Raw genomic sequence first — 58,794 nt, 5'->3', positions numbered from 1 at the left:
AACGTCCTGAAGCGGACGGTGAAGACCTACCTCGAGCCTATCTTCCATTTCCACCGGACGTACATCCGGACCTTTGGGGAGCTCCACACCACGATTTTAGACGCGGTTGGCTTCTAACGTCAGAGCACCAGTCGACCCTGAGGCAGAATATCGAGTTCCGCTTGCGCGAGGGGGTGACCTCCGATGGTGTCTCGAAGTTCGTAGTGAATCAGCCCAGGGCAGCTGTTCAGACCCCCCAGAGGGTGGTTAGCGCGGTGAAGTCGGTCAAGCGAATGGGCATTGAGCCAAAGTACGGGATGTTCATCCACGCGCTGCTACGGATTATGCTCAACATGAATGAAGCAAACTGGAACCATAAAGTCGAGGTCTTGAAGAGCCTGGGGTGGTTCGAGGAGGATGTCCATTCAACTTTTAGGAAGAACCCATCTTGCCTCGGTTTATCCGGGGCGAAGATTTGGGAAGTGATGGACTTCTACTTGAACACCGAGAAGATTGTGTGACGACTCGAAATTTCATTATCGTTTTCCCTATATTATCTCAATATCTACTATCACATTAACTAACCAACTAAATAAAAATTTAAGGTCATAATCTATTCAAATCCATTCTATACAAAGAAAAATACTCATCAAATAACTAAAATCTCTACTTAATCCTCTGAGCTGATCCCCAATATTCCAAAATGTTCTCCTGTGCTGTTAGTCTAGCTCCTAGCTCATCTGAAAAATATATATGTAAAGTGTGAGCTGCATCTCAGTGAGTATTATATTCCAAAGTAAAATGACTTATTATTATTAAATAAGTATTTAATTTCAAACAAGCAAATATGCAAATAAATAATACAATCTCATCTAATCCAACTATCAGCTCACCCGCACAATTACACAGTATATATATAGATACAAACTATGATAATAATCACATCCAATATATTAATTAAATTTAAGTTTTACTAATAACAAATACACACAACTTTTTTAACTATTTCTCTAATATCCAATATCATATAAACATCAAATATCCATTCATTAACATTCCATAGAACCTCACAACACAATCACATAACATATCAAACTCTAGCAACAACACGGCTTTCACAGAACATCTTCAGACAATCTCAACAATCATCACATCTCTAGCAATCTCAGCAATGATCACATCTCCAACAAACATGCCAAACAAAAATATACAATACAACCAATCAATATAGTCATAGACACGCATTTCTTCGCAACCGCCTTATAACTAGTACAGTGACCCTGCACCTCAACTTAAATTTCCATTACTCACCTTACCATTATCAAACCTCCAACCTAACTTCCAATTTATATCCTGCCGAATCAGCGGTCTAGGCGTCCATTTTATATCCCGCTGGATCAGCGGTCTAGACATCCATTTTATATCCCGCCGGATCAGCGATCAACTACCCCCAATCTTATTCCGCCTAGTCTAATAATCCCACAGCTATAACAATTAAACAATACCAATATACGCAAGCACAATCCCAATCCTATTACAATTGTATCATATTATCATCACATATATCATACACAATCCGCATACACAATCACATCACATATCTCAAGCCAAAATGAAACATAAGAGAGCAATATCTCTTAAATGCTTTCACACATCATAGCAAAAAGATTTATTAATCTCTAACTATCACAATATTCCTCTTAAATAATTTATACAACTATAATATATCATTCAACAAGGGAATATAGTACTCACGTAATATATATATATATATATATTTATATATATACATCATTTCACAATGGAACGAAGTACTCACCGACAACTCCCAGAAAGATAGCTCACCGAGTTGAACCTTCAGAGTCCTCGATTCCTATAATTTGCAAACATAAACTTAGAAAATAATTAACATAGCACCATTACGAGCCTCCCGTACCTCCCACAATCTCTTTTAGAGCCTATTATTTCCAATAAGTCCCGATTATATATATATATATATATATATATATAGTATTCATCATATCCGTTTCTCATCTATATCGAAAACTACTTAAAACAATCTCTATATTTCTCATTTAAACAAACCTGATTGTTCTTGTCAATTTCAAGGTAAATGAGAGATTCATAAAATACAAAAAAAAAAATATAATCACAATAATAGCAACAGTTAGATAATACTCTATATAAGAAATCCAACATCATGAAACTCAAGACAACATAACGTAATCTTCTAGCATTGCCTACCCAATATTATTTATACAAATTTATAATAACTTGTCTAAGCTAAAATAGCAATACTAAAACGTTAGTAGCTTAACAACAATATATACATATATATATATATATATATATATATAATTGAATTCACTAACCATATCTAGTTAATACAAATTGAACAGTTGTCATTATTCTTCAACTACCTCACCAACTCACATGCATAATTCAATTCATATCAACTTGCTCATTACATATATTTTATCTAAACATTATTAAGGAAGCTTAACTGGAGGCTTCTGAACATTCATCACATCAATTCAAGACCTCTAAGTCGTATTTGAATAGAACATCCTACTATAAAACAAACTTCCCATCACAACCGTCGATTGAACGCTTTCATGAGATCACCATTCAATCTTATCTATAATTTCCAACCAAACAGTCCAAGATCAGCAAGAAATCAATATGAAGAATGAATTATCATCCATGGGATTTAATAAGAAATATCAATCCATTAACCAAAACAATTCAATACAGTATGTTACTATAAGGATAAGAATCATTAAAGCATATAACCTTCCTCATCCTGGCATATCTATGCTAAAAATTCATATCAATCGGTCGATGCATACGTACATAGCATAATACTTCATCATGCATTCACTTCCATGATTTAACAACACATCCTAGTCTAACTTCTCCAATTCGAACTCATGCCACCAGCTAAGAATTAGCCTATGCACCAAGCCAGTCTTAGGAAGAAGAATTCTATCGTGCTCGGGGAAATTATCCAACAAACCAGAATAGCTTATATAATTTCACCCAACACAGCACGGAAGGACACATTCAAAGTCTCCCATAATCATATTCCTCTTCCACCATTTAATTAAACAATCTAATTAACTATTAATTTGAAATTCACAACATGAACAACACAATTGAATAGAAAAAAGGAAGTTGGAAGAAAAAGAATCATCTACCTAATAACCTGTTTAGTTCCAATCTAAATTCCTTTGGCCTACTTTCCCCAATTGGTCACTCAAATTTCGTAATTCCACTTACCTTGACCTCTCGATGTAGCCTTCTCCGTCTTTCTCGTTATGACCATCTCCCGCAGCCTCCATTCCTAGCTTCCTCTCCCTTGAGTTCTCTCCATTGCCCTCTGTCTCGTCCTCTATCTCTCTCTCTCTGTCTCACTCTCACTCTGTTCCTTCTTCGGCTTCCCCACAACTCAAAACAGAGCAAAAAAAAAAAAAAGAAATAAAAAGAGAGCAATTGAAGGGAAAATGGATGCCGGTGGAAGGGATTGCAGGGAAAAATGAAGGCCACGTCTGCCCATTTCTACCCTTTCTTCTTTTTATTTTATTTTATTTTATTTTATTTTTCCCGTTCTTCTCCAGCAACGTGTACATATATAATACATACATATATATATATATATAAAATCATATGTATGTATATGTAATGTATGCATGTTTGGAAAAAGAAATTTCTGGGTCTCACAGATTGACCTGGAGATGATTATTAAGTACCCGAAGTTTCTTTGTCACGGGTTGGCTAGGCTTCCCCAGAGGCAAAGGGTTCTTGAGGTCCTATTATCAAAAGGTTTGCTTGAGATGGAAAAGTCGAATGGCTGGATATATACAATGTCCGAGAAGTGTTTCTTGAGGAGGTATATCGTTAAGAACTCGAACGAAATCCCCGACTTGATGGAGATTTATAGTGTTTCCTTTGACAAAGATAAGGGCACGAGGAAAAAGAAGCAGGAGTAGAAGAATGCTTGATTCGCGGAGAAGTAATGTTGTTCCCTTGCAATTTGCCTGGAACTTCAATTGAGATGTTCTTTGGGATAGATAGGCCGTTCTGTTTGCTGACATCGGATTTAGTTTTATCAATTTTGCTAATGGTGACATGACCGCAAATATCTCTTTGGTCATCAAGTATGAGCCAGCCACGAAATGGTGTGGGAGATGGTGAAGCAAGGTGTTTTTGGATCCACATGCTCAAGTACGTTGTATAGCAGTCCCCGCAGTGAGGAGCAAAAGCTCATGCAGGGTAGGGCGGGGAGTTTCTCATACGCATCACTGTTCTGATGGGCTCAGCAAAAAAATGCAGTTTAATCCCGAAAACGAAAAAGAAAGAAGATTCTACTGATGATCTTTGGGACAGAACAAGAGAAATAGGAAACTGGTGAACATTAGAAAGTGAAGCTTATCATACTGGTTAAATTCTTCTCTCTTCTGCGCGGTGCCGTAGTTCTTGTTCTTTATGCTATGAACTCCTTCTGTATTATGTCCTGCAGTCCGTGTCAAAGCGGACCTGATTCCCGATCCCTCCCTTAAACTATTCAGTTGAGATATAGTTTCCTGTTACGTCAATTTGAACTACAATAGTACTAACACAATTCTTTTGAAAAGATAGTTCTCGACAATAACAAAAATGATCTCCTTTGCACCTGGCTTGACGGTTTACTGTACGTCCTCAGAGAAGTCTCCTGGTGATTGTGTGTAACGAATATACCGCGTAGGATTATGTCACTAGACACATAGAAAATATTTACTTTCTGAACACGAAGCGGCCAATCTATAAAAGAGTAAGTACAAATCCTGACACATTAGAAAGCTTTTTTCTTTCTTTCAAGGCGAATCAAAACCTTTCTTTTGTAAGCTTTCATCTGTTATGTAAATTGTCGATTTCGGTCGAGACTACTCTACACTACCAAAGGGAAAGATCTCAAGGATGAACTGCTTTCGGTGGAAACTAGATTCCCTAAGCCTTTACTTTTTTTCTTTCTTTCTTTCTACCCACAACATGAAAGAGAAAGGTCTTCCTTCAACCCGGAAGACACAAACTTTAGTCAATAATATGAATCTGTTCCTTTCAAACGAGGTTTGTAGAGAAATGGGAAGGTTCATATATTTTAACAATAAAATACAATAAAATGATTAATGATTGAGATAAAACTACAAAAACATTCTATTCCAGTGAACATGCTTATCGTCTAAAGTTAATAATTTTTGAATTTAATGTTTCGTTTATTTTTGTAGTTAAAATTATAAAAATTTTAATTTTAATTTTAATTCAACACACTACACAATAAAAATACACATTTTCTAAGTAAAAATTTTTAACTTTAACTTTAACTCAACACACTATACAATCATTTATCTTTTTTCACAATTAAAATCAAAATTATTTTAATTCCGAAACCAAACGCGCCATAATTGTTCCTTGTGAGATTTTTTTTGACTCTTTTGTTTCCTTTGTCTTTATATCAATAATAATAATGAAAAGACGACACAAAAGTACGGACAAAGTTTCTTTTAGACAGTGTGACATGACTAATTAATTATTTGCCAGAACCAACCACAGAACATTGCCGTGCAAGATGAATCTTTTGTATCTGTTTGTTTTTTATTATATTATATTTAATTATTGGAATCAAACAAGCTAATCCTCACTCAGCGTATTTACGCGTTATACTTTATACCAGCTACATGATTTTCATTTACAGAAAAATAATATATATATATATATACATTATATCATGATTTCCTCGATATCTGAGAGTAAGTAATATGATTAGCCCCCGGGACGGAACCAGTCTAATTGAGTATATTCGACTGCAAAATGAACATAATCGACTGGAGCAACTCTAGTAGACCATGTTCATTTTGCAGTCGACTATGCTCAACTGGATCGATTTTATCGGGGACTGGATAAATTTCCAATAGTATTAGGTAAACACATATCTGGAGTAAATCAAATGTCTGCCCAGGGTGCTGAACCAATACAGTAATCTTTGCAATGATCACTTTCTACAAATTGGGTCGATATATTGATGACATGAGAACGAACGCAGTAATGTGTTAAATTCCCAATTCAATGAAACAGAACGCATTGTTAGGGGATCCAATTTGAATCACCTAAAGCTTCATCAAGTTTCAACTGAATTTACATTGTTATAGTTGATCGAAAAAATAGAAAGCATTGTTGCAGCATTTGCACGCTCTTCCAATTTCCAACATATATTTTGGCCGGCTTATACGTGTGGACCACCATCCATCAAAATCTCATCAAGAATTATCGTGGCCAGTAATGGAAGAAGTTCCATTTCCAACTTCAATTTCCATAGGAAACTTATTGCAGTTGTGTACAATGCGAATCAAAAACTCATACCTTAAAAGAAATATATATATATATATATTTATATTTATATTTTGTAAATGGACAATGGCGCACATCGAGTGCTCGCAACTTTACCTATTATTTCACTTTTATAAGGTTTAGCCAGGAAATCAAAAAGAAACTATCAAGCCGTAGGCCAATGTACGTTTCATTAAATTATTTGTTTTTCATCACATCCGGTCGTTGGGGGGTTAATTATTTGATGGAACTTTTGATTAACAATTGTTATCTTTGGGAATTAATGTTATTCAAGCCATTTCCACATGTACGAGAAAAGCGTCTCTTCTCTTTATGAGAAGTTTCTCCTCGGCAGCTATTATCAACAAATCAAACACACATCTCGGCCACGTCCAGTGTGCTTTCTTTGACAACTGAGAGACTGAGTGCTCAAAAGATGGCTCGGAAGAGCAATAGAACATCACCGGCAACAAACTTCCAGGTCTTCCTGAGCTTCAGAGGACCCGACACCCGCCAGGGATTCACGGATGTCCTTTACCATGCTCTTGTAGATGCCGGGATTCGTGTATTCAGAGACAATGAGGAGATCCGTAAAGGCGAGTATATCAGTGAAGAGATCCTGAGAGCCATCGAGGACTCCAGGATCTTCGTCCCCATCTTCTCCAGGACCTATGCTTTCAGTAAGTGGTGCCTCATTGAGCTCGCAAAAATGGTGGAGTCCAAGGAGGGATCGAGCTGCAGTAAAAGGATCCTTCCCATTTTCTATGATGTGAGCGTCGATGATGTCAAGCTTAAGACGGAGTTGTACACTGAAGCTCTATCAATACACAGGGAGAAGTTCAGTACCGACATACTGCACCAGTGGGAGGAGGCTCTTCGAGAAGCTGGAAAAATCACGGGATGGGAACTGAAGGATAAAGGGTAAATGGCTCATTGAACTTTTTCATTCTTCAAACTGCTTATCATTTTCTGGCCTTCTAGACTTTGTACTATTATATGAACTAAACACAATTCTTATTCATGTATATCAATGGTAGTCATGCAGAATTTGCTAAGGAATTCGTCAGGAAGGTATCCGTGGAGTTGAAAGTGAAAAAAAAATATGTGACTGGGAGCCTAGTTGAGAGGATTGATGAGCAAGATGCTCTTATAAGCTTGTTGGATCTAAAGTCCTCTCATGATGTTCGGTTGGTCTGGATCCATGGAATGGGGGGTATCGGTAAGACAACACTTGCCAAGGCTGTTTTCAACCGACTCTGTGATCACTTCGACGGCTGCTGCTTCCTTCTAGACTGTTGGATAAATTTTTAAATCTAAAAATGGGCCTAAATTCGGACTCGAGCCCATATGCAACCCAAAAGCTTAAGCCAATGGGTTACTGGGCCTTTGTCTTTTATAAAGTTTTCACATATTTTCTTTTCAACCGATGTGGGACATTGTATCCTCTCACATCACTATTTTTTCTCCAACATCCCGCCCTCACGTGGTATCGTGTCGTCTTACACGAGACACGTGACGCTTACACTCGAGCCTACCGGTCACACGGACGGACCCGTGCATACATGCGCGTTATGCGCACCTCATGGCACGAAGCCGCCTTACACACTCAGGATTATAACCATGGGCTCTGATACCAGTTGGATAAATTTTTAAATCTAAAAATGGGCCTAAATTCGGACTCGAGCCCATATGCAACCCAAAAGCTTAAGCCAATGGGTTACTGGGCCTTTGTCTTTTATAAAGTTTTCACATATTTTCTTTTCAACCGATGTGGGACATTGTATCCTCTCACATCACCATTTTTTCTCCAACATAGACATGCGAGAAACAACCAAGCGCAAAGGTATTGAATATTTGCAGAGACAACTCTTGCAAGATCTTGGTGTTAAATCAGCAGACATCACCGATGAGAATGACGGGATCTGGATGGTCAGTGAAAAATTGCAGAACAGGAAAGTTTTGGTTGTTCTCGATGATGTATACGACCTGGAACAAATCGGGAAGCTGGCTGGAGAGGCTGGTTGGTTTGGAGAGGGAAGCAGGATAATCATCACCTCCCGGAATAAAAAGGTTCCTGGGTTTGAAGGAGGAAGAGTTGAGATATTGGAAGCAGAGCCAATGAAATTTGAAGAATCTCTCCTCCTTTTCAGCAGGCATGCCTTTGGGAAGGAGAATCCACCTGAAGACTTCCGCGACCTTTCAGAGGAAGCCGTCAGAATTACGGGAGGGCTTCCTTTGGCTCTTGAAGTAGTAGGTTCGCAACTTCGGACAAGTTATGAGCATCGTGACCGTGTCCATTGGAATAATTTAATTGGTACCTTACGGAAAATACCAGCCAGGAAGGTCCAAGACAGGCTTAAGATAAGTTATGATGCCTTAGACTGGGAAGCGAAGAAGATATTCCTTGATATCGCGTGTTTCTTCATTAATGAGGAGAAAACAAAAGCAATTTACATGTGGCAATCCTGTGGCTTTGAACCATATTTGGCAGTGAAAGAGCTTGTCGATGCGTCCCTAATAAAACTCGCAGATGAGAACAAGTTCTTGATGCATGATCAGCTACGGGACCTTGGAAGAAAAATTGTTCGTGATGACGTGTTGAAGGACCCCAGAAAGCCTTGCAGTAGAATTTGGATGCATGAGGATGCTCTAAAAGTGCTGCGGGAAGAAGAGGTAAGAAATTGCTCGTGATAGGACGTCTCTTTGCTCATGGTTGTTCTCTCACCACCCCTCATTTCTTCCTATTTGCAGGGCAAAGAAAATGTTGAGATGCTTTGTCTTTCGTACAATGAACTCTCTGAAGATTATGCCCTTACGAAACTGGAATTGAAGAGTTTCAAGAATCTAAGATATCTCAGTGTTTGTGGATTGAACTCTTTGGGAGATTCAGAGCATGCCCTCCCCAAGTTGATATGGCTTTCATGGCATTCTTGTCCTGACGTATTTCAGGGAACTAATCTGTATTTGAAGAATCTGGTCGTGCTTGACCTCTCCAGAAGTCTCATTAATGAAACATGGAAAGGATGGAGCCAAATTGGGGTAAAACTAGCTCATGCATTTAGTACTTCTGCACGCTGTCTTGGAACTCTCTTCCGATTAATCTTCACTTACCTAACCTAATATGGAAATCTGTTGCTTTGCAGATGTGTAAGGAGTTGAAAGTTCTAGATCTCACAAGTTGCCCCCGCTTGACCAAGACGCCTGACCTATCAGTGTGCATGAAATTGGAGAGACTAATACTTCAAGATTGCATGAATCTGGTTGAAATAGACCGTTCAGTGGGAACATTCAAGATTGGCTGTCCTTATCTCAGAGACATTCCGGAAGAAATATGTTCTTTGGATGGTGTCGAGGAGATAGTCATGGTAGCAAAAGGCAGCTTCCAAGATATGCTCAATCTTCCGGACTTCATCGGAAGACTCTCCAGGCTTAAGCACCTGTCTGTGAGTTTGGTAAGGAGTACACCTCCAAACTCGCTTGGATATCTCAAATCACTGGCTAAGTTGGACCTGTCATGGTCAAAGATGGCCGAACTACCTAAGTCCATCGGAGGACTGGTGAAACTTGAGTATCTGTCTTTACAATTCTGTAGAGGAATAAAGGAGCTCCCAGATTCGATCGGGGATCTGAAATCGCTGGCCGAGCTGGATATTTCAATGTCAGGAATCACTCGACTGCCATCTACAATTAAGTATCTGCAGGAACTGAAAGTGATAAATATGAGAGGCAGTGTTATCGAATGGATTCCCAGATCCATTAAGAAGCTGAAGAAGTTGGAAAAGTTGGACATCCAGTACTGCTATCATCTACGAAATATCTCATCGGCAATTGAGGGGTTCCCTTCCTTGCTAACGGTCTCATGCTCTGCCCCCAGAGATGGGATTTGGAGGACAATGGAAGAGGATTGACAGGTAAGGCGTTGCTCTACTCGACGTAAATTTTTCCCAAAAAAAAAAAATGCTTTTATCTTTGAATGGGGGATCTGGAATTATATCCTCCATCTCCGATACCTTCATCCTAACTATCAACTATATGTTTATCTTTCTCGATATAGTTTCAGCATCGCGTCGCCTGAAGACGAAGTTGAACGCTGGCCATTCTCTTTTACCACAGAAGACGACTCTGATTGGATAGTCGGAGTCAGCCCTACGGTATAAAAATCCCAACAATTTTTCACGATGTCACTTTATCCATTAAAAAGGAATTGCTAACTTAGACTATCAATTATGACATCTTCTGTCATCAGCAACCCCAATTGGTTGCTGGTGACTTTAATTGGGAGAGTGGTAGCTGTTGTCGAGGTCACTAATCAGAATTGAAGAAACCCAAAACTTTGGGGCTTTTCGATTTCGACCGATGGAACCTCGACAGCAGCCTCCATCCCCCAGTTGGGATCGCTAGTGACAAAAGATGTTACAATTAATAGTATATGTCAGTAATTCCAATTAAATTAATGAAAAAATAGATGACGTGCTAATATTGATATCAAAATGATAGTTTGTGTATTTTTAAGTCAATGAAAAACATTCGTGCTAGAATTGATAAAATTTGAAAAGTTCGATTTTTTTTTAAGGTAATTAACCTTATATATCCACACATATATATATATATATATAACTATTATTCTTACCAATAATAAATTAAGATATGACAACACCACCACAGACCAATCCCGGCACGCCTGACCAGCCCGTGAAGCCCAAGCGAGGCCGGCGGGCAGACGGAGGCAACAAGTACCCGGTGTACCGCGGAGTCCGGATGCGGCCGTGGGGCCAGTGGGCCTCGGAGATCCGGCTGCCCTGGAAGAGGAACCGGATCTGGCTTGGCACATTCGCCACCCCGGAGATGGCTGCTCGAGCCTACGACGCTGCCGCTTTGGCCGTCAAGAGCCGGTCCGCCACACTCAATTTCCCAGAACTCGCGGCCTCCCTCCCCAAGCCTGCCTCCACCGCCCCCCATCACATCCAAGCTGCCGCCACCAAGGCTGCCTCTATGGACATTGCTCCGACTAATCCAACTACAGCCATCACGAGCGGGTCACAGTCTTCAGGGTCGTCCGAGGACTTGTCGACCTCATCGAGCTGCCGAGACTTGGGACAAGCTTTGACTCCTTCATCGAGTCGGCGGATCAAGCTGGATCGTGGGTCTACCCTCATTGGCACTACAGGTGACAATGAGGAGATATCATCGGCCGGAGAGTGTAGTGTCATCAGTGGTGGGTTTGATGCTTTTTTCGGAGAATTGTTAATTCCATAATTTCAATTGGTGAATGTATTTTGCATTTTCCTTTACATATATATATATACACGATTTCTTTTTTTTTTTATTGTCTTTTTATGTGTTCACAGTATATTCAATTTTTCCTAATAAACATACACGCCAGAACTCGGGCAGCTCGGACAACTTGGAGCAGCAGCTCACCGGGAACGAGATGAAGCGGAAGCACATGATCTTAAACCGTGAGTCTGCCCGCCAGTGGAGGATGAGGAGGCAGAGGCACCTCGACAACCTCAGGGTGGCGACCAGTAAACTCAGGGTTGAGAATGGCTGGCTCGCGGCATACCTTGGAGATACCGTACAGCTCTAACATGCTATGGAGGCGGAGAATTAGGTCCTCCAGGCCCAGGCCGCTGAGTTGACCCACCGACTCAAGGTCCTAATCGGTGTTTTCAACTCGGAGATCTACTTCACAAATGACTATGACAACATCGGTGGCCTAGTGACGTATACTAGTGCTGGTGGCAGATTATGGTTCGTTGGAGGACTCATACTGTTAGGTAAAAATTCATCCCCGTCCGTTCATGATTAAGCTTTTCGTTTTCATAGTCAGATAGAGAAAGCTCGATTGGAGGCCATTAATGGCAGCTCATGGTAGAGACGATTTCTGGTCGAAATTTTTATATGGCTCAGCCTCTCTAATTAAAAGGAAATGTTGAGATATTATAGAACTTGTTTTCGATGAGAGATCGATTTAAAGCTTTTGATAATCATAATGAATATCCAATTTCGACCTGCATTTTCGAATTGATTTCCTGACCTTTCGATGTCCCGCTTGTTCTAAAACATAGCCCATAGGCCCCATACTGTAAGGTTTCCCTAGAATCCAAGAATACTGAACTTGATGGTCTGTAGAGAAAGAACGGACATCCCGAAGTCGGCCCAGCAAACTCTTCGAGGCTGCCGTTATAGTAATGTCCAGCCACAGTGAATTCCCCAGTTTCCCTTGTTTGGTAGCAAAAATTTCACTGGTCAATAGAAAAATATTTTTCTTTTGACCGGAAATACAAAATAAAATTTTGAAAAGAAATTCCTTTCAAATGGGTAAAAAAATTCATTTCAAAAATAAGGAAAATACTGCAATTTTTTTAGGGGTTAATAACCCAAAAATAAATGTACTTTCCTTAAATTTCCTCTACCAAAACGTCAATTGCACCATTAGATTTTCTGATGTGATCGTTAACGGTGCTAATGTCACGGGCTTACTATTTTATTTAGCGTTTCTTATCCGTGCGGCCCTAGAATTGTTATTCTAGGCAGCCTTTCGCTTATCATCAGTCGTTGATTACAGGAGCTCTTGCATTGAAGATATGCAGTGTTCAGGCTCTTCTTCAGACGAGAAAGGTGAATTCTCACCTGCACTTTGAGACGATTGTAAGCTGCAAAGATCTCTCCGGTCATCAAGTATGAGCCAGTCATGAAATGGTGTGGGAGATTGTGATGCAAGGTGTTTTCGGATCCACATGCTTACTTACGCTGTATAGCAGTCCCCGTAGTGAGGAGCAAAAGCTCATGCAGGGTAGGGCGGGGAGTTTCTCATAAACATCACTGCTCTGATGGACTCAGCAAAAAAGTGCAGTTTCTACTGATGATCTTTGGGACAGAACAAGAGAAATAGGAAACTAGTAGGTACACAATTCTTTGGAAAAGATAATTCTCAACCATAACAAAAATTATCTCCTTTGCACCTGGCTTGACGGTTTACTGTACATCCTCAGAAAGCACTGGTGCTGATTTTGGGCACAACTGGAAATAAGAACGAGGATAAAACAGAGACAATCTACATATGGAAAGTCAAAGGTGCGGCACGCTTAGTACCAAGGAGAAAGTCTTGTGTGTAAGGAAAATATCACGTATAATTATGCCACTAGACACATCGAAAATATTACTTTCTCAACACGAAGCAGCCAATCTATAAAGAGTAAGTACAAGCCCCGACACATTAGAAAGCTTTTTTCTTTCTTCATTCAAGGCGAATCAACACCTTTCTTTTTCTACGCTTTCTTCTCATATGTTTAACCCCGAAAGTCATCCTGTAGATAGGTTTTTCGTGGAACCAAGCACAAACTTTAGTCAGTAACATGAATCTGTTCCTTTCAAATGAGGTTTGTAAAGAAATGAGAAGGTTCATATATTTTAATAATAAAACACAATAAAATGATTAATAATTAACATAAAACTAAAAAAATAGTCTAATATAGTGGCACATGTTTATCGCCTAAAGTAAAATAACTTTTGGATTTGATCCTCCCTTGTGAGATTTTTCGATACCCAAGAGTAAGTAATATGATAAACTCCCAGGACATAACCGATCCAGTCGAGCATAGTTGACTGCTATTTGCTCCAATTCATTATGTTCATCTTCAGTCAACTATGTTCAACTGGATCGGTTTCGTCCCGGGACTGAATAAATTTCCTATATTATTAGGTAAACACATATCTCGAGGAAATCGAATGTCTGCCCAGGGTGTTGAACCAATACAGTTATCTGTGCAATGAAGTCCTGAGAAGAAGTTTCAGCAAGATCAGCCTGAACATCAAAAAAGTAACTGAACTGACAAAACATGGCAATGTGATCGGGTGCAGTTCTGGCACAAAATCGATGAAGAAGCTGGGCTGTAAGGAGATGCCGGACTGGACTGAAAACTAAATGGGCCGGACCGAGAGGGCCCAAAAGGTGAAAAGGCTGCGGGCTGAGAGAAAGAACCGGGTCGAGAATTTCGCTGATCTCGGGTCATGTTGTCTCGGGTAGAGTTGCAATTATTGACCCGAACCGCGCATCCCAAAGTATCGTCCCTTCCCTGCGAAGAAATTAGGGTTGTTCAGTGTGCTTTCTTTGACCAATGAGAGACTGAGAGATCGGACGATGGCTCCGAAGAGGAAGAGAACATCACCGGCAACATCTTACCAGGTCTTCCTGAGCTTCAGAGGACCCGACACCCGCCAGGGATTCACGGATGTCCTTTACCATGCTCTTGTAGATGCCGGGATTCGTGTATTCAGAGACAATGAGGAGATCCGTAAAGGCGAGTATATCGGCGACGAGATCCTGAGAGCCATCGAGGACTCCAGGATCTTCGTGCCCATCTTCTCCAGTACCTATGCTTCAAGTAAGTGGTGCCTCATTGAGCTCGCAAAAATGGTGGAGTCCAAGGAGGGATCGAGCGGCAGTAAAAGGATCCTGCCCATTTTCTATGATGTGAGCGTCGATGATGTCAAGCTTAAGACGGAGTTGTACACTAAAGCTCTATCAATACACAGGGAGAAGTTCAGTACCGACATAGTGCACCAGTGGGAGGAGGCTCTTCGAGAAGCTGGAAAAATAAAGGGATGGGAACTGAAGGATAAAGGGTAAATGGCTCATTGAATTTTTCATTCTTCAAACTGCTTATTGTTTTCAGGCCTTCTAGACTTTCTACTATTATATGTACTAAACAAAATTCTTATTCATGTATATCAATGGTAGTCATGCAGAATTTGCTAAGGCATTCGTCAGGAAGGTTTCGGTGGAGTTGAAAGTCAACAAACAATATGTGACTCGGAGCCTAGTTGAGAGGATTGATGAGCAAGATGCTCTTATAAGCTTGTTGCATCTAAAGTCCTCTCATGATGTTCGGTTGGTCTGGATCCATGGAATGGGGGGTATCGGTAAGACAACACTTGCCAAGGCTGTTTTCAACCGACTCTGTGATCATTTCGGCGGCTGCTGTTTCCTTCTAGATGTGCTAGAAACAACCAAGCGCAAGGGTATTGACCACTTGCAGAGACAACTCTTGCAAGATCTTGGTGTTAAATCAGCAGACATCTCTGATGAGAACGATGGGATCCAGATAATCAGCACACAGTTGCAGGACAGAAAAGTTCTAGTTGTTCTGGATGATGTGCACGACCAGGAGCAAATTGGGAAACTAGCAGGAGAGGCTGGTTGGTTTGGAAAGGGAAGCAGGATAATCATCACCTCCCGTAATAAAAATGTGCCTGTGTTTGAGGGAGGAAGAGTTGAGATATTGGAAGCAGAGTCCATGAAATTTGAAGAATCTCTCCTCCTTTTCAGCAGGCATGCCTTTGGGAAGGAGAATCCACCTGAAGACTTCCGCGGCCTTTCAGAGAAAGTCGTCAGAATTACGGGAGGGCTTCCCTTGTCTCTTGAAGTAGTAGGTTCACAACTTCGGACAAGTTACGAACATCGTGACCGTGTCCATTGGAATCATATAATTGGTTCCTTACAGAAAATACCGGCCAGGAAGGTCCAAGACAGGCTTAAGATAAGTTATGATGCCTTAGACTGCGAAGCGAAGAAGATATTCCTGGATATCGCGTGTTTCTTCATTAACGAGGAGAAAACAAAAGCAATTTACATGTGGCAATCATGTGGCTTTAAACCATATTTGGCAGTGAAAGAGCTTGTTGATGCGTCCCTAATAAAACTCGCAGATGACAAAAAGTTCTCGATGCATGATCAGCTGCGGGACCTTGGAAGAAAAATCGTTTGTGATGAGAGGTTAAAGGACCTCGGAAAGCCTTGCAGTAGAATATGGATGCATGAGGATGCTCTAAAAGTGGTGCGGGAAGAAGAGGTAAGAAATTGTTCGTGATGAGACGTTTTTTCATTCACGGTTGTTCTCTCATCCCCCGTTTCTTCCTGTTTACAGGGCAGAGAAAATGTTTAGATGCTTAGTCTTTCGTCCGAAGGACCCTCGGAAGATTGCGTCCTTACAAAACATGAATTGAAGAATTTCAATAATCTAATATTTCTCAGTCTCATAAGATCGAATTTTTCGGGAGATCTAGAGCAAGTCCTCCCCAAGTTGATATGGCTTTCTTGGCATTCTTGTCCTGGCGTATTTCAGGGAACTAATCTGTATTTGAAGAATCTAGTCGTGCTTGACCTCTCAGAAAGTTCCATAAGCGAAACTTGGACTGGATGGCGCCATATCAGAGTATAACTAGCTCGCACATTTAGTACTTTTATACATTGTCTTGCAACTCTCTTCCCATTAATTTTCAGTTATATAGAATTCTGTTTTTTGTCAGATGTGCAAGGAATTGAAAGTTCTAGACCTCAAGAGGTGCAACCACTTGACCAAAATGCCCGAGGTTGCACAAAGTTGGAGAGACTAATACTCGAAGGTTGCAGTCACCTAGTTGAAATAGACCATTCCGTAGGAAAGTTGAAATGCCTAAAGTATCTGAACACCGGAGACTGTCCTTCTCTCAGAAAAATTCCGAGAGAAGTATGCTGTTTGGATGGCCTCGAGGATATGGTCTTGACAACGGAAGGCTACTTCCAGAAAATTCTCAAGCTTCCGGACTCCATTGGGAGACTCTCGAGACTTCAGCGCCTGCGTGTGAGTTTGGGAAGGACCGTACTTCCAAGCTCACTTGGACGTCTAAAATCATTGACTATGCTAGTCCTGTCACGGTCAGAGATTGCTGAACTACCTGAGTCCATTGGAGGACTTGAGCAACTTGAATTTCTGTCCTTATTCTTCTGCAAAGAACTAAAGAAACTCCCAAATTCGATTGGCAATCTGAAATTGCTGGTTGAGTTGAATATTTCAGAGTCAGGAATCGTGCAACTGCCCGATGCTGTTGGGAATTTGCCGGAACTGAAAGTGATTGATATGAGAGGTTGTGATATCAGGAGGTTGCCAGATTTCCTGGGGAATATGGAGAAGCTGGAAAGGTTGGATGTCTACGATTGCGAGTATTTGCAAGACATCCCATCAGCAATTAAGGGGATCACTTCCTCGCTAAAAGTCTCATCCTCAGCCTGGGAGAAGAGTTGTGAAAGTTATTGGGAAATGAAACGGAGGGTAAGTTTCTCTTCTCTTCTATCTCCCTCCTCAGGTTCCCTTTTTGAAAGGATGAGGCATTGAATAATCAAAAGAACAAATGGCATAAAGCGTTGGAGATATCTAATGTTCATAAAACTAATGGGTATATGAATCTCTTGGACTGGATATGCAACTACCTGGTTGATTTCTTCTTATAGTAGTGCCTAAATATGTTAAAACTTCCAAGCATTTATTTAGTACAGATGTGAAATAGCATCTTTGCAATTGTATAGGTGATCACCGTTTCTCGACTCTATATAGCATAATAACAGGCAAATGTGTTTCTATTTACTGTAATGTTGAGGAGTTCTCTCAAGTGCTTACAGGTGATTGTCGAAAGGTTCAGCAATTGATCATGTTATAATTTTTTTTTTTTGTGGCAGATAAAAGCTTTGAAGGATTTGTATTTGCAAGACTTAAATGAGATGTACCAGAAATTTGCTACGAAGGTGCAGCAGGTACAGACACTTTGTGTACTTTCGCTTATTTTGGTGGGCAAGTTGTACCCCTTGGGGCTAAAACTTTTGCTAGAAAGTTAACCCTAGGTAATTTTGATAACATAGTAATTTTTTTTGTTCCTGGCAGTATGATTCTCTTCCTCAGCAGCCGAAGTTGGAGCAGCTTGAAAAGCTGAAAATATTCACAGTAATGTTGGAGCGCCTTATTGCTATGCTGCAAGTTCCCAAAAGTGAAATACATCCAGGCCTCAAGGAGAAGCTGCCCTCTTATGAGAAGCAGATAGTGCAATTCTTAAATTCCAACAGGCCCAGAAGGCAGCAAGGGCAGCTTCCACCGCATCATATGCCCTCACGTTGGTCAACAATATAAGGAAAGTAAAGAACAGCTTTCTGCTTATATAAAAAACAGCTTTCTCCTCTGTAACATTAATTTCATTCTGAGTTCAGCTAGCATTTATTTCTTAGTTTATATAAAAAGAAGAGTAAACTAACATTTTAGCCCTAACGTTTGGACCGGCCATCAATTTCGTCCTCAGCGTTTCATGGCCATCAAATACACCCGGGACGTTGGCCTTCTCTCCATCAATTTGGCCCTTCCGTCAAATTACCGTTAACTGTGCTAATTAAATGCTAATAAAAAATTAGAGGTACAACTCTCTTTTGTAAATTTGAAAAAAAACGCCAAGGAGGGAGGAGGCTTGGCCGCTACCTCGAGAGGAGGACCAAATTCATCATCTTCGGTGCAAGGAGCCAAACAGACAGACCCCTCCATCTCCTCCTCCTTCCCCTCCTCAAGTTGCTGCTACCCCTCAAAAGCATTTTCCGATCAGCAGGCCACCGAGACCACCCCAGCTCAGCTTCTCATCCCTCCACTGCCCGTGGCAAGGACGATACGAACCCGCAAGCTTCCCTGAGCTCAGACCCCGATGCGGCCTTCCTTCCTTACCGCTCCGATGACTTCCTCCATTTTGAGATGCGGCACTGTCTCTCCTCTAGCCCTTTGAGCACAGCTCCACTAGGAACCTCTGTCGAGCACCTTCACTTCAACTTCCTCTACTGAAACCTCCAAGCTCCCGACATTACACGAACAAAATTGGATTCCGGATTCCCTTCCTTCCCCAATTCAGAAGATCAACCATAATTTCCCAAATTCCCCAAAATCGAACAAACCAATTGATTCTGGGTGGAGGAATTTAGCAAGATTGATCCCGGATTCCCCCGGCGCCGTTTGTTGGTGGGGCGCCACTAAGATATAGATCTGATCTGTCTCGACCGTTTCTCGATGGGTATACAGGCAGGGGCGGCGCTGAGTTGCGTGGAGGAGAAAAGCAGCGCTAGGGTTTCGGGCATGAGGAGGGAGTCGGGTGAAGGAGGAGACATCCGGACCGGAACCGAACCAATTCGGGGTGGGAGCTTTCGGGTTTCACGAGCCGGGTTGAATGATCGGGTTTGGGTCCGGATGTCTCCTTCTTCACCCGACTTCCTCCCCATGCTCAAAACCCTGATGTGGCATGTCTGCATTAGCCTCCCTTGCATCCTTGTCGATGTTCATCCTTACGTGCCATTGTCGGGGTTGATCTCCAAAGTCTTCTTTCTCGACTTGTGTGAGCTCATGCTGTTGTTTTGTCTGCTGGTTTGTTTCCAAGAATTGGCAATGGCGCGTGTGAAGTTGGGTTCCAAAACAGATGCATTCCAACGGCAAGGCCAAACTTGGTACAAATTCTGCTATGGCGTGAAACTCGAGCTCACTTCCTCGAATATTGTATATCTCCGATGTGCAGCTGCTGAACATCTATTATCCGATTTAGATTGGCCCCCATCTGGTTTTGAATTTTTCCAAAAAAAATTGTATTTTCTTTTATTTTTAGTATTTAATTAATGATGAGTTGACGGTTCTGCACAGCTGGTGGGCTACTAAAACTTTCAGGAGGAATTCCTTTATCTGTAGAATTGTTTGCATGCAGTCACCAATTCAACCCTTGCGGCTGCTTGTTCCCTCCAATTACCCGAACTGCTCTCCAGTACTCCTCGACGATTTTCATGTTGAAGTAAGGTGAGGGAATATTGCGTTCTTCATTCTCTGTGCATTCTCCATCTCTGAGTTGGAGGAGAAATCATATGCCCCTTTCCTTCATGGACTTGGGGGGAAAAATGTTATTTTTACAGCAAAGAGTATGAAGATCTCTCGGCGAAGGCAAAGTCCAGGTTTATCATCTCCCTCCGCAGGCTCTCACAGCCCATGTCCCTCGAGGACATAGCAAGGACATGGGACAATTGTTCCTGAGCGGTCATTCTCGAGTATGCAGATCAGAGTGATGGAGGCAGCTTCAGCTCCAAGTACAGGACATGGGAGAATATCCAAACTGCCACGTCATTATCCTCCTTCCTTTTGCGAGGGGAGCATTCCCGCGAGGTGTGCACCAGAATGTTGAAAATTGCTCATGTTGTGAGCCCGGTGGGCGTCGGTTTTTCCGGATAGATTCTTTTCATGTGAGGAGGTATAGAAATTCTTGTAGATGTATATCTTGAACAGTATTAAGATATGAAATCCGGCTACATTTTCCCGGCTTTGTGTACTTTTTGTACATTCGTGGGGGGACAGTTTTCTGCTTCTATTTATGCCCATCCTCGACCACTTTCATAGGTTCTTGTTGTCGAGGAATTTGACCTGGTCGCTGAGACCAAGGTTTGCCATAAGGACAGCCACAGTGGGTTGAGGAACTCCCAGCCTCACCGGAGCTGCTGGTGCACTCTCCCCACGAGCAGTGAACTGCTGCGAAGGTCAGCATCTACACCCATAACTCGGAGTTGGGCAACATCGTCGGGCGGAAGGCTTGAAGGTACGCCATATAATCGGACAGGGTCTTGCTGATTATAAGATATGGGTGGTTGCTCTTTCTGAGACTGGACATGCAGTGGTAGCAAACGTTTGGCGAGGTTCCAGGCAAGGAGACGAAGGTCGAAATCCACTCCTCCGGTGTAACATTGTCAACTTTCGAGGCAGTCCTTCTGGAGCATGTAATCGCCTCTCTCTGCTAATAAATTATCAGGGCATGGCGATCGTGTTCTTGTTCTCTTGACTGGGCTCTCGTCCTTGAGCTGCTCAAATATGAACCTGTGAGTTACATCTGCAGAACTGTGTAGACAATGAAGTATCCGCCCGATGTGTTTATAGAGATAGCAAGTAGATCAGACGGAGAATGATTCCCCACTTAGTTTAGATGAAGGTCGCCGTTGTGTACAGCATATTGCAGATGAACCCAAGCTCAACCTCCGCCAGTTCGAAGACTGAGTTCTTAAACACCATGATCTCGTGGAGGCGCTTTCAAGGTTGATCTCCTTACCTCAGGCCGCTCCACCCTCAAGAAGTTCTTCTCGTCAAATATGCCATTGAGCTTCGTGGATTTGGGAATTCATATCCCTTCTCCGTACTTGATCATCCTGAGGATGAGCATGAGGAGGGACAGTTGCTGAGGAGCTCACTGCTCCAGTCCCTGATGAGGATGTACATGGAGGCTCCTCCCTGGGCGGCGATGCAGGGAGAGTTCCTCGGCCAGAGGCTGCTGTCCTCTGAGGAGTAAGCAGTGATTGAGTTGGGGCCACCGAGGTGCCAGAGCCGGTATGCTACCCAGAGGACTGCCAACCTGTTGACAGAGCACTCACCTTTGTCGCTGCAGCTGTCACTGTGCATCCTTAAGAGGATACCTATGGAGAGCATCGCTACTGACTCCAAGGACAAGAATGCCAACCATTCCAGGGCCTGTCCAGGTTGATGAGGTGAACTTCCTGCAGGAACCGAAGATCGTGACGGTATCTGGATCAAAACACTGAGCAGGATCACTGCCCCGGCTAGATCTCCTAATCGTTCCTGAGCTACACGTCTCCAACAGAGTCACTGGGCTCGCAACTGAAGTAATGAGGGATAAAAATTATGGTTCTTTTGTCCTAATGTTGCAGCAATTACGTACCAATTATGTTTGAATAGACTAAGCTTGTCTTCGGTCAACGTTAATTATTTTCTGTACAATGGATGAGACAAGAATAGAGAATGTCGTGATACAAGTCACATGTTCTTCTTTGGTTGAGTTTGTTCGGATAATTCTGTTAGTTCTGAAGGCACGACTCGAATCTGTTCATTCAGGCCCAAACAGCAACATGAACAAGCAATTCTCCGCCTTGTGTGAGCTCATTGACTAGCGGCATCAGCTAGCATCTATGTCCACACCTCGCAGATTGTCTTCCGCTTTGTTTCTCGATCCTGACCCGCTTGTCACAAGCGACTGCAGTAGTTTAGCCAGCCTGTAAAAGTCACAAGCGACTGCAGTAGTTTAGACATATAGATGTCACTTTAAGCCGTTCCTACATAGACGAGAAAGTCTGTCTCATCTTTATGAGAAGGAATGAGGTAATGTGTTATATTCCCGATTCAATGAAATAAAAGCTTTGTTTCGGGATCCAAGTTATATATTGGAATAATTGATCGTGAACGTTTTCTGTTGATTAAGGTAGTCTGCCGACAGAACTTTCCTATGGAGATTTCTGGAAATCTTGCTCATGGACATGAACCATCCTCCATACTGTAGCTGCATGAACCATTAAAGCAGGTCGGGTTTGGTTGCCCTAAAACATGAACCATTCTCCATACTGTAGCTTCATGATAGCTCGTGATTACTCCTGCTATGACTTCATGCCGAGATCTGGTGCATCCTTGTTAACAGTGAAGTCGATGAGGCTAGCTGACAGGAGCTTGTGCATCCTCGATCGTCACTTATTGCAGATAAAAAGCTAGCCAGGCGCTTGATTGAAGTGCATTGCAACAGTAATAGCATTGGCATGCTCGAACAAGTTCTAACCATAAATTCCGGGCCCGTACGTGTGGAATGCCATCTATCAGAATCTCATCGAGAATAAACGCGGTCAGGAATGGAAGGGTTCCACTTCGTCTCCATCAATCATCGACCTCATTTATCTCAGCATCTGCGCACAATACACGAGCCCGTCAGGAAGTAGTTGGGTATAATTGCAAATCATAAACCCAATCCTCCAAAAAGCACGAAAACAGGCAACGGCGCGCATCTTGAGTACCCATCACTTTTCGCTTTTACAAAGTTTAGCCTGGAATATCAAAACAGATTATAAAAAAAAGTATGTCACGTTATTTATATTTTTTTATTCAACAGATCCGGTCGGTGGGGGCCAAGGCCGGCCACCACTGTCCCAAATGATGTAGCTGACCAACTAGTTTAATGTTATTTTCTTTCCCCCGACATCAATTATTTGATGGAATTTTTATTAAAAATTGTTATCTTCAGGAATTGTCATTTAAGCCGTTAGTTTCCACTTTTACGGGAAAAGTCTTCCCTTAGGTCCCGTTTGGTACGTGAGAAGGTATGTGAGAATGGAATGAAACGAAAATGAATGGATTCTATATAGGGAAATGAAATGGTATGAGTGAAAGTTTGTAATTTTTGTTAATGACCATTACAAGATAAAAGAATATAATTATAACATTAGACTTATTTACCAAGATATCATGTTATATTTATTCTTAGATATATAAATTAAAAGAACATATATGATACTTCATAACAAATAGCATGAAATGAGGGAATGATCATGTTCAAAACCCTAAAATATGTCAATCACATTTGACTCTAATCAATCTTTTATCTATATATTGTGTCTTGAACCCAATTCCAACCTTTGACCTCTAACATAATATTTTTTACCTCGCACCTTTACCATTTCACCATTAATTCAATGCATCTTTGGATTGAATTATGTTGGGGACCGGGAAATTGGCCCGATTCGTCGGGGTTTGATTTGGCATCCTAGAACCTCCTTGATACATCCGAGTTGGTAATAAAATCTTATCATGATTATATATCTCTTTAATTATCTATGTGTATCTATTGATATCTTTGATATATCTCTTAGATATTTTAAAATATATTATCAATATCTTTATGATATGTTATGATATTTTTAATTTTATATTTGGCAAAGTACTTTATTTGATACAGATTGTGATATCCTATTAGAGATTTGCTACGATCTATATAAATACCTCTCCAAGTATCCATAAATCCTATGTTCAATTATATGTACCTCTGGTACAGACTTACATTTAAGCAACGAAGAGGAAATCAAGATTCCTTCTCGATTCTCCCTTTTTGCAGGTCATTTGTGCAGTGCTCGTGGAAGCTCGAGGCTCATGACTTGCATGTGATCAAGATTCGACTTTTCACTCCCCAATATTGGCACCGTCTGTGGGAAATGACGGGAAAAGTCATCTACATCAGCTATTTTCCACCACCAAGAAGAAATTATGGAATCAACCAAAAGTGCGGCAAACTCTCAAGTTGAGAATGACAAGTCTCAGGGGGGCTCTAGACCCTTCGCAAGAGGCTGCAGAAAAAAAAAAACCAGGTGCAGTTGACTCATCCAAATTCGCCACAGCCACAGCATTAATCCGAACGTGGTTTGACTGGATCAGCTAGCACCAAATGTTCAAGCAGCGGTGGAGGCAATCATCACGACCTCTCGTATCCCTCAGGTTAACTTGGAAGATCGTGCAGCGATGAATAAGTCGAAGACGATACTGTCTCCTCCAAGCGTCAGCCTAAATCTCTCTGCGAATGGAACTTTGAGAAGCTGTCCAGTGACATGTCTTCGCTGATAACAATTCCTCCTGAACCAGCTGCAGCTCTTTCTCCGAAGGATATCCAGCATTGGTGGCAGATCAGGTAATTATGGTGTTGCAAGCAAAGCGACAACTGTAGGAGGTTCCCCCTATTGAAGAGGATTATGAGTCGCCCTTCACGCTAAAGTGTCCCACAAGTTTACTCCTCCTCAGATTGCTTTGTATGATGGGAAGATAGACCCGATGAATCATGTTCACCGCCACACAGCTTCGCTCTTGGAAAGGGGAGTGTCAGAGCAAGTGCAATGCCTCATGTTCCCAGGAACTCTTATTGGAGGCGCGACAGATTGATTCCACTCTTTGCAACTTGGCTCTGTAACAAGTTTCAAGCAGCTAAAGGAGTTGTTCCACGAGCTCATCTTGAGGAACCCCAATGTCCTGGAGCGGAAGGTGAAGACCTACCTCGAGCCTATCTTCCATTTCCTCCGGACGAACGTCCTGACCTATGAGGAGATCCAATGTCTGTCTCTCTCTCGGTCTTTGTCTCTGTGTTCGGGTTTATGCTGTCGTGGGTTTTGTTGAGATTTTCTAGCCGTCTTTTGTTTGATTAATTAACAGAGAGAGAGGGAAAGAGGGAGGAGTCGTTCTTTGGTTCCGTTCATCCTGTAGGTTGTTTCAAATGCCCCGAAAAATCAGTGAAGGAGTTGGAGGAGAAGAGGAAGAACGATCAGTCTCGAAGCCCGCATAATTTGAGCTATAGCCGGCATGCCTAATTCTCATTTAAGGTATGTTGTTTGTCCAATGGTTTTTTTTCAGTACTGAAAGTATAATTAAGTTTTAACATTAGGCGTTGCAAGTCTTAATCCTGCAGCCTGTCATGCAAATGTCCCTCCCATTTTGCCAATCTTCCCCGGTGCGCGAGGGACCAACAAAGCTTGCTTTTTTAGATGCTTATATATATATATATATATATATATATATTTCAATTTTGTCTTATTAATTCATTGTGCCACGATGTTGATTGAAATTTTGTGTTAGCATTGTGGCGAAATAGATTAATATTAATATTGCCCTCTTCTTTTTTTCTTTTCTTTTTTCAATAGATCTTGTATGTAACGGAGCCGTGGGATTATGTCTGTAGACACAGAAAATATTACTTTCTCAATACGGAGCAGCCAATCTATATAGGATACGTACAAGCCCTAACACATTAGAAAGTTTTTCTTTCTTTCTTTATTTGATGCGAATCAAAACTTTTCTTTTCTACGCTTTCTTCTCTTATGTAAATTGTCGATTTCGCGCATAAAGATCTGAAGTGGAAACTAGATTCCCTAAGCCTTTTCTTTTTCATTTTAACTTTCTTTCTACCCACAAATATGAGAACTCAATATGAAAGAGAAAGGTCTTCCTTTAACCCCGAAAGTCATCCTTTCACGCTTTTCGTGGAATCGCGACACAAACTTTAGTCAGTAATATGAATATGAATCTGTTCCTTTCAAATGAGGTTTGTAAAGAAATGGGAAGGTTCATATATTTTAACAATAAAACACAATAAAATGATTAATGATTAACATAAAATTAAAAAATTAGTCTAGTGAAAATGAACAACAACGCACCTCGAGTGCCCGCAATTTTACTCATTATTTCACTTTTATAAAGTTTAGCCTGGAAATAAAAAACAAACTATCAAGCCATAGGCCAATGTAGGTTTCATTAAATTATTTGTTTTCCATCACATCCGGTCGGTGGGGGTTTAATTATTTTATGTAACTTTTGATTAACAATTGTTATCTTTAAGAATTAACGTTATTTAAGCCATTTCCACATGTACGAGAAAAGTCGTCTCTTATCTTTATGAGAAGTTTCTCCTCAGTTGCTATTAACAACAAATCAAACACACATCTCGGCCACGTCCAGTGGGCTTTCTTTCACCACGGAAAGACAGAGAGATCACACGATGGCTCCGAAGAGGAAGAGAACATCACCGGCAACGTCTTACCAGGTCTTCCTGAGCTTCAGAGGACCCGACACCCGCCAGGGATTCACAGATGTCCTTTACCATGCTCTTGTAGATGCCGGGATTCGTGTATTCAGAGACAATGAGGAGATCCGTAAAGGCAAGTATATCGGCGAGGAGATCCTGAGAGCCATCGAGGACTGCAGGATCTTTGTGCCCATCTTCTCCAGGACCTATGCTTTCAGTAAGTGGTGCCTCATTGAGCTCGCAACAATGGTGGAGTCCAAGGAGAAATCAAGCGGCGGTAAAAAGATCCTGCCCATTTTCTATGATGCGAGCGTCGATGATGTCAAGCTTGAGACGGAGTTGTACGCTGAAGCTCTATCAATACACAGGGAGAAGTTCAGTCCCAACACAGTGCAGCAGTGGGAGAAGGCTCTTTGAGAAGCTGGAAAAATCAAGGGATGGGAACTGAAGGATAAAGGGTAAATGGCTCATTGAACTTTTTCATTCTTCAAACTGCTTATCATTTTCTGGCCTTCTAGACTTTCTACTATTATATGTACTAAACACAATTCTTATTCATGTATATCAATGGTAGTCATGCAGAATTTGCTAAGGAATTCGTCAGGAAGGTTTCGGTGGAATTGAAAGTGAAAAAAAAATATGTGACTGGGAGCCTAGTTGAGAGGATTGATGAGCAAGATGCTATTATAAGCTTGTTGGATCTAAAGTCCCCTCATGATGTTCGGTTGGTCTGTATCCATGGAATGGGGGGTATCGGTAAGACAACACTTGCCAGGGCTGTTTTCAACCAACTCTGTGATCACTTCGATGGCTGCTGCTTCCTTCTAGACGTAAGAGAAACAACCAAGTGCAAAGGTATTGAACATTTGCAGAGACAACTCTTGCAAGATGTTGGTGTTAGATCAGCAGACATCACCGACGAGAATGACGGGATCTGGATGATCAGTGAAACATTGCAGAACAGGAAAGTTTTAGTTGTTCTTGATGATGTATATGACCTGGAGCAAATCGGGAAATTAGCAGGAGAGGCTGGTTGGTTTGGAGAGGGAAGCAGGATAATCATCACCTCCCGGAATAAAAAGGTTCCTGTCTTTGAAGGAGGAAGAGTTGAGATATTTGAAGCAAAGCCAATGAAATTTGAAGAATCTCTCTTCCTTTTCAGCAGGCATGCCTTTGGGAAGGAGAATCCACCTGAAGACTTCCGCGACCTTTCAGGGGAAGTCGTCAGAATTACGGGAGGGCTTCCCTTGGCTCTTGAAGTAATAGGTTCACAACTTCGGACAAGTTATGAACATCGTGACTGTGTCCATTGGAATCATTTAATTGGTACCTTACAGAAAATACCAGCCAGGAAGGTCCAAGACAGGCTTAAGATAAGTTATGATGCCTTAGACTGGGAAGCGAAGCAGGTATTCCTGGATATCGCGTGTTTCTTCAGTAACAAGGACAAAACAAAAGCAATTTACATGTGGCAATCATGTGGCTTTGAACCATATTTGGCAGTGAAAGAGCTTGTCGATGCGTCCCTAATAAAACTCGCAGATGACAACAAGTTCTCGATGCATGATCAGCTGCGGGACCTTGGAAGGAAAATTGTTCGTGATGAGAGGTTAAAGGACCCCGGAAAGCCTTGCAGTAGAATATGGATGCATGAGGATGCTCTAAAAGTGCTGCGGGAAGAAGAGGTAAGAAAATGCTCGTGATGGATTAGTCTCTTTGCTCACGGTTGTTCTCTCACCCCTCATTTCTTCCTATTTGCAGGGCAAAGAAAATGTTGAGATGCTTAGTCTTTCAGACAATGAACTCTCCAAAGATTGTATCCTTATGAAACAAGAACTGAAGAGTTTCAAGAATCTTAGATTTCTCAGTCTCTGTGGATCAAATTTTTCGGGAGACCTTGAGCATGCCCTCCCCAAGTTGGTATGGCTTTCATGGCATTCTTGTCCTGAAGTATTTCAGGGAACTAATCTGTATCTGAAGAATCTGATCGTGCTTGACCTCTCCAGAAGTCTCATAAGCGAAACATGGAAAGGATGGTGCCAAATCGGGGTAAAACTAGCTCGTGCATTTAGTACTTCTGCATGCTGTCTTGGAACTCTCTTCCGATTAATCTTCACTCATCTAACTCAGTATGGAAATCTGTTGCTTTGCAGATGTGTAAGGAGTTGAAAGTTCTAGATCTCACAAGTTGCCACCGCTTGACCAAGACGCCTGACCTATCTGTGTGCACGAAATTGGAAAGACTAATACTTCAAGATTGCATGAATCTGGTGGAAATAGACAATTCCGTGGGAACATTGAAATGCCTAAAGTACTTGAACGCCAGTGGCTGTCCTTATCTCAGAGACATTCCGGAAGAAATATGTTCTTTGGATGGAGTGGAGGAGATAGTCATGGTAGCAAAAGGCAGCTCCCAAGATAGGCTCAAGCTTCCAGACTCCATCGGAAGACTCTCCAGGCTTAAGCACCTGTCTGTGAGTTTGGCAAGGAGTACACCTCCAAACTCACTTGGATATCTAAAATCACTGACTAAGTTGGACCTGTCATGGTCAAAGATGGCCGAACTACCTAAGTCCATTGGAGGACTGGTGAAACTTGAGTATCTGTCCTTATACTTCTGTAGAGAAATAAAGGAGCTCCCAGATTCGATCAGGGATCTGAAATCGCTAGCCGAGCTGGATATTTCGATGTCAGGAATCACTCGACTGCCATCTACAATTGAGTATCTGCAGGAGCTGAAAGTGCTCAATATGAGAGGTAGTGTTATTGAATTGATTCCCATACCCATGACGCAGCTGAAGAAGTTGGAAAAGTTGGACATCCAGCATTGCTATCATCTACGAAATATCCCATCCAGTATTGCTTTTATCTATGGATGGCCGATCTGGGGGATATAGTTTCAGTGTCGCTTCGCCTGAAGACAAAGTTGAACGCTGGCCACTCTCTTTTAACATAGAAGACTGCTTTGATTGGGCAGCCGGCGTCAGCCACACGGTAATGCTGATAAAGCAACCACCGCCCCAAAAATTTGAGTCAATATATATATATATACATATACATACATACATATATACACATTTGGAGTCAATTACCAACAAAAAAAAAATCCCAGTTTTTCACGTTTTATCAATTTGCAGCACAAATTTTTTTATTGATCTAAAAATATGCAAACTATCAATGGTATTGTTAGCACGACGTCACTTTATCCATTAAAGGGAGTTCCTGACTTATACTATCAATTATGATCAGTAACCCCAATTGGTTGCCGGTAACGGGAGGGGTAGCTACTGTCAAGGCCACCGGTCAGAATTGAAGAAATCCAAAATTTTGGGATTTTTCAATTTCGACCGATGGGACCTCGACAGCGGCTTCCATCCCCAAATTGAGATAGCTAGCGACAACAGATGTCGCGATTGATAGTATATGTCAGCAATTCCAATTAAATTAATGAAAAAATTAACGACGCGCTAATATTGATATCAAATTGATAGTTTATGTATTTCTAAGTCAATGAAAAAAGTTCATATATATATAACTATTATTCTTACCAATAATAAATTAAGATTGTGACTTAATTCTATATAAACTTACGCGCCAAAAAAAGTTCAAAGTAAATTCAATTTTTCCTAATAAACATACATGCCAGAACTCGGTAAGCTTGGACAACTTGGAGCAGCAGCTCACCGGTGGAACCAGATGAAGCGGAAGCACATGATCTCAAATCGCGAGTCCGCCTGGTGGTCGAGGATGAGGAAGCAGAAGCACCTTGAGGTGATGGCCAGTAAACTCAGTGTTGAGAACGGCAAGCAGGGGACATCAAGGATACGCTCTGCCATACTATGGAGGCTGAGAATTCGGTACTCCAGGCCCAGGCCGCCGAGTTCACCCACCGACTCAAGGTCCTAAGCGTCAGCGTTTTCAACTCGGAGATCTACTTCCCAAATGACGGTGACCACATCGGTGGCCTCAGTGACGTATACTAGTGCTGGTGGCAGATTATGGTTTGTTGGAGGACTGATACTGTTAGGTATCATGATTAAGCTTTTCGTTTCCATTGTCAGAGACAGAAAGCTTGATTGGAGACCATTAATGGCAGCTCATGGTAGAGATGATTTCTGGTCACAATTTTTATATGGCTCAGCCTCCTCTTATTAAAAGGAAATGGTGGGATCTTATAGAACTTTGTTTTCAATAAGCGATCCTTTTGAAGTTTTTGAAAATTATAATGAATATCTAATTTCGACCTGCAATTTCAAACTGATTTCCTCACCTTTCGATGTCCCGCTTGTTTCTAAAACATAGCCCATACCGTAAGGTTTCCCTAGAATCCAAGAATACTGAACTTGATGGTCTGTAGAGAGAAAACGGACGTAACGAAGTCGGCCCAGCAAACTGTTCGGGGCTGCCGTTACAGTATCGTCCAGCCACAGTGAATTCCCCATTTTCCCTTGTTCGGTAGCACAAATTTCACTGGTCAATAGAGAAATATTTTTCTTTTGACCGAAAATACAAAATAAAATTTTGAAAACAAATTCCTTTCAAATAGGCAAAAATTAAATTTTCTGACCTGACCGTTAACGGTGCTAACATAGCACCATTAACATAGCACTTTTATTTTATTCCCATACTTACCAATTTTTTTTATTTTTCATAAAATCCTAAACTTTTTGCTCTTTTAGCTGGTGAACAATGAGCGGCTGCTGCTCTCTGCTACACGTCTCCAACAGAGTCACTCGGCTCGCAGCTGAAGTAATGAATATGTTTGAATAGACTAAGCTTGTCTTCAGTCAATGTTAATTATTTTCTGCACAATGACGAATTTATAGAGATTATCCGAGTCACATGTTCATCTTTGGTTGAGTTGTTCGGATAATTCTATTACTTTCCGGCGGCAGGAGTCGAATCTGTTCATTCAGGCCCAAACACCAACCTGAGCTCTTTGACTAGCAGCATCAGCTAGCATCTATGTCCACACCTTGCAGATCGTCTTCCGCTTTGTTTCTTGACACTGACCCTCTGTCACAAGCGATACAGTAGTAGTCAGCTTGTAAAAGTCATTAACCACTCCGATTGAACAAAGGCCACTGGATATTGCATCGCTCCATTACTATCCGATTATGCAACGCTAGTATAGTTTATAAGTGAGTAGAGAGCAACACACCAATGGAGATGGAGGGTAGATTGTTCATTTCACGTTTTCAACCTCGTCTATGATAACACAATTATCCTTAGAACTGGTCTAACTTTTGCTGACTTCGACCTAAACCCAGTCCTGGATCGTGTTCGGGTTACTCTCTGTAGATTCATCATGGGCTCGAATCCTATTATGGCTTCATGCTGAGATCCGATGCAGCCTTCTTAACAATGAAGTGATGAGGCCAACAAGAGCCACTGGCAGACGATTGACGACTGACACAACAAAATCAATTAAATCTTTCTAAAATGATTATCGGCTAATGGACATGATAAAGGAATTGCAATGTGAGATATCGTTCGACAATGAAAAAACATGATAAATAAAAGAATTTTTTAATGCTTCATGGACAAAAGCAAAAGCAAGGAGCCCAAAAAAGTCAAAAACACAAAAGATTCAGGAGAAAAAGTGGGATATTTTCCAAAAAAACATAAATAGATAAATAAACAAAAGTGAAAGTTTCATTACTAATAAAATGCGGTTTACGCTTAAGTGAAGTGACGACCGTGCAAGCGATGACTAGAGTGGTCGGAACACACACAAGTAGCAGGAGGAGCCAAAGCTAATACATGACAACATATATCATGTTTTTGTAATGGACTTTAATGAAGTCGGTCCAATATATGGAATATCTTTTTCCGTGAATAAAGTTATCGTTTTCCGGTGCAGCATATGCAACGCCAATCTCTTTGAATATGTGAGTACTAAACATCTATATTCTGACATACATCAATTACACACGGTTCTTTAGTTAAGTTCCAAAATCTAGATGCATGAGAATTAATAGATAGGAGTTTTCTCCTATTCATAATTCATTGTCCATAAGTGGAAACAAAAGGCGAGGCCATATTTTAGTGGTAGGATTCTCTTCCTAAGTGGAAACAAAAAATCATGTACTAGCTTCGGTCCTCTTCCTGCTAATTGTGTGTGCCCCATCGGCTCTAGTCATTGCTTGCAAGGTCGTCACTTCACTTAAGCGCAAACCGCATTTTAGGTTCGCTCCTCCCCGCACTCATCGTGGGGAATGCTAGCATCCTGATGCGCAGCTTGAAGACCACCTCAAGCCTATCTTCAATATCCTCCGAACCTATATCCTTACCTTTGAGGAGCTCTGTAATACCCCATATTTTCATTTTCATTATAGGCGATAATATATGTCCATTTCGTGTCCAAGCGGACCTGATTTCGGATCCATCCCTTAAACTATTCAGTTAAGATATAGTTTCCTGTTACGTCAATTTGAACTACAATAGTACTAACACAATTCTTTTGAAAAGATAATTCTAGACGATAACAAAAATTATCTCCTTCGCACCTGGCTTGACGGTTTACTGTACGTCCTCAGAGAACACTGCTGCTGATTTTGTGCACAGCTGGAAATAAGAACGAGGATAAAACAGAGACAATCTACATATAGAAAGTCAGAGGTGCGGCACCCAAGGCAAAGATCTTATATGTAACGGAGATACCATGTAGGATTTTGTCTCTAGACATAGAAAATATTACTTTCTCAACACGGAGCAGCCAATCTATAAAGGATACATACAAGCCCTGACACATTAGAAAGTTTTTTTTCTTTCTTTATTTGATGCGAATCAAAACTTTTCTTTTCTAAGCTTTCTTCTCTAATGTAAATTGTCGATTTACAACTCTACACTACCAAAGCCTTTTCTTTTTCATTTTAACTTTCTTCCTTTAACCCCGAAAGTCATCCTTTCACGCTTTTCGTTGAACCGCGACACAAACTTTAGTCAGTAATATGAATATGAATCTGTTCCTTTCACATATTTTAACAATAAAACACAATAAAATGATTAATGATTAACATAAAACTAAAAAATTAGTCTAGTGCAGTGGCACATATTTATCGCCTAAAGTCAATAGTTTTTGGGTTTGATCCTCACTTGTGAGATTTTTTTGTGCTTATTTTTTTGTTTCCTTTGTCTTTATAATCATTAATAATAATAATAATAATAATAATAATAATAATAATAAAAAACGACGCAAAAACAAAGAGAAGCTTCTTTTAAGTAGTGTGAACAGAACTAATTAATTATTTGCCAGAACCAATCACAGGACATTGCTGTGGACGATGAATCTTTTGTATTTGTTTGTTTTATTATATTATATTTAATTATTGGATTAAAACAAGCTAATCCTTAGTCAATGTTTCAGCATATCTACGCGCCATACCAAGTAAATGATTTTCGCGTTATACCATCATGAAGCTTATTGCAGCCGTATACAATGCGAATCAAAAACCCATACCTTAAAATATATATATATTGAAAATGGACAACAGCGCAGCTTGAGTGCCCGCAATTTTACCCATTATTTCACTTTTACAAAGTTTAGCCTGGAAAAAAAAAAAACAAACTATCAAGCCATAGGCCAATGTACTTTTCATTAAATTATTTGTTTTCCATCACATCCGGTCGGTGGGGGTTTAATTATTTTATGTAACTTTTGATTAACAATTGTTATCTTTAAGCATTAACGTTATTTAAGCCATTTCCACATGTACGAGAAAAGTCGTCTCTTATCTTTATGAGAAGTTTCTCCTCAGTAGCTATTACCAACAAATCAAACACACATCTCGGCCACGTCCAGTGTGCTTTCTTTCACCACGGAAAGACAGAGAGATCACACGATGGCTCCGAAGAGGAAGAGAACATCACCGGCAACGTCTTACCAGGTCTTCCTGAGCTTCAGAGGACCCGACACCCGCCAGGGATTCACGGATGTCCTTTACCATGCTCTTGTAGATGCCGGGATTCGTGTATTCAGAGACAATGAGGAGATCCGTAAAGGCGAGTATATCGGCGAGGAGATCCTGAGAGCCATCGAGGACTCCAGGATCTTTGTGCCCATCTTCTCCAGGACCTATGCTTTCAGTAAGTGGTGCCTCATTGAACTCGCAAAAATGGTGGAGTCCAAGGAGAAATCAAGCGGCAGTAAAAGGATCCTGCCCATTTTCTATGATGCAAGCGTCAATGATGTCAAACTTAAGACGGAGTTGTACACTGAAGCTCTATCAATACACAGGGAGAAGTTCAGTCCCAACACAGTGCAGCAGTGGGAGAAGACTCTTCGAGAAGCTGGAAAAATCAAGGGATGGGAGCTGAAGGATAAAGGGTAAATGGCTCATCGAACTCTTTCATTCTTCAAACTGCTTATCGTTTTCTGGCCTTCTAGACTTTCTACGATTATATGTACTAAACACAATTCTTATTCATGAATATCAATGATAGTCATGCAGAATTTGCTAAGGAATTCGTCAGGAAGGTTTCGGTGGAGTTGAAAGTGAAAAAAAAATATGTGACTGGGAGCCTAGTTGAGAGGATTGATGAGCAAGATGCTCTTATGAGCTTGTTGGATCTGAAGTCCTCTCATGATGTTCGGTTGGTCTGGATCCATGGAATGGGGGGGATCGGTAAGACGACACTTGCCCAGGCTGTTTTCAACCGGCTCTGTGATCACTTTGGCGGCAGCAGCTTCCTTCTAGACATGCGAGAAACAGCCAACCGCAAAGGTATTGAATACTTGCAGAGACAACTCTTGCAAGATCTTGGTGTTAAATCAGCAGACGTCACTGACGAAAACGACGGGATCTGGATGATCAGCGAAAAGTTGCAGAACAGGAAAGTACTAGTTATTTTCGATGATGTAGACGACCTGGAGCAAATTGGGAAACTAGCGGGAGAGGCTGGTTGGTTTGGAGAGGGAAGCAGGATAATCATCACCTCCCGGAATAAGAATGTTCCTGTGTTTGAGGGAGGAAGAGTTGAGATATTGGAAGCAGAGCCGATGAAATTTGAAGAATCTCTCCTCCTTTTCAGCAGGCATGCCTTTGGGAACGAGAATCCACCTGAAGACTTCCGCGACCTTTCAGAGGAAGTCGTCAGAATTACGGGAGGGCTTCCCTTGGCTCTTGAAGTAGTAGGTTCACAACTTCGGACAAGTTACGAGCATCGTGACCGTGTCCATTGGGATCATATGATTGGTGCCTTACAGAAAATACCGGCCAGGAAGGTCCAAGACAGGCTTAAGATAAGTTATGATGCCTTAGACTGGGAAGCGAAGCAGATATTCCTTGATATCGCGTGTTTCTTCATTAACGAGGAGAAAACAAAAGCAATTTATATGTGGCAATCCTGTGGCTTTGAACCATATCTGGCAGTGAAAGAGCTTGTTGATGCGTCCCTCATAAAACTCGCAGATGAGAACAAGTTCTCGATGCATGATCAGCTGCGGGACCTTGGAAGAAAAATTGTTCGTGATGAGAGGTTAAAGGACCCCGGAAAGCCTTGCAGTAGAATATGGATGCATGAGGATGCTCTAAAAGTGCTGCGAGAAGAAGAGGTAAGAAATTGCTCGTGATGGATTAGTCTCTTTGCTCACGGTTGTTCTCTCACCCCTCATTTCTTCCTATTTGCAGGGCAAAGAAAATGTTGAGATGCTTAGTCTTTCATACAATGAACTCTCCAAAGATTTTATCCTTACGAAACAGGAACTGAAGAGTTTCAAGAATCTTAGATTTCTCAGTCTCTGTGGATCAAATTTTTTGGGAGACCTTGAGCATGCCCTCCCCAAGTTGATATGGCTTTCATGGCGTTCTTGCCCTGACGTATTTCAGGGAACTAATCTGTATCTGAAGAATCTGATCGTGCTTGACCTCTCCAGAAGTCTCATAAGTGAAACATGGAAAGGATGGTCCCAAATCGGGGTAAAACTAGCTCGTGCATTTAGTACTTTTGCACGCTGTCTTGGAACTCTCTTCCGATTAATCTTCACTTATCTAACATAATATGGAATTCTGTTGTTTTGCAGATGTGTAAGGAGTTGAAAGTTCTAGATCTCACAAGTTGCCACCGCTTGACCAAGACGCCTGACTTATCGGTGTGCACGAAATTGGAGAGACTAATACTTAACGATTGCGTGAATCTGGTGGAAATAGACCATTCCGTGGGAACATTGAAATGCCTAAAGTACTTGAACGCCAGTGGCTGTCATTATCTCAGAGACGTTCCGGAAGTAATATGCTCTTTGGATGGAGTCGAGGAGATAGTCATGGTAGCAAAAGGCAACTTCCGAGATATTCTCAAGCTTCCAGACTCCATCGGGACACTCTCCAGGCTTAAGCACCTGTCTGTGAGTTTGGCAAGGAGTACACCTCCAAACTCACTTGGATATCTAAAATCACTGGTTAAGTTGGACCTGTCATGGTCAAAGATGGCCGAACTACCTGAGTCCATTGGAGGACTGGTGAAACTTGAGTATCTGTCCTTACACTTCTGTAGAGGAATAAAGGAGCTCCCAGATTCGATGCGGGATCTGAAATCGCTGGCTGAGCTGGATATTTCGATGTCGGGAATCACTCGACTGCCATCAATTAAGTATTTGCAGGAACTGAAAGTGATCAATATGAGAGGTAGTGTTATCGAATGGATTCCCATATCCATTAGGAAGCTGAAGAAGTTGGAAAAGTTGGACATCCAGGATTGCGATCATCTACGATATATCCCAACGGCAATGGACCCTTCCTTGCTAACGGTCTCATGCTCTGCCCCAGAGATGGGATTTGGAGAACAACGGACGAGGATTGACTGGTAAGGCGTTGCTCTATTTGACGTAAATTTTTTAATAAAAAAAGAAAAAAAAGGAAAAAGGAAAAAGTACAAAACCCCTCTTGTTAGGGACAATTAGTCCTCCTGTGGTGTACTCCGTTAGCCATATGGGGTTACGACGTTAGCTTTTTTTTTTTCATTTGTAGTCCTCAATCTTTAGCCTTTTAATCATTTTGGTTCTAAATCTTTTTTCTTTTATCATTTCTATCATCCACTTTTCATTTTTTTTCATTTTAGTCCTAGAAAGAAAATCGAAAGGGAAGGAGGGGTGAGGGCCGCCAATCGGCAACCCGGACCCCTCCACCGAGGTCGCCGACGTCCTCCGTGGGTATCGGCCACCTCGAAGGAGGGGTCGAGGTCGCCGATTGGTAGCCCCAACCCCTGAATCTATCGAGGACTCCGAGTCAGAATTCTCGATCGATTCACGGGCTGGGACCATCAATCGGCGACCCTGACCCCTCCATCTAGGCCATTGGTGACCTCCACGGGTACCAGCGGCCTCTGTGGAGGTGCTGGGGTCGTCGATTGGCGGCCCCAGCTCACGAATCGATCAGGAACTCCGACTCAGAGCACACTTTCAATTCGGGGGCTGGGGTCGCCAATTGGCGACCCAACCCTTCCTCCAAGGTCGCCGGTACCCACGGTGGACACCAATGACCTCGGTGGAGGGGTCGATTGGCAGCTCCGACCCCTTCTTTCCTTTCGATTTTCTTTCTGGAACTAAAATGAAAAAGATAGAAACTTGAGGATATAAATGATAAAGGAAAAAAGATTTAGAACCAAAATGATTAAAAGGCTAAAGATTAAGAATTAAAAATGGAAAAAAAAAAACTAATGTTGTATTCCTCTACGGCTAACACAGTACACCATAGAGGGGTTAATTGTCATTAACAAAAACACAATGTGCAATTTGTCTTGATCTCAAATTACGAAGGGAGTTTTTGTACTTTTTCCCATTAATATATGTGCACACAAGCATACATAATGGAGCCTGGCCCGTTTGTTTTGTTGTTAATTTGTCTTTAATTACATGGAGTTTGTAATTATACGAGAGACAGAGAGAGTTGTATCCCACTGATTTCTACTGTCCTTTCCATATTATATACATTTATATATGTATATATATGAGGTATAGCTAATAGCTTGTTTCCACAAATTTGAAAGCAAAGTCATCATCATCTTCCTCCCTTCCCTTTGTTCAACACTTGACCGGCAGGGAAACACACTTAGAGAGCCAGAGAGAGATGGGAAGAGCACCGTGCTGTGACAAGGCAAATGTAAAGAAAGGGCCGTGGTCTCCCGAAGAAGACGCGAAGCTCAAGGATTACATCGAGAAACATGGGACTGGGGGCAACTGGTTCGCTCTCCCTCGGACAGCCGGTACTCAATCGATCCGCCACTCGTTAATTACCCGTTCAAGCTTCGGTTAATATAATTAAAGACGTCGACTATGATGATGAATATTTTCATTATATATCGTATGCGTGTGTGTGCGCATAATACCAGTGCTATTTAATCTTATGATGATGCATATATGATCCGGGTTTGTTCTATTGTGAAGGTCTAAAGAGATGTTGGAAGAGCTGCCAGTTAAGGTATAAAGAGATGGGAAGAGCACCGTGCTGTGACCAGGCAAATGTAAAGAAAGGGCCATGGTCTGCCGAAGAAGATGCGAAGCTCAATGACTACATCGAGAAACATGGGACCGGGGTCAACTGGATCACTCTCCCTCGGACAGCCGGTACTCAATCGATCCGCCACTCGTTAGTTACCCGTTCAAGCTTCGTTTAATATAATTAAAGAAGACGACTATGATGATGAATATTTTCATTATATTATGTATGCGCATGTGTGCATAATACCAGTGCTACTTAATCTTTATGATGATACATATATGATCCGGGTTTGTTCTCTTGTGAAGGTCTAAAGAGATGTTGGAAGAGCTGCCGGTTAAGATGGCTCAACTATCTCAGGCCAAACATTAAACATGGCGAATTCTCCGATGTCGAAGACCGTGTCATCTGCACTCTTTTTGCTACTATCGGGAGCAGGTACATACGCATACTTACATGGATATTGGTCATCATGATAATCAATCAAAAAAGGCGTGGGAAAAAGTCAAAAATCATGGCTTTCAATGAATTATTAAGCGAACTGTTTTTTTCTAGGTTCCTTGTGTTCGAACCTTTTTGTCGCCACTGCTTTGCTTTTCGAGGGATACTGTATGCACGCACATATCCAATTATATGGACATCAATTGGTCATGATAATCAACTAAACAGAAGGAAAGCCATTATTTCTATCCACTCCTTCTGTTCTCAAAAGTCATGGAATTAATGTCCTGTTTGTTACAGGTGGTCCATAATAGCCGCACAGCTGCCCGGGCGGACGACCAATGGTATCAAGAACTACTGGAACATGAAGCTGAAGAAGAAGCTCATGGGCAATTTCTACATCAACCCTCCAGGTACTAGTAACCTTTCTTGTGGATTGCCGTCGACACCCGAACAACGACACCACTTCATCGCTCCCTTCTCTCCAACGATCCCAACACTGTCAGTCCCAAGCTCTTCCACTTCGAACTTCTACGAACTCAGTCCATTCAATTCCTCATCATCCTCATCAGCAGCAACAAACCTTCAGCCCCAAGAGACCCTTGTGGGCCCCATCAATATGTACGGTCACGAAGCTGCTAGCTGCAGCTTCTCCGATGGAAGCTCCGTCGACAAAGATCATCATCATCATCAGTTCAATCATCACCAGCAGGTGCCCAACAATAATCTGCAGGGCTTCTCACCGTCTCACCATGGGAATGAGATCTTGGGGCTGGGCGATCAAGACATCATTAACTACGGCAGCAACAGTACACGTTAGATTACTATGGCGCCATCGAGGAGATCATGCAGCTTATAAGCAACACTTCTTCTAGCCTCATCACCGCTACAACTAACAATAATAATAATAATGACTGTAATTACAGCAGCTTCTTGTTTGATGTCGAGAACCGGGCCAGTAGTCCCGAAAGCGTAGTGGACAACGTACCTACTAGAGCAGACGAAGGAGTCTTGTACTAATACTGATTATTAATTAATTAAGTGATGGTGACTTCTTGTAAGAGATCAAAAGAGATTTGAAAATCAACGTATTGGAGTTAGAATATTTCAGAGGTTTGGACTCTGTCTGTGCGTTCAGAAGGAAAATATGGTAAAAATTAGGGTATTGCTATTACTTTTTCTCTCAGCAATGAGAAAAATGTCATGGAAATCAGAGAACATTCGATTAAAATAATGTAGTTGAGCTTGTCACTCGAGCTTGCCTCCACTGTACTCTGTACATTCATGTTCATTTTTAATATGTAAATAAAAATAGAAACAATAGACAAAAACAATTCATTATTGATAAAAATAATATTTTTTATATGTCTTGTGGCATAATTTTACGTGGTACCACCGTTGCATATAAGATTTTCTCGATGCAGACATATGTAGTTTTTTTAAAAAAAATTTATCATGCCCCTTGATGTTTAATCCACAGCCTCAGCATTGATCTGATCAATTAACAAAATTAATGTGTTGTTTGATCTACAAATTAAAAGCAATTATTGGACTGCAATAGGGCAGGCATATTCTGCTTCTCGATTTAGGCCTACTTGATTAAACTATATACGATCTATTCATCCCAATTACTTGTTTACACGTCCTTTCTTAATTATCAACACCGTCGGCCCACTTAGCTCGATCCAAATGCCAAGCCATAGTTTAAACTTTAACAATTAGACGGTGTATTTTTTTGAAAAATCTCTCGTGAGCTTGCATTTGAATCTCCAATTAGTTCGCTCATTCGACGTCATCCATTACAAGGAGACATGAAAATCAAAACAAATTCTTCCTTAAAAGCAAAATATTGATAAATTTTTTTTGATAGATAAAATATTGATAAAATTACACATATGATATAGATGCAATAACCTCATGACACATGTGAGGAGTAGGGTCTTTCCAGCAATTGAAAATTAATCACTTTTCCTCTCTCTCCCTCTATATATGCACATATAGATATGTGTGTATGTATGACTTGTGGGCAGCGCAAGGCCTTGATTAGAAATATAATACCCTTGTGGTTTGGGATTGAGTCAAGTTACACTATGTATTTTTATTAGAGACATATAGTCCCTCTGTAATGTACTCCGTTAGTCATAAGGGATTGTGACGTTAGTTTTTTTTTTTCATTTTTAATCCTCAATCTTTAACCATTTAATCATTTTGCTTCTAAATCTTTTTTCTTTTAGTCCTCCGTGAGTGCCAGCAACCTTGGAGGAGGGGTCAGGGTCGCTAATTGAGGACTCCTAGTTGGAGTTCCCGATCAATTCATGGGCTGGGGCCGCCAATCGGCGACCCTGACCCCGACCCCTCCATTGAGGTCGCCGGTGACCTCCGTGGGTGCCGACGGCTTATGTGGAGGAGCTGGGGTCATCGATTGGCGACTCCAGCCCGCAAATCGATCGGGAACTCCGACTCAGAACCCCTAGTGGATTCGAGGGCTGGGGGCGTCAATCGATGACCTTGACCCTTCCTCCGAGTTCGTCGGTACCCACGGAGGATGCCAGCGACCTCGGTGGAGGGGTCGGGGTCGCCGATTGGTAGCCCCAACCCCTCCTTCACTTTCGATTTTCTTTCTAGGACTAAAATGAAAACAATGGAAAATTGAGGATAGAAATGATAAAAGAAAAAATATTTAAAACCAAAATAATTAAAAGGCTAAAGATGGAGGACTAAAAATGGAAAAAATTAACGTCGTAACTTTCTATGGCTAACGGAGTATACCACAGTGAGGGTAATTGTCCCTAACAAAAATACATGGTGCAAGTTGTCCCGATCTTAAATCACAATGGGAGTTTTTGTACGTTTCCCTTATCTTTATCTCATCCATTAAAATCTCATAAAATTGGTAGCACAAATTTCACTGGTCAATGGAAAAATATTTTTCTTTTGACCGGAAATACAAAATAAAATTTTGAAAAGAAATTCCTTTCAAATAGGCAAAAAAATTCATTTCAAAAAAAGGAAAATACAGCATTTTTTTAGGGAATAATAGCCTACAAATACATATACTTTCTTTAAGTTTTCTACCAAAACGTCAACTGCTCCATTAAATTTTTTGACGTGACCGTTAACGGTGCTAACATAGCAAATGGAATCTGAGCTGTCATTTTTTCCCATAAAATCAAAACTTTTATTTTATTCCCAGATTTACCAATTTTTCTTTTTCATGAAATCGTAAACTTTTTGCTCCTTTAGCTGGTGAACAGTGAACGGCTGCTGCTCCCTGCTACGCGTCTCCAACAGAGTCACTCGGCTCGCAACTGAAGTAATGAAAGGATAAAAATTATGTTTGTTTTGTCCTAATGTTGCAGCATTTGCGTCTTATGTTTGAATAGACTAAGCTTGTCTTCAGTGAATGTTAATAATTTTCTGCACAATGGATGAGAAGAAAAGAATTTACAGAGATTGTTGCGATGCGAGTCACATGTTCGTCTTTGGTTGAGTTTGTTCGGATAGTTCTATTACTTTCCGGCGGCAGGAGTCATCTGTTCATTCAGGCCCAAACACCAACCTGAGTTCATTGACTAGCAGCATCAGCTAGCATCTATGTCCACCCCATGCAAATGGTCTTCCGCTTTGTTTAGTCAGCTTGTAAAAGTCATTCACCACTCCGATTGAACAAAGGCCACTGGATATTGCATCACTCCGTTACTATTCAGTTATGCAACGCTAGGATAGTTTAAAAGTGAGTAGAGAGCAACAGACCAATGGAGATGGGGGGTAGATTTTTCATTTCATGTTTTCAACCTCGTCTATGATAACACAGTTATCCTTAGAACTGGTCCAACTTTTGCTGACTTCGACCTAAACCCGGTCCTGGATCGTGTTCGGGTTACTCTCTGTATATTCATCATGGGCTCAAATCCTATTATGGCTCCATGCTGAGATCTGATGCAGCCTTCTTAACAATGAAGTGATGCGGCCAACAAGAGCCACTGGCAGACGATTGACAACTGACACACCAAAATCAATTAAATCTTTCTAAAATGATTATCGGCTAATGGACACGATAAAGGAATTGCAATGTGAGATATCGTTTGACAATGAAAAAACACGATGATAAACTTTTCCAGCGTTTTTCGACTGTGCCGGTGCTATCAGTAATGGCAGCGACATAATCTTCCACATCCAAAGGCAATCGGCTGGCACGTGAATCATAACCTCATCGAGAACGCGCTCAGGGATGGAAGAAGTTCCATTTCCCCCATCTTCATGGACAAAAAGCAAAAGCAGAGACCCAGACCCAAAAATGTCAAAAACTCAAAAGATTCAGTATAAAAAGTGGGATATTTTCCAAAAAAGCATAAATAAATAAATAAACGAAGGTGGAATTACTAATAAAATGCGGTTTGTGCTTAAGTGAAGTCACGACCCTGCAAATGATGACGAGAGTCGTCGGGACACACACAAGTAGCAGGAGGAGGGCCGAAGCTAATATATGACAACATATACCCTGTTCTTGTGATGGACTTTAATGAAGTCGGTCCAATACATTGAATCTCTTTCCTGTGAATAAAGTTATCGTTTTCGGGTGCAGCATATGGGACACCAATCTCTTTGAATATGTGAATACTAAAAATTCCGACATACGTCGATTACACACGGTTCTTTAGTTAAGTTCCGAAATCTAGATGCATGAGAATTAATAGGTAGGGGATTTCTCCGATTCAAAATTCATTGTCCATAACTGGAAACAAGAGGCGAGGCCATATCTTAATGGTAGGGTTCTCAATTTGTGTGGCAATAATTGGGATTTGATTCATTTCATTCATTCAGTCAGTCAAAGTCGACCGTCATCTCAACCACGTAACAGAAAAGTCCTGCTACTTGTGTGTGTTCCGTCGGCTATAATAAATTTGGAGCAATTACTCGTTTTATAAGTAAATTATCGTAATTAAATTAGAAAGATATATTTTCTTTTTCAGTTACTTATAAATATAGATGTTTTGATCGACGACGTTCTTGTTTGGAGAATAGTAACAAACAAGATTTCATTGCATAAGTCCATTGGTTTAATAAATGTATTATATTTGGAATTTATTTCTAATTAATTGAAAATATTGTTTCTATATGGTTATATAAGCAATAAAGGCATTTCCTCCCTATTACCTTCCGTTTCTCAATTATCCTCTAAAAGTCATTCATCTTATTTCCATAAATGTATTCATATCTTCTATTATTAATTATGATGACGTTTATTTGTTAAATTGGTTTGGGTGCAAATAGACATTTTCTCCGATTCACTTCCTCAGCCGTTTCCCCTCTTAATTGCCATGTTTTATAAATTGTTCTTTTATGTTTCAATAGCTGGTCTTAAAACATCCAATAGGAAGGAATTGTTGTGTTTACAATAATTTTTCCTTATTTAATTGAATTTTAGTAAAATAACCTTTGACCATCTATTTTTTTTATTCCATAAATCTCTTTGGTGCATTGATTTCTCCCAGTAAACCGTCCCTTTGACACTCTCTATAAATAGTCATCATTTTCTTACTGCCGAAAAGAAAATCTAACGACATCACAGTGAGGGAGAGAAATAGAGAGATGGAGAAAATTAGAGAGATTATGAGAAAGTAGTAAGGTACTCACCCTATGTAAGTGTCGGATTTTCGAGCAAGTAGTGCAAGGTGAGTAATCTATCCTAAATTAGTGTTTTCGAAATGGATGTATACAGTCTTTTAAATTCATTGTCATGGCCATGTCGATGTCTCGAGGCATGCATGTATTTTGTTATGATGATTATCGATTTTGATCATATAAGTATGATATGTGATATGTTTCTGAAAGAGGTTTCGGTTGATTCGTGAACCTTGGCTATAAGAAGAGGCTAGGGATGATTAGTGTTATGTTTATTGTTATCTTTGGATATTGAACCCATGCGTAGACTTGGCTAGTTTTGGTGTGATTACTCGATGGGCTGTCGAGCTCAATCCATTCCAAATTTCATGTTTTTCTGGTAAATTCTCTTGGGGTGCTACTATTGAAGATGAGAGTGTGCAGCGGATTTAGTTTAAATTAGACTAAACTCTAATATATTAAAAATTATTTCTTCAAAAATAGAAATTAATTATTGAGAATTCTTATAGTTCATAAGAACGTAATTCATTTTTAGAGATTATGAGTAATTACCATATTTTACCAAAAAAGAAATAATTACCATATGTAAATAAAATCCGTGTAACGCACGTGATTGAAAATCTATATGTAAGTAAAAAATAGCAAAAAAAAATACGACTATAAAAAAAATTCATAAATTAAATATTATAGTGAATATGTTATACTAAATAAAAAATAGTAAAACAACCACAATTGTAATAAGTGTCCGTAATAAATATTCCCAATATTTTAATTAAACTAAATTTCATAATTTATATATTAGTAAAATTTACTTGGATGCCTAAGTGGGTGCATAATAAATGCAATAGGATGTCTTAATAACTACAATTAAAAATCATGGAAAAAAGAATATTTAAAAACGAAGAATAATTATAAAAATTATATAATATAGACACGTAAATTTAAGTATTTTAAATGAGACAAGATATACTATTAGAAAATATAATAATAATAAATTTCAAGCTCAGGTTTCTATATTTGAAACAAATATATAAAATGATATCTTATATTATTAACACAAATATATTAACACAAAGCAAATTAAAGATAAGAATCAGTCACATAATTATTGTCACTAAATTTATTAAATTGATTAATTATTGAGAATTCTTATTTTTCATAAGAAAGTAATTCATCATTAGAGATTGTGAATAATTACCATATTTTGTCAAAAAAATAATTACCATATGTAAATAAAACCCGACGCACGGAATTGAAAATCAATAATTAAGTAAAAAATAGCAAACCAAACTAAAACTATAGAAAAATTTCATAAACTAAGTATTATACTGAATATGTTATACTAAATAAAAAATAGTGAAACAACTACAATTGTAAATGCATAATAAATGAAATACAATGTATGGGTGGGTGCATAATAAATGCAATAGATTGTGTTACTAACTGCAATTAAAAATTATGAAAAAAAGAAAATTTATAAACAAAGATTAATAAAAAAATTATAACATAGACACCTAAATATCTTGCGAACTACAATTAGAAATTATGGAATACTAAAATTACAAAATAATATAATTTGAAACATCAAAATACTACTATAATACCATGATTTTATCGAAAGTAAGTAAAAATGAATCATTAAAGTCAATGAAATTTTACCGAAAAGGCTTATAATATTAAGAAATTCTAACTATGAACAAAAAAAATTGTATTGGACTTTTTCAATACTATTAGAACAATATATGCATTTTATATACGAAATTGATGATCATGTTTGAATATCAAAATTTATAATATGTCCCTTATTATGTTAGACAGTATAAAAACTTAAATACAATAAAAAAATCTATCTATCTGTCTATATATTTATAGTAAAACAAACTACACCAAATTGTAAATGTCTTTAATAAATGCTATCAACATATTATTGTAATTAATTTATATTAATAAAAATAAGTATATCTTACAACAAATTTCACATATTACCTATATACAAGTCCATATTTAGGATTGAAATATAAACTATTAAAAAATATACTATTAAAAAATTCACTTATTGAGAACATCACGATATACTATTAAAAAATATAATAATAAAAAAATTACAAAATCAAGTTTCTATATTTGAAACAAATATGTATAATGATCTCGGATAATATTAACACAAAGTAAATTAAACATGAGAATCAACCACAAAATTATTGTCACTAAATTGATGAAATTACATATTAGACATTATTTCTTCAAAAATTGAAACCAATTATTGAGAATTCTTATGGCTCATAAGAAAGCAATTCATCTTTAGAAATTGTGAATAATTATCATATATAAATAAAACCCGTGCAATGCACTAGATTGAAAATCTATATGTAAGTAAAATTAGTAAACCAAACTACGACTATGAAAACCTGAATTTCATAAATTAAATATTATAGTGAGTATGTTACACTAAATAAAAAATAGTAAAATAACTACAGTTGTAATAAATGTTCCCAATATTATAACTAAACTAAATTTCGTAATTTAATAATTTATATTGGAAAATAGACTGCTCTTGTAATAAATGTTCGTAATAAATTTTCTTGATAATGTAAGAAAGCCAAATTTCATAATTTAATTCGAAACTTCATACTAAATAAAATAAATAAAATAATAATTAATAATATAATGATTTTTAAGGTACAATGAACAAGTCTTATAAAAACAAAGAACATATATTTGTGTTAATATATATGATAGTAATTTTTAAGATACAACCAATATTATATAGTGAAACTAACTACTTTTTCTATTATATAAGGACATATTAAAGAGGATTAGAATACTCAATTTGCGTAAAATAAGAAAATAAAACTAATAAAAAATAAAGTATTGTAATTAATCATTTGACAAATAACAAAATCAAAGATTAGTTCAAAATTAGAAATGCAAAATTATTATTGTACTATTTAAGTTATTGTAATTTTTAATAAAAAATCTGAATAATTATTGTTTGAAATTTAAAATAAGTAATAATTATGAAATTTTATTAATCTTATAGAGAAATTAGAATTTCGAAATAAAACAAATATAAAAAATATATTAAAATGAACGGCAAAAGGACTAGTAATGCAACAATTCTATAGAAAAGTAATTATTTGAGGTAAAATATATAAGAATAATTAAAACACTAAAGTGCTTGATACCTTAACAAAATCCCAAAAGAAAATTTAAATTACCGACTCAATACCCTTGATGAAATATAAAAGAATAATTAACAACTAAAGTGATTGATACCTCAACAAATTAAACCCCAAAAGAAAATTTAAACTACCAACTCAAAACCCCTAACGAAATACGAAAAAAAAAAACTATTCTTATGTAAAGAAGTCGCACATTAAGGGGTAGCAATTGAGGGTCGGATCCTCTGCCACTTAATCTCGAGCAGGTACCACATGTGACATTCGTCTCAAAATAAGAAATAGGAGAATGCCTTTCATACGGATCGTTGCTTGTTGTAGAATTGAAGCAACAGTAGACATATATATATAGACAACCGAAAAGAGAGAATCCAAATTTGAGAAAATGAAACATAATATTTAAATTATATAGTAATATATATGTAATAACGTAATAAGCATGTATCCATTAACTATTATACATTTTGTTTCCATTTATATATTGACGACTTACGGTATAAGATATATATACATATACATATTTATTAAAATAACATCAAATATGAAAATTTACTATAACTAAGTCATATAGTTGGGCTAATTCTGTTGTGTATAATCCATATATTGGGCAATGTATATATAACCTATATATTCTATTGCATAATCTATATATGGGTCCGTTGTTACATTATATATGAATGACAATTCAATTTTACCATATAAATATTTTCTTAAATAAAAGCTAATGTATATAGTCTACTGCATATTTTATTCTCTTGTATATATTCTGCTGGGATATATGCAAATATATAATATATATTCTATTGCATAATTATTGATAAAAAAAATTATATGGTAAAGCGAGACAGCTTGGTTTCTTATTTTCGGTTCGAATTTCCGGTAGGTTTCCGGCTTCTCCAGCCACCATGGCGGGTCATCAATCATCGGAAACTGCTCCAAATCTTCATGTAAATTGCATCTGGAGCTCAATTTCGGGCGACAAGGTAGGCAATGGAACTAAAAGCTGGACAAATCTGTTCGGATCTGGATGCTCTCAATCTCTGGTTTTTCATTCTCCTGTCGAAGTTAGTGGAAGGAAAATAGCTAAGCCACCAAGGGAAGTGATCGAAAGGGGGAAGAATCAATGGCAAAACTGCTTGATTGGCTGGTTCGTTGGCTCTACTCCTGATTTCAAGCAAGTTACCTCCACCGTTAATATGCTTTGGGAAAACACTGTGCGGGTATCTACAAGAGGTCAGCTCTATATTTTTAAATTCTCCGATGGAGAAACCCTTAATTGGGTGCTGGAATCAGGTCCGTGGCATGTGGGACATATACCATTGATTCTACAGAGATGGTGCACTGAGTTGTCGGTAGGTAAGGCTGATTTTCGGAAAATCCCGGTCTGGGTGATTTTGCGTAACATCCCTATGCACCTCTACGACTGCACAGGCATCAGTTATATTGCTAGTGTGGTGGGGAAGCCTCTATACATGGACAAGGGAACTGCTCAACAAACTCATTTGGACTTTGCTAAAGTATGTGTTGAGATCGATTTTGACAATGAGATACCTGCAGAGATTATGCTAGATTGCGGTGATGATTTTGTAGTTGGAATCTCTGTGAGTATCCCATGGGTTCCTGAAAAGTGCTCGAAGTGTCGGGTGTTCGGGCACAATTGCTTACGGCAGCAACAATCTTCGCTACAAAGAGATATGCAGCAAAGACTACAAGCATCAGGTTCGGTGCTTCAACCCACCCAAAATATGATGGACCAACAAAACCAGCTTTACCGAAATCAGAGAGGCCTTGCAGAGGCATCATCGAGTATGTCTTTCCTCTCTATTGGTTCTACTTTCTATAGTAATTTTTGCAATCTATTCTAGACTATAAATTCCATATCTATATGAAGCAAGTTATATTCCATCTTTCTTTTGTAGTGCCTCTTGATTCCACTGCTCAGGCAGGCCAAGCGAATGGAGGTGACTGGCAAGAGGAGATTTATCAGAAGGTACACTGCAGGCTCACTCTTTTCACTTTATGTGTGTTGCCTGTTGTTATTGAAATGGAGAAGATGCTTTTCTTCATTTGAGGGGTTTTAGTGGAGTGCGACGCGTTAGTACAGTTTAATTTTGTGCCTGAATATATGAAAGGGAGGGCTGAGGGACTTCAAACAAGAAAAAGTAAATCATATAAGTTCGCAATTTTCTCATGAGTCTTTGGTGTGAGATGTCGTCTGTTAAAAGAGATTTAGCTTTGAGCATTATATCTAATATGTGCTAGTTCATTGACATTACTGTAATCTTGAGGAGTTCTCGCAAGTGCTTACTGGTGATTGTCGAAAGGTTCAGCAATTGATCATGTTATGATTTTTCTTGTGGCAGATCAAATCTTTGAAGGATTTTTATTTGCAAGACTTAAATGAGATGTACCAGAAAATTGCTACGAAGCTGCAGCAGGTACAGACACTTTGTATACTTTAGCTTATTTTGCTGGGCAAGGTGTACTCCTTAGGGTTAAAACTTTTGCGAGAAAGTTAACCCTATATAATTTTGACAACATAGTAATTTTATTTGGTCCTGGCAGCATGATTCTCTTCCTCAGCATCCGAGGTCGGAGCAGCTAGAAAAGCTGATACTCTTCAAAGTAATGTTGGAGCGCCTTATTGCTATGCTGCAATTTCCCAAAAGTGAAATATATCCAGGCCTCAAGGAGAAGCTGCCCTCTTATGAGAAGCAGATAGTGCAATTCTTAAATACCAACAGGCCCAGAAGGCAGCAAGGGCAACTTCCACCGCATCATATGCCCTCAGTGCAGCCTCACAGCTTTCTGCTTCCTCTGTAACATTTAGTTTATATAAAAAGAATCATGAAAGTTCAGAAAATTTGTCTTGTCCATCCCCCTAGATACAAGCTGCTATTTCTCAAGCCGGGACTCTTTCTTCTCGTTTTGATTTATGGTCGGAACTCTACATTCTGCAAGCAAACATCTTCCCTGCCTTTTTTACATCAGTAATAATGTATTTTCTTCTTTCGGCAAACAAAATAAATAAATAAAACAAAACAACAATAAAAAGAAAAAAGAATGAGGCTCATGATTTACTTGCGAGCTCCCATTTTTTTCTCCATCTGCTGATTTGATAAACTTTTGTTTGGTCGTATTACTCCATATAGATTCTTGTAAAGATCGAATCTGATACAGGCGTGCAATCTTGTTCAGGCGAACCATGTCCTTAAGGAAGAGATCAGGGAAATAAACCAATGGCTTATAGACACAGTCGTCAATATTAGTGATGAGGACGTCGATCCAACTGCTGTGGCTGCTGTGGCAGAAGGGGTTGAGGCCTAGGGACCGATATGATGATTGGTTTAGGTAGGGTGGCCGGCCTACTACGGGCACCTGTAGGGATTAGTGCGTGAGACCGCGATCCACAAACTGACGCATGGGACTCGCCCTTTACTTGGGAAAGAAGAGGGGAAAGATAGCATGTCACAAGAGCGAGGCGAGGTCTGGAACCCTACTGCGAGAGGGACGCCTCATGAGCCGGGCTTCTAGAGATGAGGCCTTTTGGCGAAGCCAAGTCAATTTCGGGCCACCGAACCGTGCAACTGATGAGAAGGCCCTATGGAGTAAAGGGAAGCGTGTACGTTGTCACACTCCCTGCCTTCCAAAGGTGCCTAGAGGACGCGCTAGACGCAGAGAAGACATAAAACCGGAGAGAAGTATCTCTTAGATAGAGTGAACGCGATTAATTAATTATTTTTTTCCAGAACCAATCACAGAACATTGCTGTGCATTTTGGATCTGTTTTTCTTTATTATATTAATTAAATAAAACAAGCTAATCCTCAGTCAATATGTATTAGCTGAGCACATATCTCGAGGAAGTCAACTGCCAAGAGTGCTGAACCAATATAGTTTTCTGTACAATGGTCTCTTTGACTAGAATTTTCCTTAAATTTAGTATCTGAGTCGACATTGATGCATTAGAAGAGAGGAAGTAACGTGTTATATTCCCAGTTCAACGAAATAATAAAGCATTGTTAGGGGATCCAATTTGAATCACCTAAATCTTCATCAGTTTCATCTGAATTTGTATTGTTGCAGTCCATCGAAAAAATTGAAAGCACTGTTACAGCATATTCTCTCATCCCTCGTTTCTTCCTGTTTACAGGGCAAAGAAAATGTTGAGATGCTTAGTCTTTCGTCCAATGAACTCTCGGAGGATTGCGTCCTTACAAAACATGAATTGAAGAATTTCTACAATCTAAGATTCCTCAGTCTCCCTGGTCCGAATTTTTCGGGAGATATAGAGCATGTGCTCCCCAAGTTGATATGGCTTTCCTGGCATTCTTGTCCAGACGTATTTCAGGGAACTAATCTGAATTTGAAGAATCTAGTCGTGCTTGACCTCTCAGAAAGTTCTGTCAGCGAAACTTGGACTGGATGGCGCTATATCGGGGTATAATTAGCTCGCACGTTTAGTACTTTTATACATTGTCTTGCAACTCTCTTCCCATTAATTTTCTGTTATATGGAATTCTGTTGTTTGGCAGATGTGCAAGGAGTTGAAAGTTCTAGACCTCAAGAGGTGCAACCAATTGACCAAAACGCCCGACCTATCGCTGTGCACAAAGTTGGGGAGACTAATACTCAAAGATTGCATTAACCTAGTCGAAATAGACCATTCCAAATCCAGCGGGCATTAATTTCTTAGTTTATATAAAAGAATCATGAAAGTTCAGAAAATTTGTCTTGTCCCTCCTCCTTGATACAAGCTGCTATTTTTCAAGCCGGGACTCTTTTCTTCTCGTTTTGATTTATGGTCTGAACACTACATTCTGCAAGCAAACAACTTCCCTGCCTTTGAACATCTCAAACTTCCCTTTTCTCTCCTTGTAAGGGAGTCGGATGGTTTTGGACCAGAGCTTGTACCTGCCTTTGTTACATCAGTAATAATGTATTTTCTTCTTTCGGCCAAAAAATATATTAAAAGAAAAACAAAACAAAACAAAAATAAAAACAAAAAAGATTGAGGCTCATGATTTACTTGCGAGCTTCCATTTTTTCTCTATCTGCTGATTTGATAAGCTTTTGTTTGGTCGTATTATTCCACATAGATTCTAGTAAAGATCGAATCTGATACAGGCGTTCAAACTTGTTCAGGCGAACCACGTCCTTAAGGAAGAGATCAGGGAAATAAACAAACAGCTTATAGACGTAGTCGTCGATATTAGTGATGAGGACGTCGATCCAACTGCTGCAGCTGCTGTGGCAGAAGGGGGGGAGGGAGTTGTGGTTAGATGCTCTTTCAATGCTGTGTCTCTCAGCATTGGCTTGAAGTCACAGTACGGTTCTGCACAACTGATGGGCCACTAAAACTTTCAGGAGCAATTCCTTTATCTGTAGAATTGTCAAGAAATGTTCTTTATGTCGCTTGTTTGCATGCAGTCACCAATTGAACCCTTGCGGCTGTTTGTTCCCTCAAATTATCCGAACTGCTCTCCAGTACTCCTTGACAAGTTTCCTGTCGAAGTAAGGTGAGGGAATATTGCGTTCTTCATTCTCTGTGCATTCTCCATCTCTGAGTTGGAGGAAAAATCATGTCTGATACTTATTATTTATGTGAACATCAACTAAATATGTCCCTTTCCTTCATGGACTTGGGGGGGAAAATGTTAATTTTACAGCAAAACAGTATGAAGATCTCTCGGCGAAGGCAAAGTCCAGGTTTATCATCTCCTTCTGCAGGCTCTCACAGCCCATGTCCCTCAAGGACATAGCAAGGACATGGGACAATTGTTCCCGAGCGGTCATTCTCGAGTATGCAGAGCAGAGCGGTGGAGGCAGCTTCAGCTCCAAGTACGGGACGTGGGAGAATATCCAAACTGCCACCTAATTATCCTCCTTCCTCTTGCAAAGGGAGCATTCCTGCGAGGTGAGCACCAGAATGTTGAAAATTCCTCATGTTGTGAGCCCGGTGGGCGCGGGGTTTTCTGGCTGCTTTCTTTTCGTGTGAGGAAATATTGAAAGTCTTGTAGATGTATATCTTGAACAGTATTAAGATATGAAATCCGGCTACATTTTCCAGGCTTTGTGTACTTTTGGTTGGCCTTTATTGTTCCTTCATGGGGGGACAGTTTTCTCCTGCTATTTATGCTTTATATTAAATATTGATGACTTGCCCCTCCTCGACCACTTTCATAGGCTCTTGTTGTTGAGGAATTTGACCTGGTCGCTGAGACCAAGGTTTGCCATAAGGACGGCCATCGTGGGTTGAGGAACTCCCAGCCTCACCAGAGCTGCTGGTGCACTCTCCCCAAGAGCAATGAACTGCTGCGAAGGTCAGCATCTACACCCATAACTCGCAGTTGGGCAACATCTTTGGGCGGAAGGCTTGAAGGTACGCCATATAATCGGACAGGGTCTTGCTGATTGTAAGACATGGGTGGTTGCTCTTTCTGAGACTGGACATGCAGTAGTAGAAGAGGTTTGGCGAGGTTCCAGGCAAAGAGACTAAGGTCGAAATCCGCTCCTCCGGTGAAACATTGTCAATTTTCAAGGCAATCATTCTTCTGGAGCATGTAATCGCCTCTTTCAGCTAATAAATTATTAGGGCATGACGATCGTATTCTTGTTCTCTTGACCGGGCTCTCGTCCTTGAGCTGCTCAAATATGAACCTGTGAGTTAACATCTGCAGAACCTGTAGACAATGAAGTATACAACCTGTGTGCTTATGGAGATAGCAAGTAGATCAGACGGAGAATGATTCCTCGCTCAGTTTAGATGATGGTCGCCTTTGTGTACAGCACGATGAACCCAAGCTCAACCTCCGCCAGCTCATAGACTGAGTTCTTAAACACCATGATCTCGTGGAGGCGCTTTCAAGGTTGATCTCCTTACCTCAGGCCGCTCCGCCCTCAAGAAGTTCTTCACGTCAAATATTCCGTTTAGCTTCGTGGATTTGGGAACTCATATCCTGTCTCCGTAATTGATTGTCCCGAGGATGAGCATGAGGAGGGACAGTAGCTGAAGGGCTCACCGCTCCCAGTCCCTGACGAGGATGTGCATGGAGGCTCCTCCCTGGGCCGCAATGCAGGGAGAGTTCCTTGGCCACAGGCTGCTGTCCTCTGAGGAAGTAATCAGTGATTGAGTTGGGGCCACCGAGGTGCCAGAAGCGGGTATGCTGCCCAAAGGACTGCCAACCTGTCGACAGAGCACTCACCTTCGTCGCTGCAGCTGTCAGTGTGTATCCTTAAGAGGAGATACCTATGGAGAGCATCGCTACTGACCGACTCCAAGGACACGAATGCCAACCATTCCAGGGCCTGTCCAGGTCGATGAGGTGAAGTCACATGTTTGTCTTTGGTTGAGTTTCTTCGGACAATTCTGTTAGCTCCTGAGGCAGGATTCGAATCTGTTCATTCAGGCCCAAACAGCAACGTGAACGAGCAATTCTCCGCAGCTCATTGACTAGCAGCATAGCATCTATGTCCACACCTCGCGGATCGTCTTCCACTTTGTTTCTCGATCCTGACCGTCTTGTCACAAGCGACTGCGGTAGTTTAGCCTTCCTGTAAAAGTCATTCAAGACTAGCATTCCCTCTTTCCCTTCCACATCGATTGAACAAAGACCACTGGATATTGCCTTGCTCCATGGTTATCCACTTATGCGACGTTTATGCCCAGTCTAAATAATTGAATAGAGAGCCACTGACCAATCGATTGTAGATTGTTCTCTTCCTTGTTCCCAACCTTACGTAAAATAATATTTTTATTCTTTAAACTACACCAAGATGGCCGAGTTTGACCTAACCCCGGATTTGGATCGTGTTCAGGTTACTCTGCAGATTAATTATGGGCTTGAAGCCTGTTATGGTTTCATGCTGACATCGGATGCAGCCTTCTAAACAATGAAGTGATGAGGCCAAGAGCCATTGATAGAAGATTGAGAACTGATATACCAAAATTGATTAGAAAGCGATTGTTCGGCACGGGGAATCATATTCTCATCAAGAATGCAAAAGCTGATGCCCAAAAAAAGTAAAAAAACAAGCAAAAGATAAATAAACAAAAACTAGGGCTGATGCTGATGCCATTCGGGTAAGTAATTTTTTCTACATTGTAATATGTAATATCTCCCGGATTTAGCTATTTTCTCGTTTGTATCTTTTGTTTTCTTCTAATTTAATTGTCCATCGATTCAGGCTGCACGTCTTTTCAAAATGTCAATGGACTAACTAATGGTACTACTCTACTCCCATATCTTTGAGTTTGTGCTCAATCATGAAATGAATGATATATATATATATATATATGTTTATACATATATTTGATAAGTTAAATGAACGATATTAGCTATCCTTTTTAGGTAATTTATTTAATTTAATTGCTGTTATTGGTAACTCAGCCACACAAGGATTATGTTTTTCTATAGTTTGCAAAAACTGTTTTTTCTCTTTCGGCAAGAATGAAATGTTTCTTAGGTTGTGTTTGTTTACAACTTAATTAAATAAATGTTTAAAAGTTAGTTACAAGTTAGTTACATGGAAATATAAATAGGAAAAAAAGAGAAAGATAAAAAATAATGGTCTTAACTACTTAATAATTGAGTCAAAATTCACTTAATGAGTAAATAAAATTTTTTAACTTAATGAAATAAATCATTTTTCACTTATTGTGCTCTCTATCACTCATAAAACATTTTCTCACCCTTATCGTTCATACTCTCTTCCTATACATTTCTTTCTTTAACTAATTAAGTGCTTAATTTTTACGCACTTAATTTATCAAACACCACCTTAGTCTAGGATGTTGAGGTCTTAATCTAACTATATGAATGTTTAATCTCTTGCGGGATGATGCTTTAACATATTGTTATGTCAGGAGAAGGACCAGACAGAGCATTGCTGGCAGGCCGGGTCCCCATCGTTGTTTGAGTGGCGACACTCGAACTCAGCAAGCAAGTGCTGGTTCTCAAAATTAAGAAGATAAAAGTGTGATTGTAGTAGCTAGGAAACTTAACAAACGTGTTTATTAAGTGTACTTGTTAATTTGTTCTTGTTCTATGTCTTCTTTGTAATTTGTCATCATATCTAGTTGTTCTCTGTAATTTCACTCTCTCCGTGTTATACCTGATCTGCATCGAAGCAACCCGGATTCCCGTCCCACCCTTCAACTATCTGCTCATAAGGTTCCATCATCAGACTATAATAAGAGAGTGAAATAATAACTAAAAAATGTCCGAAGGAAGTATATAATATCATCTTTGACAAGAATTTGATCTGGGCAATAACGAATATCATCCCTCTCGCACATCAAAGGCGGCTTTAGCTCTGCATGTGATGGCACGACAACTTGACGGCATTCTGTAGGTTCTTGGAAAACTACGATGTTGGCGATACTCTGAAAATCAGAATCAGAAGAAAACTTCGGGGGCATAAAACGTACACTCTAGTAGGGGAAAACAAATGGTCCAAAAGTTCTTATCCTACTGCAATATGCACCCAAACTTCAAGTAGGGGTAAAAGTGATGCAAATGAGAAAGTTTAGGGTTCAAAACACAGATTTCGGTTTCCTCTTCCGTCGTCCTCCCCCGCTGGCGAGTGCGGCCGTTGGAGAGCGCAGAACAGTGCAGCGGCGACGCCTAAATTTCTCTCCCTTTCTTCTTCTTCATCTTCTTCCAATGGCCAAGACGCTCCTTCAGCAGCACCTCAAAGGCTTCGCCGTCACTCCCATTCACAGTCCACTACCTCGGGAACAAATGCGGCGTGCCGTTAGATCGGTCATGTCCGCCGCAGAGAAGGTCCAAATCCGAGAAAACGCCACCAAGAACCCCGACGCAGTCCTCAGCTTCCTCAAATCTTACGGCTTCGATGACACCCACCTGGCTTCTTTAATCTCCCGCCACCCCGAGTTCCTCCTCTGCCGGTCACAGACCACCCTGAAGCCCAAGATCGACCTTTTAATTGGGAATGGTTTCCGCGGTCCGCTCTTCCACGAGCTCATCCTGAGGAACCCCAACGTCCTGAAGCGGACGGTGAAGACCTACCTCGAGCCTATCTTCCATTTTTTCCGGACGTACATCCTGACCTTTGAGGAGCTCCACACCACGATTTTAGACGCGGTTGGCTTCTAACTTCGCAGCACCAGTCGACCCTGAAGCAGAATATCGAGTTCCTCTTGCACGAGGGGATGACCCCTGATGGTGTCTCGAAGTTCGTAGTGAATCAGCCCAGGGCAGCTGTTCAGACCCCCTAGAGGGTGGTTAGCGCAGTGGAGTCGGTTAAGCGAATGGGCATCGAGGCAAAGTCCGGGATGTTCATCCACGTGCTTCGGGTTATGCTCAGCATGAATGAAGCAAACTGGAACCATGAAGTTGAGGTCTTGAAGAGCCTGGGGTGGTCCGAGGAGGATGTCCATTCAACGTTTAGGAAGAACCGGACTTGCGTTTGCTGACATCGGATTTAGTTTTATCGATTTTGCTAGTGGTAACATGACCGCAACCCAGGAGGTAACATGACATCGGAGGGGTTGTCTGTCGTCCCAATTTGGGGGATGGTTTACTTGCAAAATCATATATCTGGAATGCTAAA

At 40.2% G+C, this 58,794-nt stretch overlaps 9 protein-coding genes and 1 long non-coding RNA gene across 21 annotated transcripts; 9 read left to right on the top strand and 1 right to left on the bottom strand.

Annotated features, from left to right (window-relative positions):
* Positions 1 to 213: 213 nt before the first annotated feature.
* Positions 214 to 4,559, bottom strand: LOC116187915. The gene is made up of 3 exons (XR_004152139.1): positions 3,259 to 4,559; positions 1,799 to 1,852; positions 214 to 719 (listed from the first exon to the last, which is right to left on the bottom strand). It is a non-coding gene; the product is annotated as an uncharacterized LOC116187915 (long non-coding RNA).
* Positions 4,560 to 5,884: 1,325 nt separating this feature from the next.
* On the top strand, positions 5,885 to 13,680 carry LOC116187906 (ethylene-responsive transcription factor ERF021-like). Of its 5 annotated transcripts, none has more exons than XM_031516921.1 (6): positions 5,885 to 7,263; positions 7,388 to 9,015; positions 9,094 to 9,381; positions 9,486 to 10,253; positions 10,397 to 10,493; positions 11,008 to 11,052. In XM_031516921.1, the coding sequence occupies exons 2-4, from the start codon at positions 8,032 to 8,034 to the stop codon at positions 10,248 to 10,250; spliced, it is 2,037 nt and encodes a 678-aa protein (XP_031372781.1). In that variant the 5' UTR covers positions 5,885 to 7,263; positions 7,388 to 8,031; the 3' UTR covers positions 10,251 to 10,253; positions 10,397 to 10,493; positions 11,008 to 11,052. The 5 variants fall into 5 exon arrangements, with proteins under 5 accessions (XP_031372781.1, XP_031372780.1, XP_031372784.1 ...); XM_031516920.1 differs by having other exon boundaries at positions 7,380 to 9,015; XM_031516924.1 differs by lacking the exons at positions 5,885 to 7,263; positions 7,388 to 9,015; positions 9,094 to 9,381 and adding exons at positions 11,691 to 12,119; positions 12,911 to 13,244; positions 13,338 to 13,680 and having other exon boundaries at positions 10,080 to 10,253; positions 11,008 to 11,557.
* Positions 6,779 to 7,653, top strand: LOC116187822 (toll/interleukin-1 receptor-like protein). The gene is made up of 2 exons (XM_031516776.1): positions 6,779 to 7,263; positions 7,380 to 7,653. The coding sequence occupies exons 1-2, from the start codon at positions 6,779 to 6,781 to the stop codon at positions 7,651 to 7,653; spliced, it is 759 nt and encodes a 252-aa protein (XP_031372636.1).
* Positions 13,681 to 14,414: 734 nt separating the features above from the next.
* LOC116187909 (TMV resistance protein N-like) lies at positions 14,415 to 17,126 on the top strand. Of its 4 annotated transcripts, none has more exons than XM_031516928.1 (4): positions 14,415 to 14,970; positions 15,086 to 16,196; positions 16,470 to 16,559; positions 16,636 to 17,126. In XM_031516928.1, the coding sequence occupies exons 1-4, from the start codon at positions 14,486 to 14,488 to the stop codon at positions 16,738 to 16,740; spliced, it is 1,791 nt and encodes a 596-aa protein (XP_031372788.1). In that variant the 5' UTR covers positions 14,415 to 14,485; the 3' UTR covers positions 16,741 to 17,126. The 4 variants fall into 4 exon arrangements, 2 of the variants coding, with proteins under 2 accessions (XP_031372788.1, XP_031372789.1); XM_031516929.1 differs by having other exon boundaries at positions 14,416 to 14,970; positions 16,654 to 17,126; XR_004152136.1 differs by having other exon boundaries at positions 14,417 to 14,970; positions 16,272 to 16,559; positions 16,636 to 16,670.
* Positions 17,127 to 18,279: 1,153 nt separating this feature from the next.
* Positions 18,280 to 21,996, top strand: LOC116187912. The gene is made up of 3 exons (XM_031516932.1): positions 18,280 to 19,627; positions 19,818 to 19,967; positions 20,081 to 21,996. The coding sequence occupies exons 1-3, from the start codon at positions 19,197 to 19,199 to the stop codon at positions 20,196 to 20,198; spliced, it is 699 nt and encodes a 232-aa protein (XP_031372792.1). The 5' UTR covers positions 18,280 to 19,196; the 3' UTR covers positions 20,199 to 21,996.
* Positions 21,997 to 26,377: 4,381 nt separating this feature from the next.
* LOC116187908 (TMV resistance protein N-like) lies at positions 26,378 to 30,791 on the top strand. Of its 2 annotated transcripts, none has more exons than XM_031516927.1 (5): positions 26,378 to 26,999; positions 27,124 to 28,226; positions 28,303 to 28,590; positions 28,695 to 29,535; positions 30,188 to 30,791. In XM_031516927.1, exons 2-4 carry the CDS (start codon positions 27,285 to 27,287, stop codon positions 29,436 to 29,438), a joined length of 1,974 nt encoding a protein of 657 aa, XP_031372787.1. In that variant the 5' UTR covers positions 26,378 to 26,999; positions 27,124 to 27,284; the 3' UTR covers positions 29,439 to 29,535; positions 30,188 to 30,791. The 2 variants fall into 2 exon arrangements, with proteins under 2 accessions (XP_031372787.1, XP_031372786.1); XM_031516926.1 differs by having other exon boundaries at positions 27,116 to 28,226.
* On the top strand, positions 26,515 to 26,958 carry LOC116187821 (toll/interleukin-1 receptor-like protein). Its single transcript, XM_031516775.1, has one exon. It carries the CDS (start codon positions 26,515 to 26,517, stop codon positions 26,956 to 26,958), a length of 444 nt encoding a protein of 147 aa, XP_031372635.1.
* A 3,482-nt stretch (positions 30,792 to 34,273) lies between the features above and the next one.
* On the top strand, positions 34,274 to 40,539 carry LOC116187903 (TMV resistance protein N-like). 4 transcript variants are annotated; one of them, XR_004152134.1, is made up of 8 exons: positions 34,274 to 34,870; positions 34,987 to 36,097; positions 36,174 to 36,461; positions 36,566 to 37,344; positions 38,579 to 38,742; positions 38,924 to 39,125; positions 39,284 to 39,413; positions 39,717 to 39,981. XR_004152134.1 is itself a non-coding variant. In XM_031516912.1 (8 exons), exons 1-8 carry the CDS (start codon positions 34,386 to 34,388, stop codon positions 40,234 to 40,236), a joined length of 3,657 nt encoding a protein of 1,218 aa, XP_031372772.1. In that variant the 5' UTR covers positions 34,280 to 34,385; the 3' UTR covers positions 40,237 to 40,539. The 4 variants fall into 4 exon arrangements, 3 of the variants coding, with proteins under 3 accessions (XP_031372773.1, XP_031372772.1, XP_031372774.1); XM_031516912.1 differs by having other exon boundaries at positions 34,280 to 34,870; positions 38,924 to 39,103; positions 39,717 to 40,539; XM_031516914.1 differs by having other exon boundaries at positions 34,767 to 34,870; positions 34,995 to 36,097; positions 38,924 to 39,103; positions 39,717 to 40,539.
* An 8,470-nt stretch (positions 40,540 to 49,009) lies between these two features.
* On the top strand, positions 49,010 to 51,326 carry LOC116187910. Its single transcript, XM_031516930.1, has 4 exons — positions 49,010 to 50,026; positions 50,140 to 50,210; positions 50,584 to 50,658; positions 50,786 to 51,326. The coding sequence occupies exons 1-4, from the start codon at positions 49,126 to 49,128 to the stop codon at positions 51,041 to 51,043; spliced, it is 1,305 nt and encodes a 434-aa protein (XP_031372790.1). The 5' UTR covers positions 49,010 to 49,125; the 3' UTR covers positions 51,044 to 51,326.
* A 6,340-nt stretch (positions 51,327 to 57,666) lies between these two features.
* Positions 57,667 to 58,467, top strand: LOC116189300. The gene has a single exon (XM_031518901.1). It carries the CDS (start codon positions 57,732 to 57,734, stop codon positions 58,335 to 58,337), a length of 606 nt encoding a protein of 201 aa, XP_031374761.1. The 5' UTR covers positions 57,667 to 57,731; the 3' UTR covers positions 58,338 to 58,467.
* Positions 58,468 to 58,794: the final 327 nt, after the last annotated feature.

This window comes from Punica granatum, chromosome 8 (assembly GCF_007655135.1).
Source record: "Punica granatum isolate Tunisia-2019 chromosome 8, ASM765513v2, whole genome shotgun sequence".
Taxonomy (NCBI): domain Eukaryota; kingdom Viridiplantae; phylum Streptophyta; class Magnoliopsida; order Myrtales; family Lythraceae; genus Punica; species Punica granatum.
This window is presented reverse-complemented; position numbering and strand designations above follow the sequence as displayed.

Excerpts from the sequence above, each read along its gene's own strand:
- LOC116187822 (XM_031516776.1), top strand. The coding sequence starts at position 6,779 with ATGGCTCGGAAGAGCAATAGAACATCACCGGCAACAAACTTCCAGGTC. Across the intron at positions 7,264-7,379 it reads TGGGAACTGAAGGATAAAGG|TCATGCAGAATTTGCTAAGG; the intron begins GTAAATGGCTCA and ends TATCAATGGTAG.
- LOC116187906 (XM_031516921.1), top strand. The coding sequence starts at position 8,032 with ATGCAACCCAAAAGCTTAAGCCAATGGGTTACTGGGCCTTTGTCTTTT. Across the intron at positions 9,016-9,093 it reads AAGTGCTGCGGGAAGAAGAG|GGCAAAGAAAATGTTGAGAT; the intron begins GTAAGAAATTGC and ends TCCTATTTGCAG. Across the intron at positions 9,382-9,485 it reads AAGGATGGAGCCAAATTGGG|ATGTGTAAGGAGTTGAAAGT; the intron begins GTAAAACTAGCT and ends GTTGCTTTGCAG.
- LOC116187909 (XM_031516928.1), top strand. The coding sequence starts at position 14,486 with ATGGCTCCGAAGAGGAAGAGAACATCACCGGCAACATCTTACCAGGTC. Across the intron at positions 14,971-15,085 it reads TGGGAACTGAAGGATAAAGG|TCATGCAGAATTTGCTAAGG; the intron begins GTAAATGGCTCA and ends TATCAATGGTAG. Across the intron at positions 16,197-16,469 it reads AAGTGGTGCGGGAAGAAGAG|GGAACTAATCTGTATTTGAA; the intron begins GTAAGAAATTGT and ends GGCGTATTTCAG.
- LOC116187912 (XM_031516932.1), top strand. The coding sequence starts at position 19,197 with ATGGGTATACAGGCAGGGGCGGCGCTGAGTTGCGTGGAGGAGAAAAGC. Across the intron at positions 19,628-19,817 it reads CAACGGCAAGGCCAAACTTG|CTGGTGGGCTACTAAAACTT; the intron begins GTACAAATTCTG and ends GGTTCTGCACAG. Across the intron at positions 19,968-20,080 it reads GATTTTCATGTTGAAGTAAG|CAAAGAGTATGAAGATCTCT; the intron begins GTGAGGGAATAT and ends TTATTTTTACAG.
- LOC116187821 (XM_031516775.1), top strand. The coding sequence starts at position 26,515 with ATGGCTCCGAAGAGGAAGAGAACATCACCGGCAACGTCTTACCAGGTC.
- LOC116187908 (XM_031516927.1), top strand. The coding sequence starts at position 27,285 with ATGGGGGGTATCGGTAAGACAACACTTGCCAGGGCTGTTTTCAACCAA. Across the intron at positions 28,227-28,302 it reads AAGTGCTGCGGGAAGAAGAG|GGCAAAGAAAATGTTGAGAT; the intron begins GTAAGAAAATGC and ends TCCTATTTGCAG. Across the intron at positions 28,591-28,694 it reads AAGGATGGTGCCAAATCGGG|ATGTGTAAGGAGTTGAAAGT; the intron begins GTAAAACTAGCT and ends GTTGCTTTGCAG.
- LOC116187903 (XM_031516912.1), top strand. The coding sequence starts at position 34,386 with ATGGCTCCGAAGAGGAAGAGAACATCACCGGCAACGTCTTACCAGGTC. Across the intron at positions 36,462-36,565 it reads AAGGATGGTCCCAAATCGGG|ATGTGTAAGGAGTTGAAAGT; the intron begins GTAAAACTAGCT and ends GTTGTTTTGCAG. Across the intron at positions 38,743-38,923 it reads CGCTCTCCCTCGGACAGCCG|GTCTAAAGAGATGTTGGAAG; the intron begins GTACTCAATCGA and ends TCTATTGTGAAG.
- LOC116187910 (XM_031516930.1), top strand. The coding sequence starts at position 49,126 with ATGGCGGGTCATCAATCATCGGAAACTGCTCCAAATCTTCATGTAAAT. Across the intron at positions 50,211-50,583 it reads AAGAGGAGATTTATCAGAAG|ATCAAATCTTTGAAGGATTT; the intron begins GTACACTGCAGG and ends TTCTTGTGGCAG. Across the intron at positions 50,659-50,785 it reads TTGCTACGAAGCTGCAGCAG|CATGATTCTCTTCCTCAGCA; the intron begins GTACAGACACTT and ends TGGTCCTGGCAG.
- LOC116189300 (XM_031518901.1), top strand. The coding sequence starts at position 57,732 with ATGCAAATGAGAAAGTTTAGGGTTCAAAACACAGATTTCGGTTTCCTC.